This window comes from Lissotriton vulgaris, chromosome 7 (genome assembly GCF_964263255.1).
Source record: "Lissotriton vulgaris chromosome 7, aLisVul1.2, whole genome shotgun sequence".
Lineage (NCBI taxonomy): Eukaryota > Metazoa > Chordata > Amphibia > Caudata > Salamandridae > Lissotriton > Lissotriton vulgaris.
In genome coordinates, this window is record NC_141695.1 from 340,776,729 (window position 1) to 340,848,817 (window position 72,089).

Sequence of the window (72,089 nt, forward strand, 5' to 3'; positions counted from 1 at the left end):
ATATGGAACTGTGAAACCACTTTAGGCAGAAACTTAGGGTTAGTGCGTAGTACCACCCTGTTGGGAGTGAATCTGTATGAATGGCTCTTGGATAGTTAGTGCCTGAAGTTCACTAACTCGTCGTAGCGATGTGATTGCTATTAGGAAAGCCACTTTCCACGTTAAGAATTGAATCTCGCATGAGTGCAGAGGCTCAAAAGGTGGGCCCATCAGTCTGGTAAGGACCACATTCAGGTTCCATACAGGTGCTGGTGGGTGTCTGGGAGGAATAACTCGTTTGAGTCTCCAGAAAAGCTTTGATGGCTGGCACTCCGAAAAGTGAGAGAGGCTGCCTGTTTTGGAGATAAGCTGCTATTGCGGATAAATGTATATGTATGGAAGCGTATGCTAGATTGCATTTGTATAGATGTAATAGATAACAGATGATGTTGAGTAGATGCATCTAGCGGATTAATGCTGTTGGCAAAATAAATAACAAATCGCTTCCATTTCGCCACATAACATGCTCTAGTTGTGGGCCTCCTTGCCTCCCTTATGATATCCATACAGTCAGGAGGCAGGTTGAGCTGTTGCGGATCTGGATGCTGAATGTCGCCATGACTCTGCGTCAAAAGCCTGGGTGTGAGGTGCAGCCTTTGATGAGGTACCACGGAGAGTTCTAGAAACGTGGTGTACCATGGTTGGCGTGCCCATGTTGGCGCAACCAGGATGAGAGTCATCGAGTGTTGCCTCAGTTTGCGTGCCACTAGCGGTATTAGCGGTGCTGGGGGAAAAGCGTACGCAAATATGCCTGACCAGTTCATCCATATCGCATTTCCCTGCGACTGTGGGTGTGGGAACCTGGCGGCAAAGCTTCGGCATTTTGCGTTCTCCCTTGTGGCGAACAGGTCTATCTGTGGATGACCCCACTGCTGGAAGTACGGTTGGAGTACTGATGGATGTATCTCCCACTCATGCATCTGGTGGCTCTGCCTGCTGAGCAGGTCCGCCATCTGATTGTCCTTGCTTGGGAGGTGTTCCGCCATGAGGAAGATGTTTCTCTGAATGGCACACTTCCACATGCTCTGAGCCAGATGAGACAACTGTGGAGCGTGTGTACCTCCCTGCTTCTGTATGTAGTACATGGCCGTCATGTTGTCCGTCCGGATCAACACTACTTTGTTGCACAAATGTACCTTGAATGCTTTCATTGCCATGAAGATAGCCATCAGTTCCAAAAGGTTGATGTGCATCTTTTTCTGCTGTGCTGTCCATAGTCCCTGCACTGTGTAGTGGAGTACATGAGCTCCCCATTCCTGGAGAGATGCGTCCGTCATCAGTATAATCTGTGGCACAGGCTCGTGGAACGGTCGGCCCTTGCAAAGGTTTTGTGGGTTTAACCAATGCAGAGAGTTGTATGCCCGACCGGTCACCAATACTAGGTCTTTCAATTGTCCGCGAGCCTGATTCCACCGACGTGCTAAGCACTCCTGAAGCGGACGCATGTGTAGTCTCGCGTGCGGGACTATGAAGATGCAGGAGGCCATCATGCCCATCAACTGCATGAACACTTGTGCTGGAAGCGAGTGTTGTGGTTTGAATTTCCGTATCAGCAATTGCATGCTGTTGATCTTCACTGAATTTGGCTGTGCTTTGGCTGCCAGAGTGTCTATTGTCACGCCCAAGTACTGCTGTCCGTGGGCGGGCTGAAGGTGGGACTTTGGATAATTCAGTGAGAATCCCAGATTGTGAAGAAGGTGAATGGTGTGGGACATGTGGGTGGCACATTGCTGGGCCGACCTTGCTTGGATAAGCCAGTCGTCCAGATAAGGGTAGACGTGAACGTTCTGTCTCCGTAGGTGTGCAGCCACTGTCGCTAGGCACTTGGTAAACACCCTGGGTGCAGTTGTTACTCCGAAAGGGAGGACCTTGAACTGATAATGCTGATCCTGAATGGTAAATCTGAGATATTTTCTGTGTGACGGGTGGACCGGTATATGGAAATATGCATCCTTTAGAACTAATGTTGCGAGGAAATCTCCCTGACTGAGTAACGGTAGAACCTGCTATAATGCGAGCATGTGAAAATGTTCTGACAGGATGTACTGGTTTAGGGGCCTGAGGGACCCTTCCTTTTTTGGGATCAAGAAGTACAGCGAGTACACACCTGTACCTTTTTGTTCCACAGGCACGAGCTCTATGGCTCCTTTTTGCAGCATGCTGGCTACCTCCTGCTGCAATAACTGTATATGCTCTGCAGACATAGGACGGTGTCTTGGTGGTATGTTGGATGGAGTGGATGTTAACTCCAGACAATAACCGTACTGGATAAGCTGCCTCACCCTCCTGTTTGTTGTGATGGATTTCCAGAGCGGTAGGAACTGTTGTAGTCTCCCCCCGACCAGTGTTATATGGTCGAGGGGTAGTGACAAGACATCACTGTTTGTTAGTGGCGGAGGATTGGGAGTTGTTGTTTCCACAACCTCTGCCCTTGGTGCTGTTTCCACAATAGCCACTCCTATTGTTCTTGTTGTAGGTGGTCTGCGTGCCTCCTTTACTGTATTGTGTCTGCTGGGACACCTGGCCTCTGGAAGCTCCTCTTGTTGGAGCGACAAAAAGAACCACCCCTGAACTGCTGCGACTGTAGAGCCCCCATAGACTTTGCAGTCTCTGTGTCCTTCTTAATTTTTTCTAAGGTGGTTTCCACTTCTGGGCCAAATAAGTAATCAGGGTTAACTGGCTGATTGAGTATGGTGGTTTGTATCTCAGGTTTGAAGCCGGAGATTCTCAGCCAGGCGTGTCTTTGTAACATAACACTTGTATTAATTGCCCTGGCTGCAGTGTCTGCTGCGTCTAGCGCACACTTAATAGATGCGTTTGATATAAGTTTCCCTTCTTGCATTAGCATCTCTGCTGCCTCCTTATACTCATCTGGCAAGTGTTGTAACAGGGTCTCGAGTGTATCATAATGAGCCCTGTCATATCTCGCTAAGAGTGCCTGTGTGTTGGAGATTAGCCAGACATTGGCCGCTTGAGCTGCCACCCTTTTTCCTGATGCTTCTAGCACTTTAGATTCCTTGTCAGGGGGAGGAGCATCACCCGTGGTTTGCGAGTTCGCTCTTTTACGAGCATTGGAAACAACCAGAGAGTCCAACTGCAACTGTCCCTTGATATACGTAGGGTCCACAGGTGCTGGTTTGTATTTTTTTTTCAATTCTGGGGTTTACCACCCTTGCCCTTGTGGTCTCCTTAAAGATGTCTCCAGCGTGTTTCAGGACACCTTTTAGCATGGGTAGAGTTTTGACAGTTCTCTCGGAGGTTGAGAAGGTGTCAAACAAAAAGTCCTCTTCAATAGGGTCAGCAAGGAGCTGGACATCATGATTTTCTGCTGCCCTCTCAATAAGTGCGTTAAACGCAGCTGTGTCTTCTGTAGGTGAGGTTTTAATAGCATGGACATGACTGTCCGGGGCAGTTTGTGGATCCCCGGGGTCAACAGCGTCTGTCCAGGGTTCAGTGTGGTCTTCTGGATCAGTGTCTACAGGATAACTGTAATCCTCATTGTCACCATCCCCTACATCCACATCTGAATGTGTGGGTGAAAGAGGAGCAGGGTCTTGTCCATATGGTTGTAGAGGTTCAAAAAGAAGAGGTGATGTAGCAGAATCCCTCTTTTTCTTCAATGGAATTTTATATGACTCCATAGGCTGTTCTGGGGCGATCTTTCGCTTGAAAATGGAAAGTCTACCAGTCCCAGCGTCGATGAATTGCCTCGACTGATCTTCCTGCAGAGGTTGTCGATGCTTGGCGGCCCCTTCCGTAGTTGTAGGGTTTGGCCCCATGGACACCTTCTTGGCCACTTCGACGCCAGTCTTAGGGGCGAAAGCCTTAGGTACCACTGTCGGCGGCAGTGTGAACTTAATCGGCGCCGACGGCTTCGAAGGTTTACTGACCGGCTTTGGGGGTGGAGTGGCCTTCGGTCCGACAGCAATAGCCTTCTTTTTAATGCGTTGCAGCGATCCGACACCTCGAAAAAGAGGCAGAGGGTTGTGTTGACTCAACGGGGTCCTTAGAGCCACTGCTAGTTTTGGACTCTAGGTCTTTACTGACCTTTGCTTTGTCGAGTCGCCGTTTAGAATCGAGAGGGTTCTGTGTCTCGAGTCCTTTGTTTGTGTCTACGGTCTTCGGCGCCGACTTCTTTGGGTCAATGTCCTTGACCTTTTTCTTCGGTGCCCCGGCTTTCGGCTCGACACCCTTTACCAACCTCCCCGGGTCAATAACACTCTACTGTTTTGTCGGAGCCGATGGTTCAGAAGCCTTCGACCCGACCAAAGTAATGAGTACTTTCGGTTTCGTTTTGTTTCTGGTGCTTTCGGTTTTGTAGTCACCGATTTTTGGTTTCGATTTTGATCGATCAACCGATGGCTCGTTGGAATTGTCCGTAGCCGGGCCTTGAGGCGAGGCTGTAGAACCATGTGTTAGATCTTGGGTAAGGCCATGTGGCAATCCCTCGACCTGAGCCTTATAGAGTGTTCTAGACTCGGCCCCGTACCAACGGTTGGGCCTAGCTCCTCGCTCGAGCTATCTTCTACGGCCCCAAGGGCCTCATAGTCGTCTCCTACCTCGTCTACGACGTCTTCATTCTCGCCCATTTCTACATCTGCGTCGTAACTGGAGTCGATCTCTGATGCAGGATCAGACAGGGTGTCCTGAACTTCCTGCTCGACTGTTCACCGGGTCAGGTGCTGTCTGCTGGGCTTCCTTCCGCGCCGCGTGTCGAAGGCGAATTGTCTTCTTGGATCAGAACCGAGAACAAGCCATACAGCTGGCCTCATCGTGATCCGGAGACAGGCACTTGTTGCACACCGATGTGAGGATACTTGGAGTTGCAAACGGGACATCTCTTGAACGGGCTCCGTTCCATAATGGATCGTCGATAAGGCCTCTGGCATCGACCGGGCCTTAGTGCTGAATAGCCACGGGGCTCTTCTTGACGTCCGGCTCGAAGATAGAGCTGGAACAAGTACTGGGCACCGATCGCAAAGACAATACTGACGATAACTAGAGGCCTTTTGGTCAAATATAAAGTTTTCTATCGATTCCGAACTTGAGTTAACAAATATACATCCGAACCCAATGGCGGAAAAAAACAATCTGAGGATGGAGAGGATGCCCATGCGCACTGTAGTCCAGGGGAGGAGCCACCTATCTCGTGATACTTCGAAGACTCTTCCAGGACAACAAATTGCAATTATCGGGACCCAACACTAGGCGGCGATCTATGTACAGATATGAATTCAGCAGCCCACATGCCTCAAACATGATGTTATGTTAATAGACATTTATAAAGCGCACGGGCACCCTTAGGTTTCATGGCGCTAGAAGACTGTTGCGGCCCGAATACTAGAAGGATGCTTGCTCAAACAGCCATGTTTTCAAAGGTTTCCTGAAACTCAGAAGGTTGTCACAGTCTCTAAATGCTAGGGGGAGAGAATTCCAGAATTTGGGGGCCAAGTGAGAGAAGCAGCATCCTCCTTGTCGTTTAAGTCTAAAAGATGGGATGGTTAACAAGGAGAGGTGAGCTGAGCGAAGATTACGCAATAGAGTATACCTAGAGATCATGTTGCTGATGAATTTAGGGCTATTGCCGTGCAGGGCCTTAAAGGCCAAGCATCCGGTCTTGAAGGCTACCCGTTGGGCAACCGGAAGCCAGTGGAGTTTTTCCAATCCAGGTCTGGCTGACAGCCATTTCGGCTGCTTATGAATCAGTCTGGCTGCCCGATTCTGGACCATTTGAAGTCTTTTTTTGTAAGCCAACAGGTAAACCTAAATAGATTGAATTAGAGTAGTGAAGACGGGAGAGCATGAGGGCTATGACCACCTGTATTAGTGCTGAGTGAGTCCGTAGGTGTGCAGTTTTCTTGATTTTGCGTAATTGGTGGAAAGAACAAAAGTTATTTACCTGTAAACTGTGGTTCTCCAGTATTGGTGTCTTTCATAGATTCACATGCTTGAATGATTCCCTGTCGTCGAAGTGGGAGTCCCACATTACATAAAATAGTAGCAATATACATATACAACATCATAAATATACTATATATATATATATATATATATATATATAGTCATAAAGAAAAAAATTTAAGTTCCATAGAACAACATAGGCCCATAGAGGCCCAAAGGGAGAATTCATCTGAAGAGATTTCGTAGCACCACTTGACCCACAGCAGTGTCTGCAGCGTTAGCCGTCTCCAGACAGTAGTGCCTCGTGAACGTGTGCCTGCTGGACCACGTTTCCGCCCTGCAGATCGGATGTAGGGGCACTCCAGCAAATAGGGCGGTAGAGGACGCAACTGCCCTCGTCGAGTGTGCTTGTACCGGAGCAGAAAGAGGCTTGGCCGCCCGTTGATGACAGAAGGAGATGGCTGAAGAAATCATCTAGTAAAGGATTGTTTAGTGACCGGATGTCCCTAGCGCATTCGTCCATAGGCCACAAAGAGCTGGTCTGATTAACGAAAAGCAGCAGTGCGTTGAATATAGAATTTGAGGCAGCGCTTCAAGTCCAAAGAATGAAGAGAGCGCTCAGCGGGAGACTGAGGGTCTGGGAAAAAAGTCTTGAGAATGACAGGTTCATTAAGGTGGAAGTCTGAAGGAACCTTAGGAATAAATTTAGGATTCGTACGAAGTGTTACAGCGTCCCTGGAGAATTGAAGAAAAAGAGGCTGAATGGTTAAAGCTTGGATGTCGCTCACTCGCCTGGAGGATGTAAGTGCGAGGAGGAGGGCAACTTTCCAAGTAAGGAGTTTTAATTCCGCGGAAAAAATGGGTTCAAAAGGAGGTCGGAGGAGCTGTGATAAGACCAGATTCAACGCCAAACAGGTGGTGGACGCCGGATAGGCGGAAACATCCGGAACAGGCCCTTAAAGAACTGACAAATGATCCGAGAGGAGTACAGTGACGTGGAACCATCATGGCAAAAGTGGGAAATCGCGGCCAGGAAGACGTAAAGCGAAAACGAATTTGCTCTACCAGTCGATTGAAAACGCATTCCTGCTCGATGCAGACTTGCATGGCACGATCGCGCCGCCACGGGACGTCTTCTGCCGTTCCATCGTGAACGAAGGTACCCAAATCGCCCGACTGGTAGCTGTCCGTACGGGTCCCCCCACCGTGCTCACCCTCGAGACCCCTCTACCGGTTCCAACCATCATTACCAGCGATCGCGCTCTAAATCCCTTGGTCGGCTTCCGATCATCACAACCCTGGTGCCCCCAAGACCCACGCCGCATCTCCACCGAGACCTCGCCCCCAGCCGGAGCACCTCCTTGATCCTCGCATAGCTGCAAGGTCCCAATTCATATAACTTAAGATATCTGCAACCTTGGTGGCCAGCCCAACTGCTCCAATTGACTCGCACACCTTTACCTTAGGGTGCTCGGCACAAGCGCACCGGCTAACAGCGGCAAGTAGCTATGACCCAGTCCATCTAGTCCAACGGGACCCAGCGTGGTAGATAAACCTCTCCTCGCCCTGATGCTTTAAATTCAGGCAGACAATGGTAGTCCTGATGATGATCCACTATCTCTGAATGGATCGAAACGCCGTCGACATGATATGTGGGCTTAACACTAGTTCACTATTATGTGCATAATTTGTTTTGTTCCCCACATATGTGAAGCAAGTACATTGTAGAGTCTCCCTTCTCGCTCCATTTTTACATGCCTGATACACCTTATATGTTTGTATTGTCTTCAAGTTTGTATAAGCATTGTGGATACAGGACTGTGTCCCACTGTTTTATTGTTCCCTCCTAATTAGCTTATTGAATTATTGAATAAAATTGTAAGTCCGGCTGGACTTTTTTGCTATTATAGCGCACATTGTGGCCTATAATTATTATAACTTTCAATTTGCGTGTCAAGGACCACTGTTTTCTTGCAATTGATACCCCAGGTCCTTGCCTACCTAGCGGGTTCCCTTGTTCTTTATAGTAGTATGTGCATTGATCTGCCGTCCATTTGCCCTAGACTGACAACCCTTTGAGGTGTGCACCCCAACCCCCCCAAGGAGGCGTCCGTCGTAATGGTAAGCGTGGGGTCTGTGTTCTGAAACAGCCGCCGGGTGACGATGTTTGGATGGTGAGCCCACGATTCCAATGCACCCTGAATGGGTGCGGGGTGGGTCAGGCAGACTTTGTCGTTGAACGACCCTGAGACTTGCGTCCATTGTTTGTCCAACTCCTCTTGGAGGACTCGCATGTGTAGCCTGCAATTGGGGATCAGTTTTATGCAGGGGGATGCCATGCCCAAAAAAGATTTTAACATACGGACAGAAGCGGACCTTCTTGAGCGTGGAAGAGCCACCATCTTGACTATGTGGTCTTGTCGCTCCTGCAAAACAAACACCTTCGCCAGAAGAGAGTCTATCAATGCCCCCAGAAAGATCCTTTGTTGTGCTGGACGGACATGAGATTTCTCGTGGTTGATGGAAAGACCCAAGGCGTGAGAGACAGATAGGCAAGTCTGAGTGTGTTGTCTTGCTGCCTGAAAAGTTTAAGCCTTTATCAGGCAGTTGTCCAAGTAAGGGTAGAACTGTATGCCCTGTGGGCGAAGAAAGGCCGCAACCGGAGCCATGATCTTCGTGAAGACTCTCGGAGCGGAACGAAGGCCGAAAGGTAAAACTTTGAATTGGAAGTGTTTTGATCCCACTGTGAAGCGAAGATACTTTCTGTGTCTGTGATGGATTGGCACATGAAAATATGCATCTTGAAGGTCGATTGTGGAGAGGAACTCTCCGGTATTTAGGAACTGTAAAATTTACAGTAAGGTCAGCATCCGAAATGTTAGGGATTTGATGAACTTGTTGAGGGCTCAGAGGTCCAAGATAGGGCACCACTCTCCTGATTTTTTCCGGATAAGGAAAAAGCGGGAATAAAAGCCTTTGCCTTGTTGTAATCGAGGAACCACTTCGACAGCCCCTTTCTGTATCATAATTGTGACCTGCGCAAACCGTTCCTTCAAATGTGCTGGGGGAGGGCGGGTGGGAGGAAATTTGAGAAATCCGAGAGGGTGGCCCTTTAAGATGACATCCAAGACCCAAAGATCTGAAGTTATCTTTGACCAATTGCAGAAGTGTTGGGAGATTCGACCTCCAATTTTCAAAGCAGCAGAACACTTGACCCTGGGAAAGTCAGTGTTTTTTTTTTTTTTTTTTTTTTTTAAGAGGTCGCACCTACTCTATAGGTGCTCTTCCTTCGATAAGGCCTGGAATCGGATTGCCTATTTGGAGTTTGATAGGAGTAGCGCTGCTTGTTATCACCATAGGAGCGGTACTGGGAGGAGCCACGAAAATTGGAGGAAGTACCTCTGCCACGGGCTCCATGAAAGGGCCGCTTCCGGTACTGGAGAGATCCCAGAGCACGAGCAGTGTCCGTGTCCTCCTTGATGGACTCTAAGCCGTCGTCCACATGCTTGCCAAATAGGGACTCTCCATCAAAAGGCAAGTTGAGCACCCTCGCCTGTACTTCAGGCCGAAAAGCCGTAGCCTTAAGCCAGCCCTGACTCCTTAAGACTGCAGCACCTGCGAGCTGTCTGAAGCCCGTTGAGGAAATATCAATGACAGTCTATAGTTTCAGAGGAGATCTTCTCTCCCTCCTGCACAATCTTATGGGCTTCAGCCCTGGAGGATTCCGGAAGTAGGTCAACCAAAGCCGCGATCTCTGACCACATCTGACGGTCATACCGTCTGAGGATGGTCAAGGAGTTTGCCGCCCTGACTGTCGTGGCATCCATAGTAGTGAACTTCTTCCCAATGGTATCCAGGCGGCGACCCTCCTGATCTGGTGGCGAAGTCAACGGAGTTGCCGGGTTACGCGACCTCTTCTGGGCAGCTTGCATAATGACCCGGCCAGGCTTAGGTTGTGACACAAGGCATGCCGGTGAATCCGCAGGTGCCTTGTACTTCTGGTCAAGGCGCGGAAGCACGGCCGGGATGGAGTTAGGCTGTTCCATAAGTTTAAGTCCCTCCTGCCATATGAAGTCAATTATTGGGATGGTATGGACTTGCTTAAAAAGGTTGATCCTTGAAGTCATAAAGGAAGCAGTCCTGTTTGACGTCCATGGGCAAGTGAAAACGTTTCGCGGCTCTCACCATCAAGATGTGGAAACCCCCATGTCCACTGGGGGAGAAGCAGGAGGAGGAGGAGACAGTGTCTGGGCCTAATAGTTGTCCCAATCTGTAAGGACATAGTCGTCGTCCTGGTCCATATCATGGCGGACATCATCATCATCAGTATCTGGAAGAACTGGTGACCTTTGCTGAGCAACAGGAAGTGGCTCTTGTGCAGGAGAATTCTGCGCTGAAGGTGGGAATCGGCGATTATAATTGTCTAACATGTGCTGAAGGTTCGATATCAAAGACACCGATATTTGTGCCATAGGAACCTAGTCGTCAACATCCAGCTGGTCATCATGAACTTGGAAGAGTAAACCCCTGTCATCAAATGTCCTCATAGTCCTGATATTTGATATTGAGCTCCGAAGGACTTGTTGCAGGATGAAAGGTGTCATCAACATAAGAACCATCTGAAGATTCCTCTTCTGCAGACGCAAAGAGTTGAGCAGGGGGGCGAGAATCCCCTTGAAGAGGACTCAAAACCAGCGGAGCGGGACATTTTACAACAGAAGCCTTTACCACAGTAAAGGTAGTTGCAGTCACCAGAGCATAGTGACCCGTCGACGAGGAATTAGACAATGCAGAACCAAGCGTCGACGATGCGCAAGCAGTCGACGGAGCCAGGACTTTTCCCTTCGATGGTGCAGCTGTCATCGACGAGGTCTTCTTCGCCGTCGACGGAGCTGTCGACGAGGAGGTGGTCGTCGACATTGAACTCGACAACGAGGCTACTGTTGGTCGAAGGTGGTACCGTAGATGAGTGACGTGTCGACAAAGCCTTAGTCGACAAATGCTTTTTTGGCAAGGCCGCCAAAGAGACTGATTTCTTCGCCGTCAACGAGATCTTCACAATGGAGGTTATGGGCCTAACCTCCTGGTTCGTCGTCGACGCGGACGTTGTCGTCGTCTTCGTTGACAGAGCATGTCGTCGTCATCGTAGGCACAACGTCGACGGATCTTGTCGTCGACGAGCTAGCACTCGTTTTGGACGAAGAGGGCACAGCTTGGGACTGCGACGCCAGAGAACCAGGTCCCGTAGGCGTAGAGGCCAGCAGATCCCGTGGGGAAGACAGACTTTGGAGCGTCCACAAACTTTTTCCTTTTCAGGAAAGGAGAAAGTATCTCAGTCTCCGACCCACGCCTAAGAGAGGTCTTGGAATGGTAGGAAGACACTCTCCACATCAGACATAGGATTATCTGTAGTCTTCAACTTCTGTAGCCACAGACGGAGACTGGCCTCTCTATCCTTTAAGGTCTTAAAAGAAAGTGTTCTGCAGAACTTGCAGTTCCTCACCTCATGGTCCGGGTACAGGCAATAGATGCACTTTTTATGACGGTCCTCATGAACAGGCGTAGTTTACCACATGAAGAACAGTGCCTGAATAAAGATTTCTTAGTTGTAGACATTTTTGTAGAAGTTGAAAGGTTTGAAGATTGAAGAAACTGAGCAGAGTTCAGGGAGACTCCCTTCACACGACGTGCAGTAGAAAATCTGAGGGCTTGAGCTTCTGAGGAGAAGGTTCTAGAGGGTGCTGCAGCCTGATTGGCTGGAATGTGGACTATTATAATGACATGGATATGTTACTAAAGTGAATTCTCCCTTTGGGCCTATGTTGTTCTATGGTACTTTTATGACTATATATTATAATTATATGTATATGTAAATTTATGATGATATATATGTATATTACTACTATTTTATGTACTGTGGGACTCGCACTTCGACGACGGAGAGTTATTCCAGCATGTGAATCTATGAAAGATACCCTAATACTGGAGAACTGGCGGTTTCCACCACTCACTTTGTACTCTCAATCTTTTATTTTTTGGGTTGCCCCTTTAAAACTCCTAACTGAAAAGAGCTGTTTGAATTTTTTAATCTGTTCCGACCTGCCCTATTTCTTTTGAGGTACATTCTTTAAGTCTTTGAATTTTGGCCAATAGTACATTGCATTTTCACACTTGTAATTTCACATTTAACACTGTAAGGATGGCCTCATAAAAGTCATCATGAAAAGTGCTTTTGGATAAAAAGCCAGGATTAACCGGAGGTATGGCATGATGTGGTACCAACTGCCAGCTAAGTATGATACTGTCGCAAAATAGAACGCAAGAATGAACATCAATTTTTTGTCAAGATTTCTTTGAAACGCAATTTGCAGGAGAGCTCACTGGAAGGGCAGCAGCTCTAGGAAAGGGACAGGGGACCGAAGAGCTACAAGTCTGCAGACTCAGAAAGAGGGTTGGGTGCTTGCTCTAGAGTACCAACTCAAGGTAGGTGATTCAAATTCAAACGAGAACTTGCCTTATCCCTGGAATGGCTGTACTTATGGACAGTGATCCACAGAGAGAGGAGGACATTCCTGCCAAGACTCTTTTTGGGAGCAGGATTGAAGATCAGGAGAGAGATTCTGCTGTGCCTGCAAGGCCTGGCTAAACACCGCCTGCAGCGGCCCAGGTGACCACTCTAAGAGCTTACCCATCAGGGAGGCCCACTTCTCAATGAGCCTGGTCCCCTTGGTGCTTGGAATCTGAAAACCATGAATTCCCCTCTCCATCCTGTCCCCTGCTGACACTGTGCAATCTCAGCAGTGACCACCTGCTGTAACTTAAAAGACAAGCAAAACCCCTCTTATTCTACCACTTGGGCTTCCCTCTGACCCATGCCCCCCACCACCCTGTGACTGCCAAGTGGAAGGGGCCTTCTTTCTTCTACTTCTGTCTCCCACTTTCTGGAGGCTACACACTAAACAATTCCTTAATCTTTCATCAGGTCTTGCCTGACCTCCCATTCCAAATTCTCGTCCCCTATTCACCGCAGCAGTCACTCCTCGAAGTTTCAAAGCCCATACCGATGCATTGACAGCTTTCCACAGACTCAGCCACTGTTGCTGTTCCCCAGTGTACAACATATCTTAGACTCATCCATGCGTCTCAAGCACTCCATATACCTACGCCTAATTGAGACTACCAATGTGCTTAACACAGAGAAGGGGAAAGCACTACCAGGGAGCAAACCTAGTGTTTTGTGTTCCATGACGGACTAGTAGATTCGCCTGGGCCTCAGTTTTTTCTGTTCCTTTACCCCACGACTTAGGATGTCAGTCTGTTGCTGGGTCAAAGTTACCCCCTACGAGGAGACAGAGGAAGACCCCAGCTTCATCCTGCGCAATCCGCAACCCCCAGCTAACTCGAAGCTGGACTCAATTAAGTAGGAGATCTTCCTGAAGCAGCAATCGGGGACAAAGATCAGGCCTGGCCAAGGACGGTCCTCCTCTTGAATAACAAACTGCAATTCCATCCATTACTCTTGCCATCCACTAAACGAAAAAAATCTGCATCTTCTTGTTAAGGAAAAATTCTCATGGATTCTCTAAAGGTAGCCCAAAATATCCCCTCCCTCATTTCTATGTCTGGCTCTCCTTCCTACAGAAATGCAGCCAACACTTCCACTGTCTGGGCGGCGGCGTGGGGGAGAGGGAGTTCACTGGAGCATATGCATGAAAAAGTCTCCTTCAGAGCACACGATTAATCCCAATAATTAACCACCACCAAGAACCACTGAACAAATCATGAACCTTGTGTTGCGGAGCAGTGTGCTGCATGGAGTACATAGTTTCAATGCCTTGTCAGCGGTAGAAAAAGCTATATAAATGCAAATACAGTTACTATGTTCTTCCTCTTCATACCTAGCTCCCACAAATTGGGTGACTTTCTGGGAGCATGAGTTGAGGGCGAGGAGAGAACATTGTCACTGTGTTGTAGGAACATGAAACGGATATAAAAATAGGTTTGCGTCTTGGAAAAGAATATAAAGTTATGTTAGTACTTTAATGGGCACGCAAACATTACACAGTCTTTAGCACCAGTTTTATTACGCTTTTGAATTTCAGGTCCATTAAGGTCAAACAATATGAAGAGCTTCTGAACTGTATGAAAAAATTCATAGTTAAAAAAATTATTCTCCAGGGCTTTCTGGGTAGAGCCTCTGGTCCCAGCATGGCTTCTGTGTTGCACACCAGTATCCAGACCCCCAGTGGTCTGAATACTGTGGTCCTCCACTCCTTCACATCCTTAAGAACTCCATTCTGGGGTTGGTCCCTCTTGCAGTTTCAATAGACATGGCTCAGCCTAGAGTGTGCTTGTCGAAGAGGTACTCTGCCATACCCGCCTGGCTGCTGGCGCCCAGCTTACGCAAGCTAGTGATGTGGTCACCCAGGTTCTTCATGGTGTCCACACTGCTGGTCAGGAACGGAGAGTCCAAGAAATCACACATCTGTAGACATAAGAGCAGGTGTAGAGGGAAATTAGCAATGCCCTGGAGGTTACACAATAAGCTAGTTGTACATATGATCCAGCGGATCGCTGTGACTAGCTGCAAACCCACATTTCGCCTACTTCACCGAGCTTCACCTGCTGTGCACACGCCCTTCCGCTAAGAGTGTCTTTTGTTCACAACCCAAACTGATTTCCAACCTCCTCCTCCTCCTCCTCCTCCTCCTCCCCTCTTATTTTATTTGAAATAAATAGAAGTTGGGCCCAAGAAATTTTTTCAAGGGGGCAGCCACTGGGACATCTACTAATCCCGTTGGGTGTCAGCACGCCTTGTTGCTGACTGTTTGTGCACAGATGGATTCTCCTGGCTGTGGCCATACACTACTCAAACTAAATCACCCTGTGCACTGTATTGGGCCAAATGTGGCCAGGAACGCATGCAACTTTTGGGGGCTTTTAATTGGAAATGGCTGGTCTGAAAGTGGCAGCCATGCACTGCACTCCAGCCAATTAAAACTAAGAAATTGTGTCCATGCTTTTCAGATTATTGATTTGCTAGCAAAGGGTATGGGTCTGACTGGGTATGGAGAGCGTGGGTAGTCATGCAGTAAAAATAAACTTGGTTTCCCTATGTACAGCAAATGCTTTACATGGAACCTTGAGGTTACACACACCCACACACACACACACACACACCCCTACACACACACACACACACACCCAGATTCAGTGATAAGTGCAGCAGACTCAAGCTGTCACGCTGCAGCTGGAGCCTATAACCTGCAGCAGGTAGTTTCCATTTATTCTCTCACTCGTTATGCAACTGAGATCTTAATGCTAGGGCAGATTTAAAAGGCTTTAATTTTAATATACCCACCTGGTTGCAAGATCAGGAAACTAAAAGCGTCTGCAGGATCTGGGACCTCACCGAAAGGAAAGTTAGTGATTGCTGAAAGAACATAGTCATCTACAGATGAGGGAGGTCAGGGGACCCTGGACATTCCCACAGATGGTGAAAAGTGTGATAGGAGAGGCTTAATATTCTCCCTCCTGTCTCACCATTGTCAGAGCTCTTGGTGAAGGGCATTCGAGGCGGCCAGACAGAGCACTGACATTCAGGAAGCATAAGTATGTGGTGAAGTGATTGTTAGTACACCACCACTAGGCGCTATGTGCCAGAGCCGAGAACTGGCAAACACAGGCACAAATTAAGCACCGCCCCCACCTCACATTAATAATTAGCTGAAAACTGCTTTACCACGTATAGCCTTGCCTTAATGCACATGCTCAGTAGTTCTTTAAGGTTTAAATGTGTGCACCACCAAGCCTGCTATACAGCTACCGTATTTTTAACCAGCTTTGCTGCAAGGATAATCTGAACCCTGGGCAAAATGACAATTTGCCTTTTTATTATAATCGGCAGTCCTTTTGGGGCAGGGTCATAAGGCAGCTGCCTACACTGGCCTTGATGGGTCTGGTGGATTAGTGGACTAATGGTCCAATGTAAGGGCTTGCGTTCGTCCTCATGGTCACAGGTTCAAATCCTTCTTATGTCAATCGAATGAGTACCAATGAGTTGGGTAACAAAATACATCTTTTATTCAGCTGCAAGATGCACTTGGGGGAACGTGCGCTTTACAAATGCACATGTGTTGTTTACAAAAATCTGCTCTGTACCTGGAACATGGCTGGGCCCATATTAGGGTGACTGGGAGCCACACATTTGCCGGGACAGTCCCAGTTTTTTTTTACCAGCTCTTCCAGCAAATTTCAACAAATTGCTCTGTCACGGTTTTCAGAGGGAGTCGACTGAAAACAGTGGGAGGCACGTTTGTGTGTCCCAAAGCAGGACTAATTAGGAGCGGTTATCAGAAAGCAATTTAATTAATACGTATTCTACTGGGTTTAAAAACGCATTTAATCTATTCACTTAATGCCTTGTTCTGTTTATCTTATGTTGCCGAGTGCTGTCACTAAAGTCATTCTGTGCCCCATGGCTGATGTAAAATTGTAGCCCTTTCATTTTTGCAAAATGTCCCGGTTTTTGGTTTTTAAAATCTAGTCATACACTGCTCCAGGCATGGATATAATCAGGGTCACTGGAATTATGAGATTGTGCGTCACCTGCGATTTTCGCATAGTTATAAATTTGCCGCATTTGCCACATAATCCATCATCTGTTAAATAACTAGCAGATTTTAATTTTCAAAAAAAACATTTGCTTCTAGCTTAAACGGTTCAAGTTACAAAAAACGCAGCGACTGGTTTAGTCGCCCAGTGGAAGACCCTTTGCAAAACTGTTCACCTTTCTGTAGATTTTTGCTGTGTGTGGGCGTTAAACTGGTACTAATGAATTGCAAATAATGCCCAGGTAGTCTTAACAAGTTTAAAAATGATGAAATAATGAAGTAATAGTATGCCAAAACGTGCCACCTAATTTGCCTTTGCTTTCCGGCTCTCTGCTGCCGCATAATTCCAGTAACCCTGGATATAATACAGTGTCTTAAATGGAGCCAGTCACATCAAAAGTGGAAGTATTACCGCAGGTTACAAATAAGGACAAGGATTGTACTCACGTGGGGGTCATTCTTATCCCCAGCCAGTCTATGCAGGTCCAGCACCGCCTGGTTCACCGTCTTCTCCAGCTGCAGAGCCACCTCCATGGCCTCCAGCCCGCTGCCCCACTCATCCCGGGCCGGCTTCTGTGAGAGAGACAGAAAGAAGAAAGCTAGGACAGCAGGCCTGGAACATACTCCTTCAGCTCTAAAGACAGACCTCAAGCCACTTCTTGGAGACCACGGAGCAGATCCAACATCCTATAAGGTACGAAAGGCTCACACATGCATCTTAGAGGTTCATGCTATTAGCATGCAAGCAGTGTGCACACACAAGACCAACTGTGCAAACACATGAGTAGAAGTCAGTACCAACATGTCAAAAGAAAAGCTCTGGTGGACATAAGCACATCATTTTGTGAAGCCTCTTAAGTACATACATAGACACACCACCAGGCATGACCTGGAAGAGAGCACAGGTTAGCACGTGCAGTTTAGTAGATGGACAAAATACCCAATATGTGTTTGTGTCCAACCGAAACAGATTTTAAGAGCACTGGGAGAAGGTAAACGTAATGAAAAAGTATGGTATGGAAAAGTGGTTAGTTGTCACCTCCACCCATATTCCTATTTACATGCTGGTTTTAGAGAGCCCTCACTGCATTGGATCACAGGCCTTATTAGTGTCAATAAATATAAACATAGTTTAAAACAGCCTTGTGAATTGCACTGATGTTGAGGTACTGGTACATCCCACACTACAGTAAATACATTCTGGCCCATCATAGGCATATCAACACAACTTGGCTGAGCTGCGCTTATGTTCAGTGTGTGTACAGGGTGGTGCTCGGGACATGCACTCATTACATGGACCAAACGGCTTGACTACACACACCATAAAATATCACTCAGTGTTACACGCTTGGCAATCAAATCTCCTACGTAAACAATGAAAACACAACTTTCACACAATTACGGAATCAGAACAACTGGCAGCTATGCCATGCTAATACTTGGCAGCTATACTAATACTAAGTGTGGGTGACATTATGCAGTTTTTGAGGTCGAGTGAGGGCAAGCTTTATAAAGGTTGCTATGTAAAGGACCAGGGGTAGGCACCGGGGAGGAGGAAAGAGTTTTGGGTGCGAAGGTAGAGAGTGGTATGAATACTGATGAGGTCACCACCATAATCAAGGAACCGTTGCATAGCAAAGAGTTGAAGATTAAGACGTTGCCTTATATGGGTGTCACAAAGCCATTGGGGGCACATTTGATGTAAGCAACTAAAGAACAGATTTGGAAGGGGGAGTATGTCGAAATTATTACATAGAGAAGTACGATCCAAAGAGGGTTCCAAGGAAGAGGAATATGAGTTGGCTAAGCCTCCAAATGTCCCTTTAACAATTGAAAATTAGACCGCAGCGTTTCTAATTTATGCTAGCGTGCATTGCGAAAAGTTCCCAGAGCACTGCGTTGCTATTTTTAAATACATGGAGGTCATTAGAAAAGCTCAAATTACTGGTAGTGGTTTTGCGTGGGCTCAATACGATGAGGAGTTTTGGGCCCGCATGGCTTGTGACCCAGAGGCGAAGTGGGGTGTGTTAGATACCGATCTTTTGCAACGAACGATGGGAGCCTCAGCTGGGGGTAAGACTATTTTCACAGCTAGTGGTTTGCCTCAACTTTACTGGCCCTTTATGGGGAAGCCCACCCGGGGAGGGGTGGGAAATGCAGCAGCAGCTCAGCCTGGGGTTGGAACATGCTGGGATTTTAACAAAGGACTGTGCACCAGAGAATATTGCAGATTCGGGCACGAGTGTTAACAGTGTGGTAAAAAAAATCCACTGGTCAAGTGCTGGGGAACAGGGAGTGCAGGCAGTCAGCAGTGGCAGCGGCCAGTGCTCCAGGCACCTCACAGCTGCGGCCCTTGTCAAAAGAATCTGAAATCGGCTGATGAAGAAAAATGAAATAGTGCAAGCCAAACTGGACAAGGAATAGCGGGAAGGGAGAATGGCACGCCCATTTGAGGACTGGCCTTTGGAGAAATTGATTGTGTCACCAATTGGGGTAGTTCCCAAGAAGGAGGCAGGTCAGTACAGGTTAATTCAACACCTATCATGGCCGGAGGGGTCTTCAGTCAATGATTTGATTGATGAGGAGGCGGCGGCCTCTGCGTCATATTCCTCGGTTGACGTTACCATGTCACTAGTGGTGACCGTGGGCGCAACTGCAGAAATGGCAAAATGCGATATAAAATCTGCATTTAGATTGCTTCCAGTCCATCCAGATGATTGGAATCTTCTGCGGATCCATTTTGCTGGTAAATGGTACGTGGACAAAGCACTGCCAATGGGTTGTTCCATGTCTTGTGCTCTTTTTGAGTCTTTCAGCACCTTCTTGCAATGGTTTTTCACACAGCGCACTGGTCATGAGTTAGTTACACACTATTTGGACAATTTCTTTTTCGTTGATTCCCCAGGCTCCATGGAGTGCCAGGTAACTCTGGACACGTTCCAAGAGCTCATGGAAGAACTTGGGGTGCCATTGGCGCCAGAAAAGACAATGGGTCCTTGCGCGACCATGTCGTTTTTAGGAATTGAAATTAAATCAGTGGCAATGCAGGCTCGCTTGCCCGTTGAAAAGAAGGTGAAGATGTTGGAGCTCTTGGCGATAATGTTCGCAAAGCAAAAAATGACAGTGAAAGAAGTACAAGTTCTGCTGGGACACCTTAGCTTTGCATATAGGGTGGTCAGGGTGGGTAGGACTTTCTGCAGGCGTCTGGGGCGGGCAATGTCCGGTCAGCATTTGCCCCATCACCATGTCAGCTGGGTTAAGGAAGATCTTCGGATGTGGTCAGTCTTTTTGCATTAATTCAATGGTGTTCCTTTAGCCAGGGAGGAAGACTGGGAATGGGACGTTCAAATGTTCTCAGACGCAGCAGGCAGTGAAGGTTTTGGCCTATATTTGCAAGTCAGGTGGTGTGCTGAAAAGTGGCCGGACCAGTGGAAAGAAGGTGGGAGGAGCATTGCCTTTTTGGAACGGTTTCCTGTGCTGGTGGCATTGGCATTGTGAGGTCAGGATTTGGCCCATAAGAAGGTTTTGCTTCGGATTGATAATATGGCCGTGGTGGACATCATTAACAAACAGTCGGCCAGAGATTAACAGATCTTGAAATTGCTGCGAGTCTATGTTAGGTTGCCTCAGATTTAACATCAGCTTTAGGGCCCTACACATTCCCGGAGTGAACAAAGACTTTGCGGATGCTTTGTCTCGTTCGCAGTGGGAGAGATTCCATGGGCTTGCCAGGGACGTGGACAGGACACCGACCCCCATGCCGGACCATTTGTGGTACGTAGGCAACGTAGGGTCATACAACTGGTGGTAGGTTCTTTGTCGGCATCCACTCGGGCTGCTTATGCGCTGACTTGGAAGACATTTTTGGCGTCAGGTGCTGGGGTCGGGTTGAGGCGGTCTGAAGAGGTTATTTAGTTCATTTTTTATTTGATGGACAAAGGCTTGTCTAGAGTGACGATAGCTGGTAAGCTGTACAAAAGGGGGTGGTGATGGACGGAGCATCTGAATCAATCAAACACTCACACCCAGTCAAAAGATCTGGGTTTAATCCATCACCGTTCTTTAGCCCACTCCGCCACCCCAGTTCAGACATGGCTATATGCAAATCAGTCTGACCCGTTGACTCATGGGAACAGTCCAGCCCGAACTGCCAAGCCATGTCTTCCCTGGACCGGAAACAAGCTTCAGAGGACCGGTTTCTGGCATTCCAGCCGTCTTCAGCCCGGCTTGCTTGAATCCAGTGGCAAAGTGAGCAAGGGACTCACGTCTGAGCATACCCTGCCACACTTATGGCGGCCAAAAGCGGTACAAAAGGGGGTGGTGATGGACGGAGCATCTGAATCAAACGCTCACACCCAGTCAAAAGATCTGGGTTTAATCCAGTTTAATCTAGTTCTTGGCAGTTCGGGCTGGACTGTTCCCATGAGGCACAGGGTCAGACTGATTTGCATATAGCCATGTCTGAACTGGGGTGGCAGAGTGGGCTAAAGAACGGTGATGGATTAAACCCAGATCTTTTGACTGGGTGTGAGTGTTTGATTGATTCAGATGCTCCGTCCATCACCACCCCCTTTTGAACCGATAGCTGGTAAGCTGGCAGGTGTTGCTTCTATGGGGAAACTCCTTTTGGGTTACGCGCCTTCTGTAGGGGAGGTGGGGCGGAGAATGTTGGAAGGTTGAGCCAGGGAGCGGAGCGGTCAGTTCGGAGTCCATTGTCGTGGCAGACTTTAGCCAGGATTTTGGAAGTGTTGCCGGTAGTCTGCAGAGAGTCTTTTGAGGCATGCCTTTTTTCCTCCCTCATGGCATGGATGTTTTTTGGAGCGTTTAGAGTTTGAGTTGTTAGGTTCCAAGTTAATTCTAGGCGTCCGGTGGCAGGATGTGCATTTGTCTGATAGATCTGTACAACCAAATATGAACTCCTCCAAGACAGACCAAAAGAGTAGGGGTAAGGGGATTTGGTTAGAGGCGGCCTCCCCGATGTGGACGTACCTGTTGCATTGGGCCCGGCATTTGTGGATGCTCTCCAGTGGGGGTGTTGAGGCCAGCGTTTTTCAGCATGCAGATGGGTCAAGGGTTACGGAATATCAGTTACGCATGGTGCTTCGTAAGGCTTTGCGGGGTATTGGTCTTGATGGGGTGCAGTATGGTACTCATTCTTTTCGGATCGGGGCTGCGACCGATGCACACAATCGGGGTTGGTCTAGACAGGACATCATGCGCTTAGGGCGTTTGTCGTCTAACTGCTTTCAGGGCTATGTGGTAAACGATGTGGGTGGGGGGGTGAGGGGTGGGGGGGGGATGGGGAGCACTTGAGTCACCTGTTTTGCCGCAAGTTTGATATTGCTTTTCTCGCTTTAGGTTCAGTGGCTGGCCCCCGTGCGGGGGAAATGACCATCTGGATTGTTGGGCATTCCTTCGTAAAATGGGCTCATGTTAAAGCATGCCGCAGTTATTTTGGGTCTTTACTGGGTTTTAATGAGCATTTGTTTAATGTTGTGTAGAAGGGGAAAGGAGGGATGCTATGGAGGGAACTGATTCCTGCACTTAACTCGTGGTTGGTTGGGGGCGGGTGCCCAGATATATTGTGGGCGAGAACGATGTGTGGAGTCAAAGGTGTTGTTTTATTGAGGGTAATGAAATGAGATTTCACTTTATTGAAGGAACAGTGGTCAGGTTGCCATGTACTGTGGACGGAACTGGTTCCTCGCAGAGTTGGAGGGGTGCGCTCAAACCTAAGGCTATTGATAGGGCGCGCAAAAAGATAAACCTGGAGGTTTCCAGATTTTGCAGAGGTCTGGGTTTTGGTAGAGTGATTCATAGAGACATTCGTTTTGATGCCGTTGAGTTTTTTCGGAGTGATGGGGTACATCTATACAGGGTAGGTATGGATTTATATCTCTTGGAGCTTAGGAAAGTTCTGTCTCAGTGTTTGAAGGTGCAGGATTTGGCTTCTTCAGTGATTCGGCTCTGGTATTTCATTCCTTCTTTCCGTGTTTGGGGGGGCAGAAACGGGGGGGGGGGGTGGGGGTCTAGTCTTTCTCCCCCTCCCCGCTTTCTGGGTGGCGGGGGTCAGTGGAGTTTTTGCCAGGATTGACAGGATTGTGGTTGTTCTTTTGCTTGATTGTGTCATTGTCAGGGTGAGTTGGGCATGTTAAGTTGTGGGGGTGTTCCATGGGTTGGGGGGGGACCATCATTTGGTAAGGGGCAAGCAGGGGATTTTGTGTAATGGTTTGAGGGATTGGTTAAGTTTAAATGTTGACGCAGGGATTTGCATGGTTGGTATTTTGTAATGATGTAATGTATGGGTGGGGCGGGGCCAATGACGTATTAGGGGTGGGGGCAGGGTTCGGGGCGGGGTTCGGGGGTTAAGGAAATGTGTTATTTAGTGAGGTTAAGTTTTGTAAGGAGTTTGCCGAGGTTTTATATTTTGTTAATGTGCACTTCAAGTCACTGGTATTTTAAATTACTTGTATGTGTGCAGCGCCTGCCTCAGCTGCTCTCCTGAGGCGCAGCTTGCCCGGTGCTGCGGCAGGATGGGCAGGTGCCGCACTCCTAGTCAGTTTGAATCATAATTTACTTATGTGTTGGGCACTGCAGCCTCATCCTCCCGATGGTCTACAAGCATCAGATCTGGCAGCTCGCTCAGCAGTGAAAACAGCTGAGGGGAGGCTATGTGGTGACCGGGCGCTGAGCCCCGTCCCAGGTGGGAGCTCTGTGACAAGGCCAGGGCTGCAGCAGTACAGTAGGAAAACTGTAAATTCTAAACACATATGACAAAGCCATGCGATGTCCCCTCGCTAATATTTCGTGTTTCACTGCACTACACTTACATGCCTGGCCGCCTGCTACTCACGTTTCACTGTTTCTTTCATGGTTCAGTGCATTGGCCACTCAAAATGTTCAGCCCATGTTATTTGCAGATTTCAATTCTTGTGGTGTGCCATTCATGTTAGATTGCCTACCATTCAGAAGTTTCAATGCATGGCATTCACGTTTCAGTACACACATTTCGTAGGTTCAGTTGTATGCCATTCTGGTTTCAATTAATGGTATTCACGTATTTCATTAATTCTGTCATTCACGCTCCACTGTATGTCCACCATGTATCTGGTGCATGTCATGAACATGAAGCAAGTGGATCTCGGGTTCACTTTTCATTGCAGCAAATCTTGAAAGTCAAATCCGCCTGGATGTCAGAAGTATTCCTATTACTGAGCTTACTTTTTTTCTTTTAAAGTTGCAGGACATGTTTACCTTACAGTGCATTGCATCTAAACCTTTCGGTTTTCATAGCTCTGTCACATTGTCAAAAACAAAATTATATATATTTCTGAAGCGCTGTATTGGCATGGCGTCATCCTGGTATGAAAATGCCAGTCTGACTCAATGGACTAAGGCTTTGTCTGGAGACGTCTGAATGATTATATTTATTGGCAGGCTGAGGCAGCCGAGATCAGCGCTGGGGTCTCACATTCTGTTTGTTTGGTTGGTCAGTAGATTCCTGGTGGAGCGCCTGGACAGACGGTCATGACGCTGCATTCATTTGAGCACAGTCAGTGCAGGCTGGCCAAGTCATGGATCGGTTTAATTGTTTCTGGTTATGCATTTAACAGTATGATCAGGTTACAAGGGCACTAGGTCAGTGGCCTTCCATTTATGGTGATTTGCAGCAGTTTTATGATCTTGTTAGAGTTTCTCGTTGCTCAAAGGGTTGTAATTTCCGCTATTTATATATTTTCCTCTTCTTCGTTGCTAGATTTTTGCTCGCAAGAAAGGGTCACTCATGGTCTTTGAATGCCACTCATAATTACATTGAAATTATGAAAATGTCACACATAAGCAATCTGAAACCTTGGCAGCTGTGGGCTTATAAGCAACACCCATATTACATTCAAACTAAAAAGGGAACGCCTTCAATCGGATTGTGTTTTACTGGGTTTATCCTTTTCCTCCCTTTGTCACTACTGAGTGACTTGCTGACAGATATAAAACAGGTCAACCAGAGGTGGCATTTAAACATTTGTACATGCCAGCAATCTTTTACACTACATAAAAAGGCACCATGGGCCTGCAGTTCGATCATTGCCTATGGTGAAGTGAGATTTTCTGACCTCCATTTAAAATCATTTTTAGGTCTCGCCTGTCGATGCGCATCGAGCTTGCGAGACTATGGGGGCTTAAACACTCTTTAACCAACTTGCAAGGAATCGTGGCGATTCCTTGCAGTGCCCGTGAAATTTAAGCTCAATGCGCATGCGCATTGAGCTTAAAAGCGCGTGCACATGCCCCCAGCCGCCTGCCTTGCCCACTCTCTCTCACAGCCTCCCCCCAGCTCCGCCCCCTCACTTTTCCCCTACTCTCCTCCCCCCTCCTCCTCCTACTCTCTTCCCCCCCTCCTCCTCCTCCTCCTCTCCTCCCCTGCCTGCCGTGTCGCACCTCTCCCCGCTCCTCCCCCTCCCCTGCCCGCCGTGTCGCAGAACACAGAAGCTTGTTATTTTATAGCTGCTCAGTTGGAGGGGCGAGTTTTGGATGATGATACCAAGCGTTTGGCACGTTGAACGGGTAACTCCTCGTAGTTCTCTATACGTCGATCATTTGCATTTGAAAGTTTTCTAATCGCTACACACATGGTCTGCCTAAAGTGGATGCGGGGTTGTGGATCATATTGTGCCTACTGGTAGACTGAGATTCACACGGTCCCAAGGAGTCACAGTGTGTGGGACCTTTTATGCCAATTCGGACAGAGGCAACTACAAATAGTTTGCTTAGTTTTTGAGCCCACGTTTACATTTTCTTAAATGAAATTGGCGTGTTTGTTTTGGCTGTGTTTCAGACTCGCATCCCATAGGTTCCCTTTGCAACAATGCGTTAAATTATAACGCAAGAGTACCACTTAATTATAAATGGACTGTACATGCGTCGAATGTATAGTCTTTGCACCCTCTCCCCCATGACCAACCCCAGCGGTAGTAGACTGAAAGCTTCCCACTCACGTATCGTGGTGCCTTTCCGTCATTCAGATATCCAGCTGGTAAGTTGCATATTTCATTCGTTTAGAATTGCCGATGTGGTCGTCATTCAGCGCTTTTAAGAACTCCTTATTTTTAGAATTCCAAACTAAGTACTTATTTTCAGAATACTGTCAGTTGCAAACAGTTAAAATTTGACTACTTCAAGATGTTCGTTTTTCAACTGGATCATGCACCACATTTTGCTTTATTTATTTTGTGTTGTAACTATAAATATTGAGATCGTATACTGATTTTGCGTTTTTCAGTAGAATCCGGTATTGTGTAGACCAGATCAGCCACGGAAGGCTGTAAATATGTTGTTTATAAAAGTAACCCGAGTGGTGTTCCCAAATTTAATCGCCAACAGTAGAAATGAAATAGACACAGAGAAGTACTTCAAGTGCCAGAGAACTTATTTTATTTGTAATTCTTTTGCATTGGCTACAGGAAACAAAAATGCTAAAGATTTACAAAAAAAAAAACCATAAACAATTCTAAAAGCACTAACTCTAATGATGCGAGACCTATTGCATTTCCAATGCTTGTTTTAAAATATCTGCTCCCTTCTCGTACTACTGCTCACCAGTATGGGCTACTCTCCTGTCTGGAATGAAACAGTGGCGGTCAGTGTTCGATGGCTACTGCAATGCAATCGAGTAACATCGCAGAATCATACCAATGCAGAGTTTTATGAACACTCATGGACTGAAACTGGTGCGCAAACTTCAATACACCAGGTTCAGTCTGCAGCCTCTACCAGACAGTTGTACAGCTCGGGATAGGAGTGGGGGAGTGGTGGGTCTGGGAGGCTTGCTTACCCATCCCAAACTGTGACTAGCAATGAAAGGGTGAGGTGTAATAGCGCCAGTGTTCGATTGACGCTTAGCCCCTGGTGCTACAGTGCTTCAGACTGAAGTACCCGGGACTATGTTCATGTCCTTGTAGGTAGGGATTGGTCCGTAGGGTTGCACCCTATGGCTTAGTAGGCTGGTGACCTTACTGGCATCAGGCCTGTGAAATCAGCCTGGTAAATGTTTAAGATGCAACCTGGCTGCACATGCGAATTTATGGATTATAAACTGCTCTCAGCTAGCATCTGACATTATCAGCATGAGCAAATTCCCCTCTTTAACAGCAAAAGAGCTATTTGGAAGAGGAGGAATGAAGGTGGGCCGAGGCCAGACTCTCACGACAAGGAGCCGCTGCTGTTCAATGACACACCTATGTGTTTTGATAGGTCTGGTTCTGTCTTGATATTTCCAGTTCTCTGAAAGTTCTTAAAAATTGGGGAAGGGCCATTCTGCGCAGGTGCTCTGCGTTAATCTATTTTACAGAGCCTTAAGTAGAATTTCCTGGGCTAACTTTCACACAAGGCAATGAGGTCACCTATATATTGGTAGGATAAGGAATTTAGCGCTGGGCTGCAGCATGGAAGCACCAAGAGCAGTGTATGCGATTGCCGAGGCACGTGAGCAGGTGACATTTGATTGCATGTGAGCATTTTGGTTTTCAATAGGCATGAATACAACCTTTGCCGAACTCGGGCGATTACACTCAACTTATCTATAATGCTAATTAACTAACTCTGAAGTATGTTGTACGAGGGAAAATGTACATAATCCTCTGGGATTGCATGTTTATAAGTGCATGTATCCCTAGAGGTACGAATATAATTAACTCCTTCATTCATTTGTTCATTATGAAGGGCACCAGGTGTGTTGGAAGGGACATACACATCCTGAATATTATTACATCAGCTACCCAGGGACATTTATCGGGATTAATTATTTCTTGGAGCTCAGCTCCAGAGAGTCCGTTCCTCATTACTTTGCTGAACAGAATAGATGCAACAGGGTGTGGGGTCTAGTGTGGACCTAGACATAGATTTACATTTCCACAGTGAAGAACATCAGCCTGAAGATCTCAGGTTGGAGAATTTTGGTTTCGGAAAAATTCGAAAAGGTCATGAAAACAAGATTTCCATGAAAAGCAAATGAAATACTAAATCCAGCTCGAATCTCTTTCCAAGTCTAGTTGTGTTAGAGTATATGTATACAAACACACAAAAAAAAAATAGGGGCTTTGGAGCAGTAGCATTTTCAAATATACTAGATATTTCCGTAGTTTCATTACACATGAATACAGTGGTATACAAATCCATATTTCACGGGGAACTGTAAAATGTGGGAAATATTTAGCAGTTGCCTGTGAACTCCGGATTTCATTATCACAATAACAGCTCCCAAACCACACAGCATAGCTTTGAGATAGAAACTACATGCTGGTGAAATCTGCATAGATTGCATATTATGTGGAAAATGGAGTATGTATGCAGTATACGCCAGAGCCAAAGAATCACAAAAATTGATTAACTCACTATTGCCCTTAGTTTTTTATTAACAATTTATTAAACCAAGGTAAATAAAGCTTAAACATTCTAATCCCAAAAGTAAGCAGTATAAAGCTACATTTTGGTTACCGTCATAGTCCTAAATTGCCATCTCAGAGTTCCGGTGACATTTAAAAGCCACTTGACTTCTTGATTTATGGTGTCACCAGAACCCCCTGATGTCAATATTGACCCACATGACACAATTACTCATTATGTATGTGTGAGTATATCTTATTTTTGAAAATAAATACTTGTCAGTTTTGTAGGTTACCAATTGCCCTGATGGGAAGGAGCTGCAAAGGATGTGTAGGAACGAAGTGTTCATAAAAAAAATTACGAAAAATTAAGTTACATTTTTTTAAAAAACACAACAGTATCAAGGGGATGAGAAAAGAGGTAGTGAGTGGCTTCAGGGATGCCAGATAGTATGGGAGAAGGAATGAGCTGCGACTGCCAACTGGTTTTCGCAAAACGGAAAGGAAAAAAAGAAAAAAACAATCATTAATGTGGGTCTTGGAAATAAGGTATAATCAGTAAATGTCAGGCTTCAGTGTCTCCATAAGTGTGTAACTTCTTACCATGAAGCAGGGTGTGTTGGAAGATTTTCTTACAAGCCTCCGAAAGCCACGGATCCTGTAAGCACTGAGCAGGGCTGACATGAAGAGCTGTCCTGCATCCAATACTAAGCTTTTCAAGATGGCGTCTAGCATCACTCCACCAAAACCTTGGAAACAGTATTATGATGGAGAGCAGGGGGATCAGACGGGAAGAACCACAATGCTACTGGCCTTTCAGAGAGCCCAGAAAGTCAGTATAGGCCGGTGTGTAAGAGGGGTTGGGGCAAGGGAGAACAGTACCTCTATGCTCTGCAAGAAGACTCGTCCACCTCGCTCGTTCTGGTACTTGACTAGCTTCTCTGCCAGTTCCCTCTCGCATGCTGAGCGCTCCCGGAAGAAGCGGGAGAAGTTCTGCAGAGCCACGTCATCACGGTCGAAGTAGTTAGACTGGTGAGGGAAAAAAAAAAATACGTGTTAGTAAACATCGCCATATGGAAAACATTACACTAAAGACAAACTAGAAATGAATGACTATCACACTTTCCTCCTCCCTTAAGGACAGCACCCAGAACCTGAAAAAAATGCTGTTATTCTCCCTTTCTAATTAAAGATCAGGAACCCGGGGCCTATTAGAACCTGTACCCACAACCGATGGAACAAATGGAGGTGCCACTTTGCGTTGGACTCCTGAATAGCTTTTGATATCCGAATCGTCCAAGGACACTACGCACCCACCTTCATAGAGTCATGCTTTAGCCTGAAGCATGTCTTTATCCATAGGTAGGGTACCCAGAGAATAAAAGATACATTCGGGTATGCCCAAGAAATGTATTTTTAAACTAACTGGTTCACGGTTCCTGTCCAGTATAACATTTTTATAACAAACTCCCTGCAAAGGTTGAACCCACCTGGGTGGTTTTATCCTGGTCGGTTGAGAAGGATAATACAAACCAGCAGACCACCACCCAAACTGGGTCAATCTTGTACAAAAACAATTATCGAAAATGACAGACAAATACTGCCATGGGTAAGCTAACTGAACCAGGAAATCAGTGTTTATAACGTGCTGGGCCGAACAAAGAACGCAGAGTTCAGGATTGGGTCACAGTGGAGTTTTTAAAATACATTTAATTTTTTGATTAAACTGACTCTGTAACAAGACAATAAAAGTAAATGTTTCTTTGTTACCAGTTAGAGGTAATGTATTAACACCCCTATGTTTCGACAACACAGGAAATTAACTCAAACCCGGGGACCGACATGATAGCCTTACGCCTCCTTTCTTCATGAAAATAAAACTAATTAGATAGGAAACCACCTCTCGTAGCCATGAAAAACAAGCATTTGCAATGTAATAGGTCTCGCATTTATCCCAAGTTGAGCTATTGACATTGTTATTTGCAATGCCTTTTATTTTTAAAACATAAATAAAAGGCATGATCATTTACAATGCAAATTGCATAAACTCAGGTAAATGCGGGACCTATTGCATTGCAAATGCTTGTTTGTCTACTAATAGCATGTTTCAGAGAGACTGGCAAGCTTCTTGTAACACTGCTTGAAAAGAAAATGTGCTGCGTCTTAGCTGTTCAAAGGCTGTTCCCAAGATTTGCCATGCCCTGTGACGTAAGAAGACGCACCGTTCCCCAAGGGACAGGCTAATTAATACAAGACAGCATTGTGCCCTATGTCCGAAATGTTTAATGCCATCCTGGAAAATGAACCAAGAGTCAGTTTAAACTTTGTCCATGCTGCTGCAGGAGCTCCTAATGCAACAGCAGCAAGACCCCCTCCCCCAGGATGTTGTGATGTGTAGAAAAATAGGTTTAAAAAAAAAAAAATGCAAAATTGCCACTTTTATGTAGCTTTCAACCCCTAGCAACAGAACGACAGTTTGCGAAGCCTGAATTTTAGTAGGCGAGGGGGACAGCAGGGAGTGTAAAGATTTGCAGAGTGTCATGAGGCTTTGGTTTTACGATAGAGGTGAAGGCCTGGTGACCTGGGGTGGAAAATGGGGATGGATTGAATAGGAGGCAGAGCCATTGAGTTGGGGCGAGTGCAGGGTGGTAGCCACGCTCTGTAGGATTTGGAGGATTGTATGGGGTGGGTGGGAATGTTGTAGTCTTGAGTAAGGGGGAGCCATGCTTTGAATGGAAGGCTGAATGATGTAGGGTGTGACTAGAAACACCTGGGGGGGGGGGCAGAGCTTGCTCGAGTACAAGATGGACGTATAGCTCTCGAGCTCCGCCAAGCCGACTAATTATCCTCCATAATCCTTGGTCCTACGTTAGCTGGAGACACCGAACATCCGATGCGGACACTGGTGCCGCAGCTCGACACCCGTGGAGCTGTGGAAAATAGCTGAATTCGCCCGCTCCCGGAGGCTTGAGAGGGTCTGCCCGAGGGGAATAGCAGGCCTTGAATCACCGGCCTCCATTAACTGTGCCCCTCGCCGACGTCACCTTGCGTGCGGCGCGCGCCGCCGGACCTGTGACCCAGAGCACTGCTGCAGCCCCGGAGCGACCTGCTGCCACACCTGGCCGGTGAGTGGCGGCCAACACTGCGGCTGCCCATCAGAAGCAGATCTGGCCGGGGAGGCACCGTGTGCCGACTGAGACGGCCCGCGAGGGGGCCCGTCTGGAGGTCGGAGATGAGCTGGGACCTCCCAGGAGGGGACCGATCCTGGGGCCGAAGTTGCAGGAGCTGAGTGGGGGCTCCTTGATTCTGTGGGGAGGCGCGGATGTGGCCATAGTCTGGAGGACGGCAACGAAGCCTGGGCGGAGGTGGCTGAGGACATCGGCATCTGTGGTGGGGCAGTAAGTGCACTGAAACCCCCCCCCCCCACTAATCCAAGTGAACAGGCGTGGCACGACGAACTGAAGTCTGTGAGGGGTTGTGGCGCTATGTTTGCGGAGAGGCGCCACGCGACATAGGAGGCCTGCTGCCAGGTGGTGGTGTGTGGGGCAGGCTAGTGGCCCTGGACACGGAACACTAGTACCCTGGGAGTTACCCAGCTCCTGGTGAGAGCGCGAGGTGCTGTGGCTTGCCCACGGGTGCACCTGGCACTGTGAAGATTGTGGGGGTGGTGACATGAGAAGAGCGACGCCATAGGGAATACTGGATCAGGGAACGCTTGGAAGTTGTTTGCGCTCTTGGATTGCAGCGGGGCAATTATCTCCACCCGGACTCCGCTGTGTACCGCCACCCACTGGTAGCGGAGGAGAGCGGTGTGGGGACGGCCCCTTAGACCCCTGGTTCCAGCACCGAACGCAGCACATTTGACATCGGCGGAGAGGGTGCGAGGCTCCCTTGCGCTCCAAAATGGGGAAACCGGACCGAAATCAAAGTTGCCCTTCTCCCAAACGCGTGCCAAACACAGGACAGCGGCGCGGGGGGCGGCGGCGCCCCTGCACCGGAACAGGAGCAAGATCTACGTTGTATGCTATATGGAGAAGGGCTACAGGAGGGTAGCTCATCCCTAGCAGCCAAGATGGACACGCTTACGTACAGGATGGACAGAATGGGAAAAAGGGTGGATAAGCATGCGAAGAGACTTGACATGTCAGAGAGGAGGCTGACGGAGGTGGGGGAGGCGCAAACACACTGGACACAGAGCACAAACACCTGGGCAGAGTCTTACAATTGCTGCAGGACAAGACGGAGGACTTGGAGGCCCGCTCTCATCGCAGCAAAGTGCGCATCCATGGGCTTCCCGAGACTACCTCAACGGGCAAGATGGAGCCCTTCATTGAACGACTGCTGACCACTCTACTAGGTGAGGGGGTCTTTTCAACCCCATTTATCGTGGAACGCGCCCACCTCACATTGGCTCTACGCCCAAAGCCCGGTGCCCCCCGCGACCAATAATTGCTAAACTGCTAAATTAGAGACAGGGACGCCGCATTACGTATTGCTAGAGAGAAACAGGCCCCAACGTATGAGGGCTCCACCATCTCACTGTATCCTGACTTCACGGCCAAAGCCCAGGAAGCAAGGAAACACTTCATCCCAATGAAAAGACAACTGCGCGATCTGGGGTTGGACTACGCTATGCTCTATCCGGCTACGCTGAAAGTCAACAGGAATGGGCAGTCACATATCTTTACGGAGCCGAAAGCACTGCAGAAAGCTCTGAAAATCGGGTCTAAAGAGCGGAGGAAATCCCCGGAACGAGATCTGCTGGATGAAGCATCAGGTGGCGGCCTGGACGACCAGGACTGAATGGCTGAGGTCGGGGACCTTACTGGTAATTCCGGCTACGAGGAGCAGCTAGCTGTCGGCTGGCGTGGCCGGGACGAGCTGTATGAACGGTGACAGTATTGGACTTTCACAATGATTCGAAACAACCTTCGCCCACACGTGGTAACACCTTGTTGGGGTCTATTGCTTGGAGGGGGAGGTGGGGGGGGGGGGGGGTACGCAGGGTTTGGGGTCTGATTTTCGCGACATAGTTGGGGGTGGTCCACTGTGGGAGGGCGGGGGGGGGGGGGGGGCAAGTTTGCGATGTACAGCCATGCGGGTTGGGGTGGGTGGGGAGGTACACAGAAGTTTTTGTTTAGTAGTGCCAACCAGCATATGACTGCATTGCCAATGGGTACGTGATAATGTTGTCTTCCAGTGACTGTGCAAGACACATCTAATGACACAGGAGTGGGCACAGGCGACTGCGGTCTGAGAGCCCCTCCGTGGAATGTATGCGGGCTGAATGACCATCGCAAGCTGCGTAGTGTGCTAAATTATCTGACTAGACACCACATTGATTTGGCTTTAATCCAAGAGACACACCTATCCAAGGGGTGGTCCTAGACTACGAGCCAGGGGGTTGAGAGGACTGATTAATGCCGCTGGTTTCACCACACACGCGAGGGGGGTGCTAACATGGGTGAACCCAAAATCAGACTTCACACTGACTATGCTTAGAGCGGATCCGGAAGGCCGTAATGGCATTCATCATCATTGAGGTCTTCTCCTCTAGTAGGAGCCCGGGAGGGCTCTACCTTTGCAGGAAGTTGGTTATAAAACGTTGACCTCTGGATAGGAACAGCGATCCAGTTTAAAAGTGTCTGGGGGTGTATATCCAAGATTTTTTATTCTGTGCGGAACCAAGGGATGGTTAAAAAGACAGGCTTATAGATATTTTCTAAAATGCAACATTTCATGCTTCCGTTATTTTTCTGCTGACATGTTTCGGCAGTCTTATTCGGCGAGAGATTTTGTGGATAAGGGGTTTTCAGAAAGGGACTCAAAGCCCGCCCCTCATTTCAATTGGCTTGCGTCACTGTTTATGCTAAATGGTGGCCTGCCATTGGAGGGTTTTGGGTTGCCGCCCATTCGCTTCCGATGCGGACCGGGTCGCCTGCTGTTGCAAAGGACTTTATCTTTATGGGGCCATGCGTTTCTGGAGAAGTGTGGCTCAATGGTTAGAGCGGCAGACCCTGATGCAGTGGTCTAGCCCGGGACCAGGGTTCAATTCCCCGCCTCGGCGGGTCTTGGGCTCAAAATTCCACGGACCTGATAATTCTCGCCTCGGTGCCTATTCCAATCATGGAGTCCCACTCTGCAACTCTGGGCAATAGCTTGCTTAATCTCCACAACGGCCCCCACAACGCTAAGGATGCCTGGCATCCACCTTGGGGGTGCCCAGGAGTGGACGCCTCACAGGGAAAACCAGGATGGGTTCCACAGCAGTATTCGTACAAGCGCCTTGAGACCCTTGCGGGTGAGTAGTGCGCTATACAAGTATCAATTTACATTTACATACAAGTATCAATTTTTTCTAATTAGAAACACATGGCCCCATAAAGACAAAAGATCGATGCTTGTTGAAAATTTTCTGAGAGGGAAACTTGAAACGGGAGCGCTATGGGTGAATACATGTTTTTATTCTGACCGCAGGAGTTAATAATAAAAGTCACATTGCATGCAAATAGTTTGAACAGATAGTCTCTGAGAAGAACTGAATTGATGTGCGCATATGCCTTAAGTTAAAAATTACGTTTTACATTGGGGCCACAGACGTCTAGTACGTAGGTTTTATTCGGCCGATGATCCTCGTTATTAACCAAACCATCGAGTGTTAAATGGCCTTCAATTTGTTTCTTGCCACCTTTTTATTTACGTTTCACCGAGTCTTTGTTATGCGGAACTATCGGTGCTTAGTTGTCCCTATTTTTGTATTGATTTGTGGAAACTGTGCTCCCGAAAGTTGATGTTTTCACGTAAGTGTCTGGCTGTGGATCACAGCATTTGGAGCCATAAAAGAGAATACATGAATTAATGCAACGCACTAGTTTGATGTGCTGGCTACGACTGAATGTTTTCCAGACTTAAAACTGGGCACTCTGACTTTGTTTCAACTTTAGAATAATAATTCACGTTTCTCACTTTAGCGACCTCACCCTGCCTAGTTCATGAGCATCTATGTAAATGAAGATGCCTGGGGTGGTTTTAAGAAGTACTTTGAAGAGGGTTGCTGCTGGAGAGCACATTGAAAGTTGAAGTAGTTGCTCTTGATTGTGAGGGTTAACCCCTAGCCCCCCAAAAGCATGTGTAGTCTCTAAAGTTCGATGGCTGAGCTCTCCTTCAAGGCAATTGAAAGCATTTTTCGTGCCACAGTTGCTAAAGCAATAGTAGCATTAAGTTGGTGATATTGTTATTTTATACGACTAGCAGCCCGCCGCAGAAGGGGGCTGGGGGCAGCATTTCAGGCTTGCGAGCACTCCTGCCGCCGCCCGCCACGACATTGTCCGTGTCCCGGAGCCTGAGCCTTACCTCAGCCGCCGTTGTTCAGGGCCAACCTCCCGCCCCCCTCCCCTTCGCGCCCTGGCCCCAGCCCCCTCCCGCCCGTGTACCGGAGAGCCTGTAATTCACAGTTTGCTACCTCCCGCTCCCCGCGCATGAAGCAGCGCCAGTCACTCCGGGACTCACCCCATCCGCGCTCTAAGGGATTGCCCGATCCCACTCCAGGCGCCCTGTCCGCACAGGCCGCCACTTCGCCCAGCAGCAAGCAGGGCCGCGGCAGTCCTCCCAGCAGGTCGCAATCTTCCGTCAATGGGCACGATCCGAGGAGATGCACAGCCTCGGACACCCCGGGCAGCACGATTCGCCGCCATTTTAGGAACTGTTGCCAGGGAGCGCAAAAAGATGTCATCACGCAGACGTCGCGTCCGGCGCTACTTGCAAGGGACTACTTTATTTTTATTTCAAAATTTTTTAAACAACGTATATTTTTTTACATTTTTATTAGCCTGTCCTTCTGCTTGCCCTGAGGTTTTCAAAGATGTCTTGGGTGTTCGGATTGGTGGTGTACTTTCCGAGTTTACCTGGCTCAAAGGACACAGTTCTCTCGTTATAATAGTAGTATAGATTAGATCGTTAACTTGCCGCTTTAGTCTTTATTGCTATATGCCATCAGAATGGGCATTGGTTCAGTGTCTAGCATGCACATCTGTAGTGTGCACACTCTGTTGCGTATGTATGACTAACATAAAATACTGGTAAAGAACGGGTCTTCAACTCCTACACTTTCTGTACAGTTGAATTGTTTGTGAAAGCCTTGTTACAAAGATTAGCTAAACCCGATTTTAGCGTGGGCTAGCTGGTTATAGTTGGCGATGGCAGCAATATACTTTGGTTACGGTGACCAATCTTAAAGCAGGGTGAAAAAACCTGGAACGGGGGTGCCTCTAAAAGGGGCGTGGCCCATGTAATTAAGGGCGTGGCTTTAAAACACACAAACTACATTTCTTCGATTCCCATAGCGCGGCCGTATTTTGGTTCCTCTCTGAGACTTCTGCTATTGCACTCAGATGTGTAACACAACAACTGACAAACCTGAAATCAACCAAAACTATTTGCTTTGCCAATGGCTAAATATGCGATACAATAGATGAATACAAATATAGTTAATAACTAATAGGAACGTAGCTGACCTGCTCTGTTCTGACACATGGAAGCAGGCATTTGGCGCAGTGCGGCCCTCTTAAACTCACGTTGGACATCCTGCGCTACGGAGACAGCGCTTCTAATAGCACCATGTAGGTGTTTCTATGCTCCGTCCATTACCACCCCCTTTTGTACCGCTTTTGGCCGCCATAAGTGTGGCAGGATATGCTCAGACTTGAGTCCCTTGCTCACTTTGCCACTGGATTCAAGCAAGCCGGGCTGAAGACTGCTGGAATGCCAGAAACTGGTCCCCGGAAGCTTGTTTCCGGTCCAGGGAAGGCATGGCTTGGCAGTTCGTGCTAGACTGTTCCCATGAAGCACAGGGTCAGACTGATTTGCATATAGCCAGGTCTGAACTTGGGTGGCAGAGTGGGCTAAAGAACGGTGATGGATTAAACCCAGATCTGCTGACTGGGTGGGTGTGTTTGATTGGTTCAGATGCTCCGTCCATTACCACCTCCTTTTGTAACGGTGTTTCTAGTCACACCCTTTTTTTTTTAACATGTTTTATTGTGGTGTTATCTGAGCATACAAACACAGTTTATCCCGTTGTACATATCTGGACCTAAGTCCCAAACTACCTTGAGCATCATACAGCCGTTGAGCCGGGCGGCGTTAAACAACAAGACTACTCAGAACTGTGCAATTTGAAAAAATTGTGATATCAGTTACAGATACACCACCTTTGAATGAAAACAACCCCAAACAGGAGGTAGCTGCCTGCCATATCGTTCCCGGTGAAACCAGCATTCCTTACCAATTGACATTCCCTGTAGTGCCCCGTTGACTAAGTGGTAGTACGAGTGAGCCCTGGCTCAAGGTGGTCTTAGCCTGCATCCATGCCGGGCGCCAGACTAAAATGTAACTGGTGCGTTACTGTCCAGCCTCAGGGGGAAAAGTGGGGGGAGGAGAGGAGACAAGTGTCCGCCATCGTCCTCGGGCACAGTGGCCGCCATCTCTAATCTCCTTCTGTATTCCAAAAACAGTCCTCAAAAATGTTTGGGCCGGCTCTTAAGTGGCAACAGCTCACTGTAGTTCTCGGACTGCGTGCAGCAATAGGTCAAGTCCCTCGTCCATTGCTCTATCTGGGGAAGGGGCCCTCTCATCCAGCACATGGCTAGCCTTCTTTTTGCCATCAACAGACCCATTTCCACAATCCTGCATTGTGCCTTCGGCAGTGGCCTAGAAAAACCTAATAGTGCTAGCGCCGGGGAAAGTGTAATGTCCGTCTCCAGCGTGTTGCTCAGTTCTCTGAATAGTTTACTCCAAAAATTCTGCACTCCCGGACAATCCCACGCTAGGTGTAGAAACCCTGCATTTTGCATTTTACACCTCTCGCATGTCACGCTCTCACGCAGCCCAAATCGATGTAACCTCTCCGGGGTGTGGTACATTCTGTTGAGGAACTTGAAATGCACCAGTCTATGCCTGCAGTTCAGGGAGACGGACCTCGTGCTACTACAGCAATAGCGCCACATATCGTCATCTATAATCATGTCTAAGTCACGTTGCCAGTCAGAGCGCGCCTTATTCTGTCCTGCCTCTCTTTCCGCCATGGCGATCCTGTACATGATGGAGACCAGCTTCCTCAGAGCTTCTGCCTTAATTACGTAAGTAAGTTCCAAGAGGTCAGGGGGTTCCTGCAGATCATCACCCAATTGCTCCCGCCAGGCCTCCGGGACCCTGTGGTACTGAAAGCTCTGCAGCATTGTGGGCTGTGCCGTTACCTCCGCCAGGGTCTTTAGGGTACCGTTAAGGAACATGTCGCCCATCGTGCGGATGCCCAATGCAACAATCCCCCCTTTGTTCCTGCGTGGGCCAAGCTACATGGCCCACGATGTGGGCATCAGTGGTGAGTATAATAGCGCCCCCGTGTGGAACTGTAGCAGGGCATTCCAGGCAGGTCTAGGCGAGTATAGGGAATCCAGCAGTCCCGTGTGGCGATCTGCCGTTTCAAATACGATTGCTGGTAGCGGCAGCGGTGCGGCAAAAAGGCCTTTCATCTTTATGAACGGCGCCGTCCCTGCGTCATGTATCCAGCTATGTAGTTGCGCCCCTTATGCCACCTGGTAGTGTAGTTCGAAATCAGGGGCACCCAAGCCGCCCATGTGGTATGGTAGGGTAAGAGTTCTCCACTGCACCCTCGCCTGCTTACCAGCCCAGGCTAATTTAATCATCAGTGACTGTAAGCGAGAGAAGAAACATTTAGGCAGGACCATAGGTATGTTTATGAATAAATACAACAGTCGGGGCAAGACCACCATCTTAATTATTGATATTCTGCCCAGCAGGGAAAGGGGTAATCCTACCCAAAGATCTACATTGTCTTCTAGGCGAGCAATGGCCCTGTCGTAGTTCCCACGAGATACCGTCTCCGAGGCAGTGTGGAGCTGTATCCCTAAGTAGCGTATAGGGTCAGTGGTCCATTTTAGCGGATATTTCATCTCAAATCTCTCAGTGGCTGCGGTGATGGGGAATACTATGGACTTGTACCAGTTTACTTATAGCCCGGACAGTGCGCCGAATCTCACCACTTCTCGCAGGTTCTTCTCCCGCTCTCTGACATAAAGCAGAGTGTTGTCTGCGTATGTTGTTATGACTAGCTGGTAAGAAGGAAATTGCAGCCCTCTATGGGAGTGATATTCACGCATCGCCCTCACCAGCGGCTCCGCAACCAGCGCATAAAGCGTGGGCGACAATGGGCAACCCTGTCGGGTTCCTCTTTGAATTTGGATGGGTTCTGTACCGAAATTCTCTATCTTAATACGTGCCGCTGGGTCATTATAGAGTGCCGCCACCGTCTGCAGGAACACCGGGCCCAGCCCGAGTCTAGTGAGGACCGCTCTCATAAAAGGCCACTCCACGGAGTTGAAGGCCTTTTCCATGTCCAGAAACACCGCTAATGCCCTAGTTTCCGGCCATGTGTGCTGGATAGCACCAAAGACCGTACGTAAGTTGTAGGTGATGTTCCTTCCCAGCATAAACCCCGCCTGCTCTGCCGCCACCAGCTCCGGAGCCAATAGAGTCAGCCTAGTCGCTAGGACTTTAGCGTATATTTTGGTATCAACATTCAGTAGCGACAGAGGTCTGTATAAGCTACATTCCTCCGGGGGTTTGTCTGGCTTTGGTATTGCAACAATGAGCGCTTCCCTCATCGTTACCGGCATCCGCCCCGTCTCACCCATATCCGCGAACAACGTTTTAAGTCTGGAAAACATTCAGTCGTAGCCAGCACATCAAACTAGTGCGTTGCATTAATTCATGTATTCTCTTTTATGGCTCCAAATGCTGTGATCCACAGCCAGACACTTACGTGAAAACATCAACTTTCGGGAGCACAGTTTCCACAAATCAATACAAAAATAGGGACAACTAAGCACCGATAGTTCCGCATAACAAAGACTCAGTGAAACGTAAATAAAAAGGTGGCAAGAAACAAATTGAAGGCCATTTAACACTCGATGGCTTGGTTAATAACGAGGATCATCGGCCAAATAAAACCTACGTACTAGACCTCTGTGGCCCCAGTGTAAAACGTAATTTTATTCCACTAACATATTTAATCATGCGTCTTTGAGGATTCAATTAATGAATTTGTTTGTAATGATTTAATTGCAGTTTCTCCTGACGAAGGGCTATGAAAAGCCCGAAATGCATTGGGTATTAATAAAGAAATGCTGGCTCGACGAAATCTTGAGTTTTGGTCGTATTCCTGATGAGGCCTGTGGCACGCTGTGAATATTTGAAGCATCCAAGACGCATGATTAAATATGTTAGTGGAATACATAAGTGACAAGCATAAGAGTGAATGGACAAAAATGGTTAAAAATGATAAAAAAAGACGTTTGTTATATTTTTTAAACTGAGGTAGGATGGAATATCCTTTTCAGCAGTGTAACTGGGAGTGGAGTATCATTATGCTCCCCACTGTTCATTTTTAGGTTTTGCCTAGCCAATGCGTACGAAGTACGCATGTGCTAGGAAAAAGCTAATGAGTATAGTATATGTGGCTTGGAATACGCCCCCGTCTTTCATTGGCTAGCTCCATAAATGGAGGCTAGCCATTGAAAGACGGGCCTGTCCGTCAATGCTGGACCAGATTTGGGGGCGTTCGAGAATTTTTGGCGACGTCAGCCGAAAGCCTGTTCTCGGGAACGCCCCCGAATCTGGTCCGGCATTGACGGCACCCGCCCTCATTGCAGCCGCCTTCATTTCTGGGATCCTGTTGGTGTTTAGAGCCGACCCTACGTGAACAGACCGGTAACCAAGTGGAGCTGAGATGCCACCTCTACCTATTAATACGAAGTGCACGCTCCTCCGTGTTCCCGCCCCCCCCCCCGTCCGTGTTCTCGCCCCCCTCCCACTAAGCTATGTTTTGCATTGCCGTAGAAACCGGCTTTCCCTTTACGACGCGGCTATGTCAGTCATGCTGCTGCCACAGGAAGACGACCAGCGTGACTGCAGGTAGTCCCCAATCACCCCGAGTAATCCTGCAAGTCCCAGCCGTGCACTGCCTGAAGACAGAGGGAGCCCTCAGTGCCGAGCACAGACCCATTACGAAGGGTTTGTGCCTCGCAGATGGGACTTGCGACGTCTGCTGTGATCGCTCAATACCACTCTTCAGCTCCGTCGTCAACTGCATGTCTTAACATTCTGCATTGTGCTTTGACTGCCTATTGGACCAGAGAGCCCACAACGTCTTCTTGGTTGGGAGAGCTGGCGCCTGCATGGTACAGTTATCGCGGTGGTGTGTAACCTATGTGGTAAAACGGGACAATATGATGTTCGTCGCAGCCCGCACTCGATGGACAATAAAAAAAACAGGCCGTATACATTATTAGTTAAAATGTGTATTTTGTTGCAAACAGCGTTTTTTTTTGGGGGGGGGGGGGGGCTATGATCGACAGTAGGCAATACAATATATTACTTTAAATCATAAAAAATGATCCGCACCCCCGTACTGAGAGCGCTGATACTATTATGATCGTATTTTTTTATGCTTCGTTAAAACTTGCATCGGACCTGCTTCGTGTAAATTGCACGTGTTTATAATAAGTTAAAGTGAACTGAATGTATCACGTAAGACGGGGGTGGGGGAGGGTCACAACACGGGTTCAGGGGTCCCTCGACCTCGGGCACTTGGTTCTGTCAGACTTCGGGAGGGTGTATGACAGGGGTGAGTGGGGGGGGGGAGGGGGGGGGGTCAGAGGTGGTCTATTTACCATCTTGCAGACGTGCTTGGTTGTTATAGCCTCAGAGGTTTTGAACATCTGATTGCACATCAGGCCGGGTAATGTGCACGGCTTGGAAATCTATGTGGAATCAGGCCCTGCGCGCTGACTCCAACTTTCATCCTCCTGGAGTCGATGCAAATAAGTTAGTGGCATTTGAGGAGGATGATACTGACGCACCTGTTTTAAATGTAGTCAGGCAGTTTCCGGTCGAACTGGGTAAAAGTGTATATTGGAAGTTTAGAATTCTTCACCTGAGGAAATAAAAGCGTGAGTACGTATGTACATATGCGTGTGTGTCTAAGAAGAATCTCTAATACACCGACAAATGCATAACTATCTCCAAACCTAATGTACCGGTACTGGATATATAGTTAGTTTTGGGTTCCAAAACAAGCGAACTGTGATCCCGGCTACCTCTCTTGACCAAGCTGTGTGACACTTGGCAAACCGTGGTGGCAGTTACATGCAATTGTAATAAAATGTCTCTGCGACTCTTTGAGTAAGACAATTCCTTGTAAGAGCAACAGAGCTCAGTGGTTCGCATTTAATTTATCTGCATTTAAGTAGGACGGGAGTATAACACACAGAAGGCGAGAAATAAGAGAATGCAAGTTGTGTTTTTTTTAATGAATTCTGCACAGGATCTTAATACGTCAAGTGTATGTTTCATATCAGCAAACTGACTCGCTGTAACATTGGCGCGCATTTGGATAAACTCGTGCTAATAACTCGGCCTGAAGCAAATATAGCGCCTTCATTATTAATGGAGGGTGTGGCGTAAGGGCCAGAGTTGCTGACTAGCTGACTTTGGTGTTGGGGAAACCAGGTTCGAGTGTGACATACGCCCAATTTCATCTTGTGATTCTGGGCAAATCACTTAATCTCAGAGCCTAACAAAAATGAATGTGTCCTTGTGTAAGCAACTGGTACTTGTGTAAAGCGCTCCGATACATTCGGGTCGATTTCACGCTAAGGCAACCCCCCCCCCCCAAAAAAAATGTGCATGTACACCGCTTGCTTACACGGCCTTGCTTCTTTTAAGCGCTGTGGTAGCAGCAGATGCGGCTATTAACACAAATCATTTTGGACGGTGGAGTGGGAAAGGTTGAGCCCGAGGCCTGTACTAGAAGCGTACAGTAATGCAGCATATGCACGAACCCTCTGAAGGTCCTTTCTCCATGTCAGTATGGGAGGGAGGGGGCATGTAAAAAAAATCTGTTCAAATCGTGTTCCGTCCTCGCTGTGAGAGAACGGCGCACCCTCAATACGGTTTTAACAATGGGAAATATTAACAGAAAACTAGGACACAGCTTGCACAAGAATTATTTCGTTAGAATGATTTATTATTAAGTCTCGGCTGTCCAGCCAAACACGTAAAGAACAGCACGAGCAGAGCTGGTGTTGGGTCAGCGCTGCCCACGCGCCCCTCCGGCGCAGCGTGGCCCTGCAGCTGGGAGAGGGGCGACAGCGCTGTGGTGTCAGGGCGCGAGCGCCCGCACGTGGCTTCAGGTGGTGTCAGGGAGCGAGCTAGTGCCTTCAGGTGGTGTTGTCAGCCAGTAAACCAACATGGCTTCTTCCCCAGGAGGCGGCGGCGCCCTCCAGGTGAGCCCGGCCCCTCCTCCTGCCCGTGCGGCCCGCATGGCACCAGTGCCCTCTGTCCCCAGAGTGACAGGAGCCCCAGGCTAGACCCGCAGCTTTGCCAACAAGGCGTAGTTTTCAAACTCAGCTGTAATGTCTCACAGACAGTCTGAAACTTACAACCCGTCATTACTCATAAGTGTCTTGTTCCTAAGAATGTCTCGCAACTGTCCATTCAGTTGCCTCCACATTTCTACTTGTGGCCCTGCAGTTCTGTTGTTTACCTATTTTAGCTAGGTGACCTATTCACTTATATGTTTGATCCCATGTTGTTTCACTTTTGATCTGGGCTTTATCAGATATCATGAAGAATGGCAAGCCTGCACCAAAATACCGGATACAACTTTGTTTTGTTTTTTCTTGCCTTCTGCCTTTTGATTGTGCCTCTGCCCGTTCCCGTCCCCCCTCCCGCTGTCCGTGTGCCCGTTCCCGCCCCCCTCCCGCTGTCCGTGTGCCCGTTCCTGCCCCCCCTCCCGCTGTACGTGTCTCCGGCCCCACTTGTAAATGCTAGTTTTCTTTTTGCAGTATATTTCCTTGGGAAAGCATATGTCTGTAGGTGCATTTGGGGAATGAATCTCTGAAACTGAGATCTGTTTTGAATTTGGGAAGTGCTTCTCTTAGAGACAGCAGCATAGTGTGGGTTGGTCAAGGGAGGCACTTCAATGACTTGATTCATATTGGATATTAAGAACATTTTCCTTGGCTGTGGATCTCTTTCTGATTCGATAAGGGTGAGCATATCTTTTTGGGGTGCAGAGGTGTCTCTGGATGTGTTTAGGAAACCATTCTCTGAGATTTAGACCTGAGAATGGTTTTGTTCAGGAGCCCAGTCTCAAAGTCTGCTTCTTGCTTTCAGAGCTTCGAGATTTCATGAAGAATGGCAAGCCTGCACCAAAATACCAGATACAACTTTTGCTTTTTCTTGCCTTCTGCCTGTGCCCGTTTCCCCCCCCCCCCCTCCCGCTGTCCCTGTGCCCGTTCCCCCCCCCCCCCCCCCCCCCTCTGTCCGTGTCTCCGGCCCCACTTGTAAATGCTTGTTTTTGCAGTATATTTCCTTCGGAAAGCACATGTCTGTAGTTGCATTTGGGGAATGAATCTCTGAAACTGAGATCCGTTTTGAATTTGGGAAGTGCTTCTTTTAGAGACAGCAGCATAGTGTGGGCTGTGAGAGCTGTGTGGGCTATGTAAATAACAATGCTATTTATTTAGAAGTAAAAAAAAAAAAAAAGAAGAAATGTCATGAGCAATGCCAATAGCTCTAACTTTTCCAAAAGGCGAAACCATTGCATTGTAAATGCTTGTTCAACTTGTGTACCAATAGGGCAAGGTACATGCCCAGTTCAACGCACGCAATAAGCAGATGACGATTAAAAATGGATTATTTAGAGAAAAGCGGTGTTGCTCTAACCATTGAGCCACACTTCTCCAGAAACGCATGGCCCCATAAAGATAATAAAGTGCTTTGCGACAGCAGGCGACCCAGTCCGCATCGGAAGCGAATGGGCGGCAACCCAAAACCCTCCAATGGCAGGCCACCATTTAGCATAAACAGTGACGCAAGCCAATGGAACTGAGGGGCGGGCTTTGAGTCCCTTTCTGAAAACCCCTCATCCACAATCTCTCGCCGAATAAGACTGCCGAAACAGGTCAGCCGAAAAATAACGGAAGCATGAAATGTTGCATTTTAGAAAATATCTATAAGCCTGTCTTTTTAACCATACCTTGGTTCCGCACAGAATAAAAGACAAATCTTGGATATACCCCCCCAAGACACTTTTAAACTGGATCGCTGTTCCTATCCAGACGTCAACATTTTATAACAAACTTCCTGCAAAGGTAGAGCCCTCCCGGGTAGTATTATCCTACTAGAGGAGAAGACATCAATGATGAAGAATGCCATTATTAAAGGTTGGGTGAAGTGTCTTCGCCTAATATCTCAGATGGCCACCGGAGTTATGAGATTGTGCGGCCATTACTATTTTCACATAATTATAGATTTGCCACATTATCCACCAACTGCTGCAGATTTTAAACAAAAAAAAAAAAAAAAGCACGACACTTTCCAACTCAAATGATTAAAAAGCTACAAAAACTGGGTGGGTGGAATGTGTTGTCGTGCAATGGAAGGCCCTTTGCAAAACTGGACTGGTCATCTTTCTGATGCTTATTGCTATATTTAGGTATTAACCTCTTTCGTGCTGGTGACGGAACCACTCCGTCACGAGCCACGGACGCGCTGTGCTGGTGACGGAGTGGTTCCGTCACGGCCCCGCCGGCTCAATAGAACGTCCGCGCAGGCGCGGAATTCCTGCCGCGTGGGCGGGGCAGCAGCGCCGTGACGGAACCACTCCGTCACAAGCACAGCGCGCCCATGGCTCATGACAGAGTGATTCCGTCACGAGCATGGCGGCGCCGCGTGGACTCCCTCCCCCAGCACCAATCCCCAAACAGCGTTACCAAGCTTAAAAATTAAGTAATGAATACCAATACAAAAAGTGCCACATTATGACGCATAATTTGCCTTTTTTCACCCTCATAATTTACTCGACCCGGTCGCATAATTTGGTCCTTTCCTGCTGCATAATTCCAATGGCCCTGATAACACATGTACCATTTGTTGTGGATACAATTCTGAGGTGGGGAGGAGGAGTGTGCGAAGCTATGCATTGTTTGCATCTCTCCTTTGGGTGTGAAGTGATCTAATAAACCTGCCCACTTATAACACAGCTTTCATTATTTTCTATTTTGCTCATCTTCTTGTAAAACAATCCTCTTTCAGTAAAGGCTATCACTTAGCAGGCTGCGGAAGTGCACATGTTCATGCAGGCATGTGACAAAGGCCACGCTATGCTTTAGAGCAAGAAACACAGGATTGTACCCATTCTTTGCATACCAAGTGCAATACTCCTGCTAGACACAGAGCCGTAAAATGACGCTTAGGAGATGCACAGGCTGCCAACTTTTTCCAGACAGTGTTTATATATGCACAATACACTAGTTATCTGTACAAATATAGCAAGCCACTCAAAGCACCCTTAAGAGCGAGAAATACACGCTATCCATGGGGTTAAGGAGGGGGGGGGGGGGGAATTCCCTGTGCAATCCCCACTATTCTCTTTTTTTATTTTAAGTTTTATATAGTGCGAACTTGACTCAAAAATATCAGGTATCAGAGCGTTTTACCTGAGCACCAGTTTTGCTATAGAAGGACACATTCATTTTTTTGTTAGGCGTGAGGAAATTAAGTGATTTGCCCAGAATCACAGAATATGGAGCGTCCCTGTAGAGACTTGAAACCGGTTCCCCAGCTTCGAGGTCGACTGTTCTAGCCATAAGCCTACATCCTCTCTTGTGCTAAAAGAGCCGCGCTGGGAATTGGACGTGATCGGGCTGCTATGATGGCTTGGGATCACAATTTGGCCCATGCACTGACGAAAAAAGTGGCCCACATTCGCAGGGCGTGTCCTTTCATGAAACACACAAGGAATGTTAGTGGGAGGATATTGTTCTTGAGAAAGACACAGGGCCAAGGTGACAATGTCCTACAAGCTGAGCACCTGAAAAACAGCCAGGCCCCTTTCTATTACCAAATTATTCCCAGCCCTCCCGTGCAGGAGCATCTGAAAACAGCGAGGCCCCTTTCTCTTAAAAAATGATTCCCCAGCCCTCCAGCGCAGGAGCATCTGAAAACAGCGAGGCCCCTTTCTATTACAAAATTATTCCTTAGCCCTCCAGCGCAGGAGCATCTGAAAACAGCGAAGCCCCAGCTATTTGTAAATTACTCAGCCCTCCCCAGCCCTTCAGTGCCTCAGGGCAATGGCGTGGCAGGAGAGTGACTAAAGCAAAAAAAACACAGGTTCAGGACCATCCATGGGGGGGGGGGGGGGGGGGGGGGGTGGAGGAGGCTAACGTGAAGATGGTGCCAGTTCCCCACATCATCTGGCTCCCATAGTGAGACCCATTCTTCCTCGCCCACTATGCCCTGAATGAGAAGGGCTGTGGGCGAGGACTAATGCAAGCACTGTTTCTGGGGTGCGTGGGCCCCAGTGGGGGTCTAGGGGAAAATGGTTCATAGGCCTGAGCAACACCTGGCCCCCAGAAAGGCCGATTCTGGCACACAATCACCCCTCCGCAGCCCACCATCAGCATGATTGGTTGGCAGGTCAGGGGGTCAAGGAGAAGCCACAGCTGATCATCACTGAATGGCCGTCAGCACAGCGAAGCTGCTATCCTCTCCCTGTCAGTGCTCTCTGTTGACTGGTAAAGGGAGTAAAACCGACCCACAGAGTGCACTGAGACATCGGCTCTTCTGCCCATGCCCGAGGTGCCAATGCGCCCCTGACGCTCTGCTCTGGACAGGGGGTCTGTTTCTCCAACCCAGCTGTTCAATACACCTCAAGTATCTTTCTTCACATCACCGCTCTACCCTTCACACAACCTCACTACTCCATTTACTCAACCTGTATTTCTCTAACTCATTTCCTTTTATTTACCTTAACACGCTCGGATTCTATCGCTAACTCACACCTCAAATTTTGATGCCTCTACTGCACTCCAACTCACCTATCTTTCAGCCTTACCTCTTTCTCTGCCTCACCCCTTGGTGTATTCACCCCCAACATCGCCTTTTCCCCTCTCTACCATAACAAGACCTTGCAAGGCATGGGGTATATATCATCTGCTGGTTCAAGATTAGAAGCGCCTCCACTCACACGCTTAATCATCTGCTGTGGCACAATCTGCAGCATAGTGAGATCTCCCAAGCCAGAGACTATCTCCAGTCAGCCCTGGAATACACCAAACTCAAGGGGCTGTGGGGTGCCCAAATTGGCTATCATAGCCTTCCAGATCAGTTTTTTTGAAGTTATCAAACAAATCTCATTGGTGGAAGACAAGGCAACCTTTGCAAACAGAGCTCATGCATGGATGACCCTTAACACATACAAATTACTTGCTCCCCAAACATACTTCAACCAGGGGTACCCCAAGGCAACAAAAATGAGTTTTACGAGGCAAAGACTGGGAATTCTGCCTTGTGTGCAGCACCTTCCACCATGGCAAAGGCCATCAGCACAAGTCACCTGCAGACTGTGCAATGCAAAGCAAGGCGATATACTACATCTAATCTGCCTATGCAAAGAAATGCTTCAAGTACGGTGGAAACTCCTTAAAAAAACACGTTTAATCTGAAGGGCATTCGTACTAGGAGGCAAGCCGTGTTAGCCTGTCTAAACCTCTATCTAAACCCAGCTAAATTGCCGACTAGTAAAATTCCTAATGATAGGCGAACAAAAACTGCCCAAAAACACGCAAGACAACAAGGATCTGCCAACGCACCCCACCTATCTATGGGCACACGTTCCAACAATGACCACCTTTTTAGGTTTCGCCTATTATCATTCGCTTGCGAATGTAATAGGCGAAAATTCAAGGGCTCGATTGACTAGTGAAACCACTGCGGTTTCTTCACAGTGCATGCGAGTCACGTGACCACAAAAGCGGGTCACGTGACCACACAAGCACGAGCATCTTGCTAATCCGCCTGCCTCCCCTCGCTCGCATTCCCGCCCCCCAACCAGGCTCTCCCGCCCCCATCCGGCTTCCCTCCGCGCATCTGCCTGCCACACTTCTCCCCTCGCTCGCATTCCCGCCCCTCCACCAGGCTCTCTCGCCCCCATCCGGCTTCCCTTGTCCCCTCTGCTTTTTTTTCTTGCTTTCCCGGTTTTAGCTTGTTTCGTTTCTATTTTTCGCTTCCCATCGTTTTCTTGTTTTCCCCCTCCATTTCTCATCACGTTGCTCGTCATTTCCTTGTTTTTGTTGCAGTTACTCCCATTTAATCCCCACTTTTCTGTGCACTTTCATTGCCGCTATTCTATACCTCGTAGATTTTTTTACATTCATAAGAGTGTTTGCTTTTCAGCCGTCGCTCATGTGCCCCTCTCTCCCAATCTACTTTCCATGTTGCTCTGTCGCCAGCGTCCTTCTCCCCCACCCGCTCTACACTGCTCTTTCACCCATTGCTTCTCCTACCTACCCACGCCCTCTGTTACTTCACCTCACTGCTCTCCTCTTCGCCCCCGCCCTCTGGTGTTCCTCGTGCACTCCTACCTGCTCCCTCCATGTGACTTCCGTCGCAAACCCTGGCCCTCTGCGTTACTTCTCCCAACCTGCGCCTTCAGCATTGCTTCTGCCCACACCGACCCTCCGTCTTTCTCTGCTATCAGCAGTTTAAAAAAAAAAATTTACGTTTCCAGTTCCGTAAATTAAAAAAAAAAAAAGTGAGCATTGGTGGATCATACACTCCTTCAAAATAACGTGACCGCCACGTAATAGCGCCTTCATATACACAGACATAATTTTGTGTTATCTTGTCTCGGTTTATATTCGTGCCACACAACCTACACAATCTGCCCCAACCATCCTTATTTCTTGAACCCGCTCTAAAATGTAGACTCACTTTTGAGTGTTTCCACTCCCAACCCCCATTGTATGCATCTTGGAAGGCACTCGGACTCAGTCTCTGCTCAGCACCTAAACTGACGCAATATCTACACAAACTGAATACATATGAATGTCCCCTTAGTAGGATCAGCCGCCCTCAGACCACACAATACGCCCCCCCCACACACAACCCCCCACAACACCCCCCCCACACACAAACAACCTCACACACTCAAAACCCCACACATGCAAACCCCCCCACACAACCACAACCACAGCCCCAACCCCACACACACAACCACATACACACTCACACAACAACAGCATAGCATTACAAAGCATAGTAAAACAAAGCAAAGCATAACAAAACAAAGCATAGCATGACATCATAACAAAACAACAAAACATAGCACAACAAAGCATAGCATAGCAAAACAAGGTATAGCATACAAAACAGCATAGCGTAACAAAACCTAGCATAACTAAACAAAACCTAGCATAACAAAGCATAGCATGACAACAAAAAACATAGCATGACAAAACATAGCATAGCAAAACAAAGCATAGCATAGCAAAACATAGCATAGCATAGCAAAACGCAACAAAACAGCATAGCATAACAAACAAGCACTGGCGTTGCCAATAGGTTTCGCATTTGGAAAGTTGGAGCTATTGGTTTTGTAAATGACATTTTATATTTATATATTGTTATTGACAATGCCAATAACGATATATAAATATAAAATGTCATTTACAAAACCAATAGCTCCAACTTTCCAAATGCGAAACCTATTGGCAACGCCAGTGCTTGTTGGGCTCACTCCTAACCGCACTGGAACTACGCCTGCATGATGCCAACACATCTTGAACTAAACCCAGATCAAGAACTGGGTTGCTGTCGATCTGCTATAATACCAACCAATTGAGAGCTACCTCTAAGAACACACAATAACTGAGTTTTACTGTACAGAATCTTTTTGTACAAGGTTTTTTTTAATTGCAGGATATTTTGCCCAAATATAGAATGCACTGCTTAACGTTAAAAATGCTAACGGTTTTTAGAGCTGGTTTGAGACGTTTTACATTTTTACACTTTTTAGGTTTCGCCTCGCCAAAGATGCGCTCTGCGCATCTTTTCGGCGCAGGCGAAATCCTGTTGAGAACTGTAGTGTGGCTTTTGTTCGGCCCTCGTCATTGATTGGCTGGCTCCGTAAACGGAGCCTTGCCATTGGACGAGGGGCCTGTCCGTCAATGCCGGACCAGACACGGGGGCGTTCCCGACATTCTTTGGCTTTTGCCGACGTCACGCGACGCCGGGAACGCCCCCGAGTCTGTTCCGGCATTGCCGGCACCTCCCTTGCTGCTCGGGTCTCCTTATAATAATCTCCCGCCTCCCTCGTCCTCTCCCGCCCCCCTCCCGACGTCTGTGACCTTTCCCGCCCCCCTCGTCCTCTCCCGTCTGCCCCCCCCCCCAGAGCGGAGGAGGGAAGCCCGACTTGCCCAGCAGTCCATCGTTTGTGTCGTGACTCTCCCGGCTCACTAGCTGCCCCTCTCCCGCCCCCCTCGTCCTCTCCCGCCCCCCTCCCGACGTCCGTGACCTTTCCCGCCCCCCTCGTCCTCTCCCGTCCGCCCCCCCCCCCCCAGAGCGGAGGAGGGAAGCCCGACTTGCCCAGCGTTTGTGTCGTGACTCTCCCGGCTCACTTACCCGGAAGCGGAAGCACGGTTGTCAGACGGGTCAATGTCAGCAGCAGTAGCATGGCGGCTGCGATGCTTTTGCGAGTCTTGCGGTGCGCCTTGCCGAGGGCGGGCGGGAGCCTGAGCCTGCAGACCCGGGGGATGAGGGAAGGTACGTGAAGTATTAGTATAGATATTGTTTTTTATATCTGCAGAGGCCTTCATTAGAATCTGTGGGTTAATTAGCAGATACTGCTGTAAATATAAAATCTAACTTGTTGAAATTCTTATATTATGGCTACAGCTACACAGGGCGAGTGGGCACGGAAATGTCCATCCAGATTTCCCTTCAGAACAATATAGCAATGTCCCTGTTACTGGATCAGCACAGACGGGCCTCCGTGAGACGCTCTTTCGTATGCTGATTGCCTTTTGTGTCTCCTTCACAGAGGTGCACATGTGCTCCTCACAGGCTCCGGTGTCGTGCCCCAGACACACACACACCAGCCCTCCTTTTGACCCTCCAGACGGCGGTGGACGCCGAAGGCTCACTTCCCTGCTTTGTTTACCTGCCTTGTTTGCCTCCCCTGTATGTTTCAAAGGCTAAAATCTACGTTTCTGTCTGTCGGAGGAGGGGGGCATGGGGGATACACATGACTTATTTTAAGACCCCGCATGGTGTCCTTTCAAACAGAAATTCGGCTTCTCTTTCCCCACTGAGAACACGGATTTGGAGGCCCGAGCCAGTAAAGTAAAATGAATGAGCAAACAGACAGCGAGCCCTCCGAAGAGAGAGAAAGGATGTGGCTTGCGAGCATTTGACACGGGGGCGATTATCTATCCCAATTGCAGGATTTGCCGTTCCGTCTTTGTCATGCAAACAGGAAAAAGTCCGGGGACCCGTAATAGCCCCTGGGCGGTTTGTGTATTGGAATCGGCGCGGGCCTTTCAGGCTATCAGACAGGGAATTACAGCGGACTGGGAGAGCTGAAATACGGGCAGCCCAGGGCATTAGCGCAGATTTAGTTAATACACATTTATTGAGGTCGAAAGAGCGGGGTTGGACCAGGAGAAGTGGGATCTCGGAATGTTTAAAAATAAGATAAACATTCACGTTTACATACACGTGTTTGTACTTTTAAACTTTACAACCACGCTTCAAAAATTCGCATTGTCAAGAAAAGCGAAAAACTCTTCGATACTACCAGCTCATTGTTGTTAAATGCTGGTCGCAATGTATTTGTATGCTCGCTTTTGATGTTTCGAATTTTACTGTATAGAGGTTGCAACCTCGGCTGTTTAACACACAAACATTCCATCAAATCTAGAGCTGCATGGCCAAGCGGATGGTGCCCCGCTAGGACCATTACAACATGTTTGAATAGTTGTCTCCAACCAGTTTGGACAGTCCAACTGCCTGTGCGCTCCCAAACACTAACCGCCTTGGTCGCCTAGATGAAGACTCTATGTGTGAGTTGCGCACATGACTGGTATGTGGAGCAGAAGCGCTGCTATTCGGAAAGCACGTTGTAAGACTGCATGTCAGTGGGAAACTGTGTGTTTTAGTAATATATTTATTTAAAGTGAGAAGTTTTTAAACAGAAATTGAAAAATCATTCCTGCCACCGACCTGATGACATTTCAATTAGTGAAGTAAGAGGCGAGTCGGGGGTCATGTGTACCCTGTAGGTGGGCTAGGTACAAATTTTACATGGAACATAATTGTAGTCTATTAAATCAAAGAAAAAAGAGTGCCTCTAATAAGAGAAATTCTGAAAGCACATTGTTTTTATATAATTGTCTTTTATGGTAAACTTTTACCGAAATAAAGAGATTTTTTTGAATTGAATTGAATTGAAAGCACATATTTGAAGGTGTTCTCATGTGCTATGAAGAACAAGGCGGCTCAGTAAAAATAAGATATTTGCCCAAGATCACACAATTTGAGACCAGTTTATGGACCAAGAGCATTACAGTTAGGTTGAATAGATTATTCATGTAATCAGACCTGCAGGTCTGGTAAGGTTTTTATGATTTTTCAAAGCTTGCTACTGATGGAAAACCCATCTTCTACTGTTGATTACACTATCCTGTGGGCCATTCAATCATTTTCACAAGTTTGGGTGGCTGAACAAGGGATGCCTTTGCAATTGTGTGTCAGTTACTGTTGGTGCTTACTGACCGGGGACTTGTCTTAGGTATCACCCAGAGAGGAGCAAGCACATCAATTGCTACTTGCAACACTTATTTGCAATAACAACTCTAGACATGCCACACAAATGCTCAGTTGTCTGCAAGACCCATTGTTACTCATTCTTTACAAAATACACAAAGTGAGTTTTGACTTTGCTCAGAGCAATATTGGACTTACTTTCATAAGTGTTTTAATTTCAAAGGCCCTTGATTCAGACTGCAGGCTATCAGTTGCTTGGGCACCGACATTACAACTCTTTTCTCTTTATATATCTTTACATAAAAGTATATCTGACCATAGATATGATCATGCGACCTTTATCAAAAAAATCCAGTAATGGATATATGATACGGTGAGAAAGGGCTACCTGTTCTTAATGGTGGTGGAGTAAGACGATTGTTTAACATGTATGCAGAGCATCGATTTTTTTAAAGGGAGAGCTGTGTGGGCTGTGTTGGGCTGAGAGCTGTGTGGGCTGTGTTGGGCTGAGAGCTGTGTGGGCTGTGTTGGGCTGAGAGCTGTGTGGGCTGTGTCGGCTGTGGGCTGTGTGGGCTGAGAGAGCTGTGTGGGCCGTGAGAGCTGTTGGCAATATAAATAACAATGCCATTTATTTATAAGTAAAAAAAAAAAAGAAATGTCATGAGCAATGCCAATAACTCTAACTTTTCCAAAGGCGAAACCATTGCATTGTAAATGCTTGTTTATATTTTGAAGTACTTGATTTAGTTTTACCGTATGCAATGGTTTTAATTAACTAAGCAAATAAACTGGATTCCGATTCTCTCTACCATATCACAGCTGGGTTCTAGAGGCTCAGAGATAAGCCATCATGGTGTCCCTGAAGGCTTTCTGGGTCAGCGATCAAGGAATATTAAAAATATAAACTCAAACTATTTCTAGGAAATGTCAATGTAATGAATGTTAACTTTTCAGAACAGGTCTGCAGTTGTGCATTACTTTTAGGAACCCTCTTCAGTAATGCATCTTTTTCCAGGACTCTAACGTGTATTTTTAAAGTGTTACGTTTTTCTCAGGACATGTCAAATATTAACCAATTACGTGCATTGTAATTTGATAGTTATGGATTCCATATTTAATGATTTTGTTTACGTTGACGAGGTGTCTCAGGAGCACAAAAAACGGAGCATGTCTAGATATTGGATAAAGGCTTTGTCGAGAGCGAGCTTATAGTGGTTTTATTTTACGCCGGAAGGGTCACCTTAAAAAAGCTTGACAAATGGCAACCGTGCAACCGAATAACGTGCTGGAAGCAAACGATAAAGTGCACTCAGATAAACCCTCCCACTAGGTCCAAACCAACCGCTATGCATACATGCCTACCTACCCTCCATCCCCCATACACAAATCCACATATCTCCTCACAGCACGAGGGAGAGGGGCACTTTAGGTAAAGGCAGGTACGCTCAAGTAACACACCGGTAAGAGCACAAAAGCAGTCAGCTCACTCACACTGGTGTGCATGAAAAACGCAAACGTTCACTAACGCCATATACACAAAGGACCGAGGAGCATTGCCACGAGAAACGACGAGTGTGCAGACAACGAGGCACTCGTGGCACGCTCTTCCCACAGGCACGCGCGTGCACTCTAACAATGCCCCCAGCCGCTGCTCACCAGGGACAGGTACACGTAGGAGGCGTGGTACTTGAGGTTGATGGTGCGGTTGAGGCCGGCTTCACACTCCTGGTGGAAGTTCTGTCTGACTTGTGACTCCATCTTAGGTGGCTCTGCATGTGAAGCGGAGGTTGAACGAGAGGCTGGTTTTCTACCCCTCCCCTTGCCAGCAGGACCCCGCAGCCTCCCGCAAGCCCCGCCCCTCTGCGAGCAGCAGTCAGAGGCCTCTCTAATCACACTCTCGCAGACACAGCCAGCCCAACGACAGTCACCACACCCACACCAACGGTACTTCTAAGATCTCCCGCTCGCACAGACACACCCACGTGTGCTGCTTTGGTTCGGGTTTTTTTCCCCTTTGAATACTGGGACTTGTAGCCTGTTTTCATAATGGAATAATTTAAACTAGACTACAAGTCCCAGAATTCACTTTAAAAAACCTGGCCTGGAGAAGCACATCACGCCTGGACCTGAGAATCTTGGCAGGGTTGCATCCCTCCAGCACTTTTATTTTTGCAGTTTTAGATAACGCAACTCGGACCATGGGCATTGCATCGATGTACACGAACACCGGATTACACAGACCACATTTCCACTGCACACACAGCAAGCACCCTGATCCCCCCCCCTCTCCCTCACAGGAGTGCTGTCAGCACTACTTGATGCAATTAGTTTCTTATCTCCAACATTCAATAGCAGCCCTCAAAGCAGTTCTCCCTCGCCGAGGCACAGCCAGCACCACCATCTATCTCTCATACACCGCCAACTCCACCTACCCAACTTTCACAAACTGCAAAAGTTGGAACCCCAATTCTATGTCAGGACAGGAGGCTCCGATTATGCTTTCTCATTTCTTTAATGAAATGCTCAGCAGCCAATAAAAATAACCAAAAACTACATTTCCCATGAACACTAGGGAATGACCATAGAGACTATAGTATAAAAGGTCCCAACATTAGTCCTTCTTCCTCTTTCTTGGCTGCTCCGCAGCCAGTTAAGTGCTTTATCTGTTTTTGCTAACTTTTGCTGATTACTTGCTGTGCTTGGTGTTTCTTGCTTGTATTTTAGCATTTCTCGTAGCGCGCTGCGTTCGCATTTCATTGGAGCTCTCCCGACTCCGACTGCTTCATTGTGCAATTTCGCTTTCGTTCGCCCGTTCGGCGTATTTGTCTCGGAGCGTGTGTTCACCTCCGTTTAAGTGTCCGGGTGCCTGCTTGTTGCCTGCAGACCTTGTGGAGCGGGAGTTTGGGTTTCCGACTCGCATAGAGAGCGCGAGCGCTCTCGAGCCGGGTATTGTGTCAGGCGGCGGTCGCGCATGCGCTACTTTGTTTCCGGCTCCTGTGATATTTCCTCACAGACGCCGGTTGAGTGACAAGGTCGTTTTTCAACGCCCATGCCCACGGCCTGTTCCAATTTAACCCTGTGTGACACTGGAGTCCTGAGAAGGCTTCGGTTGATACTTTGTTGCATAGGCACTGCCTAGAGTGTATTTTGCTGTGCAGGCTTTGCTCCCTCCACGCTTTATTTTCATTTAGAGCCCGGTTTGTGCCTGCTCTTTTGTAAGCCTGCTGTGGGGTTCTTACACTCCCCCTTGCATTGTGTTTTTTGACACTCTATATTCCTGTAGTCATCTTAGGGGCCCTAATTAATACCCTTGTGTATAATGGCAGAATACTATGACGCAGATGATGACTACTATTATGGGGATGAGGATGAAGGCTCTTTGGAGCATAATTTGGTGGAGGAATTGGACAAAGTAGTCCAACAGTCTGTTAATAAAGCACTGGTGCGTGCAATTAATCCTCTGAAGCGTCCTTTAAATATGTATGCGCAGCAGCAAGGATGGCTGCCTGCGACTAAGAAATCCACGAAGTCACCTGTTAATCCCCATAAATCTGATTTCCAGAGACTGGCTAAGACCTTTGCGGCTGCGCCTTCCAGAGCTTCTGCACCTCAGCATACCGATTCTTTTTTTTTTTTTTAAGTTTGAAAAGCTTTATTTAGTTGAAGAAAACAATGTAAAACATCAGTACAATAGCACAAATAAAGAGCAATAGGAATTAAAATAATTGTGGAGAATAATGTGCCAATAAACAAGAAAGGCCCCAAAAGGGGAAAACGCTATACAAAGAAAAAATGCTTTTATAACTTTTCATTTTGTGGGGAAGAAAGAGAGAAAGAAAGAGGGAAGAAAGGGAAAAATGGGGGAATGGAAGGGGAACAGCAATAGCGGATACCGATTCTGACAATGCTCATTCCTCAACATCTTCAGACCATACTTCACCCCCGCCAAAAAAGCGTGTCTGCAAAGAGCATTTTGTGGACGCTCCTGAACGTCCTCCTGTGCTCAATTTTGAGCCCGCGGATAACTTACATCCGAATTCATCTTCCTGGTTGCCTTCGCCTGCTGTTGCCGCCTATATTCAGGCACACATTCGACAACCCTTTGAGGCTTCTGTTTGTGCTATACTCCGTTCAGAATGCCCGAGGCCTGACCTCGCTGATCATTTGGCTGAGACGCCGGAGGTCGACCCCATGATGGTCACCTACTTGAAGAAATATGCTAAGGACCCGAAAAAGGGCCTTGACCGGTATTGGCGGTCTTGTCAAGACAAGATGCTGGACATGCTTGGGCCTCTAACCAAGATTCTGGACCTGGTGTTCCAGACGAAAGAGGCCTCAGCCCTTGTGGACCCGGACAAATTGATTGAATGGGCACAAAGGGCGATCTGCCAATTGGGGAACGCCAATTGTGCTGTGTCTGCTGAATGGCGCAGGTCGATTCTTTGGAAATTGGACCCGAAACTATCCGAGCTGGCGACTTCTGAGTCTGGTCCTGACGCACAAGGTCTCTTATTTGGACAGCCTTTCTTAAAGGAGCTTACAAAGTTTGTCTCCACCTTCAGTGGCATCGACAAGGTGCAGGCATCCTTGCGCCGGGCTATGCGTCCGGTTTTTGCCAAGGCCGGACGACATCGGGGACGCTCGTTCGACCGTGGTTCCACTCACCAGTCCCAACGTGGTAACACCTCTCATCGAGGAGGAGCATACGACACAGGATACTTCACCAGTGCCAACTTCTATCCCTCCCGCAAGGGGAAGGGTCAATATGGCAAAGGTCATTCCGGAGGACAGCAAGGACACTACCAGGACTCCAACTCTGCAGGTGAGCCTGATTCATGCATGCGATGTGATGTTGGGGGGACGAATACATTGTTTTCTCGAAAACTGGCGCAAGATCTCCAGCGATGCATGGGTGCTAGAAACTGTACAGGGGTTCAAGATAGAGTTCTATCACCCTATGCATCAGACCCGTCCTCCCCCTTGTTTAAGTTTTTCCCTTCAAGATCAAGTTTGCCTCTCTGAGGAAATAAACGTTCCTCTCCGGAAAGGGGCGATTATTCAAACCAACCGTCATCCGACAGGGTTTGCCAGCTCAGTCTTTCTGGTCGAGAAGAAAGGAGGCGGGTCTCGCCTGGTTCTCAACCTGAAAGACTTCAACGGCGGGGTAGTCTACCGGCACTTCAAGATGGAGGGCATCCATCTCTTGCGGGATCTCCTGCGCGAAGGGGACTGGATGGTCCGCCTGGATCTCAAGGACGCGTATCTATCGATACCAATCTACAGACCCCATCGTCGGTTTCTCCAGTTTCAGTGGCAGCGAGTTTGGTACGAGTATCAGGTTCTCCCGTTCGGCCTTTCGTCGGCACCATGGTGCTTCGCGAAACTGCTGAGACCGGTTGTGGAACATCTGCGATCTCGGGGGGTCAGGCTGATTATTTATCTGGACGATATTCTCCTTATGGCGGATTGTCCGCTCAGACTTCTGCAACATCTGGAGTGGTCCATCGGGCTTTTGCAAACTCTCGGTTTTCTGATCAACATTCCGAAATCAGTTTTGACTCCAACTCAATCTATAGATTTTCTGGGTTTCCAGATAGACTCGGTTGCTTGCCAGCTTCTCTTGCCCGGCCAGAAGATTTGTTACATCAAGAGGGAATTGACATCTGTTATTTCCAGACAGACTGTGTCATTGAGATCGTTGGCACGTGTAGTAGGTCTGTTAGCGTCTTCCATTCAGGCGATCTTTCCAGGCCCTCTGCATTACAGAGCCATGCAACAACTGAAAATCCAACATCTCCGGAAAGGCCTCAGATATTCGGACCAGATTCCTCTTACGGAGGAAGTGACGTGGGAGATGCAATGGTGGCTAAACCACATGGAGGCCTGGAATGGTCGAGCCCTATTTGGTGCATCGCCGGAACTAGTGATAGAATCCGATGCCAGTCGATGGGGTTGGGGAGCCCGTTGCGGGCCTGTCTCGACGGGGGGGTCGTTGGTCCCCTCAGGAGTTGTCTCTCCACATAAACTGTCTGGAACTCCTAGCGGGTTCTTTTGCGATCAAGTGTTTCTCTCCCCTTCAAACCAGTTGCTGCATTCTTCTCCGGATGGACAACGTGCCCGCAGTCCGCTATGTCAACAAGCTGGGCGGGACTCGGTCCAAGGTGTTGGCGGAGATAGCCAAGGATTTTTGGCATTTTTGCCTGCAGCAGAGGATCACTGTTATTGCGGAGTATCTTCCGGGTCGCAACAATCAAATTGCGGATTGGCACTCCAGACATCTTTGGGATTTCAGCGACTGGAAGCTTCACCCTCGAGTGTTCCGCTCCATTCTTCGGTGTTGGGGCCAGTGTCACATAGATCTGTTTGCCTCTCGCCTCAACACGCAACTCCCACAGTTTTACAGTTGGAGACCGGATCCGCTAGCCCTGGCCATGGATGCTTTTCTTCAGAAGTGGCCATTGACTCTGTGCTATGCGTTTCCCCCATTCATGATGCTCCCCAGAGTTCTGGCTTACACCAAACGGTTTCGAGCGGATCTGATTCTGATTGCTCCGCTCTGGAGGGCTCAAGCGTGGTTCCCGGTTCTCCTGGAAATGTGTTGCGAGCCACCTCTCCTTCTTCCCCAGAAGTGGAATCTTTTACTGGATCCTCTTGAAGATCTGCATCCCCTAATTCTGTCGGGCTCTCTTCAGCTGCTGGCGTGGCGGATCTCGGGGATCGCTGTACGATCCCGGGCATTTCTAGCGACGCTTCCAAATTCATTAGTGAGGCATAGTCTCCCAATACTCACAAACGATATAAAGGTGCTTGGAAGCGGTGGTGTGATTGGTGTGCTCAACGGGAAGTTGATTCCGTTTCAGCGGATATCTGTTTGATCATTAACTTCTTGGCGTCCCTGGCCTCTTCATGTCTGGCTTATAGGACAGTCAATAATTTTCGTTCTGCTATTTCAGCTGGCCACATCCAGATTGATGGCAAGCCTGCTGGTGAGCACCCCTTCATTTCCAAATTGCTTAAATGTATTCGTCTCTCGAAACCTCCCACTCCTAAGTATGTCTCTTTATGGGATGTTTCCATTGTCCTGCGGTTCTTGGAGGCCAGGCCTTCCAATCTGTTGTTGTCCCGGAAACAATTGTCTGCTAAGTTGACCATGTTGTTGTGCCTTGTATCCTGTAAACGTGTGTCGGATGTCCGCGCATTAGATCTTGCGGGTCGCAGTTTCACACCTGAGGGTGTTACTTTTCGTCTTTCTCGACGGGCTAAGTCTAATACTACTTCCATTACGTATCCTTCTTTTCCCGCTCATCCCAACCTTTGTGTTGTGCAGTGTCTTAAGGATTATGAGGTGAGTACTGCTTCTTTACGTTCAGACATGCAGGGTCAATTGTTAATTGCCTTACAGAAACCATTTCGCCCTGTCACTCCAGCTACTCTGGCGCGCTGGGTGCGTTGGCTTATGTCCGAGGCGGGCATTGATGTGTCTGTGTTTGGTGCACATTCTGCACGTGGAGCAATGGCTTCTAAAGCCTTTTCCATAGGTGTCACGCTTTTTGACATTATGAAGGCCGCAGATTGGTCTTCTGGTTCAGTTTTCAAAACGTTTTATTACAAACCTATTGATAGTATTGCTTCTGTGGTGGTGGATCAGCTTTGAAAAAGCATAATTGGAGCCTCCTGTCCTGACATAGAATTCAAAATTTGCAAACATACATGACAAGAATTTTCAATTCTATTAAGGACTAGGAGGCGAGGATTATCCCACCCATTGTACTTAATTTGCATTGTTATGTACTATAATCTATTTTGATGCTATTGCAAATCTCTTATTCCTTGTTCTTTTCCCCCCCCTGGATTGCATTTGACTCTCTTGCATTATTTGGATGTTACGGCTATGTGTCTCTTTCAGGTTCAGATCCGAAGTAAAGTTGGCCGACTTCCTCCAGAGTGTCATCTTTCTCCTGGTTCACGGACCCAGTGTTCTTCTACTGCCTACTTCCAGATCCTTTGGATTTCTGCGGCGTGTTTAGAGTTGTTATTGTTGATCTACATGGTATTGCATATTGGACTTGAACTGTTTCCTCCACAAAGAAAGAGGAAGAAGGACTAATGTTGGGACCTTTTATACTATAGTCTCTATGGTCATTCCCTAGTGTTCATGGGAAATGTAGTTTTTGGTTATTTTTATTGGCTGCTGAGCATTTCATTAAAGAAATGAGAAAGCATAATCCTCGCCTCCTAGTCCTTAATAGAATTGAAAATTCTTGTCACGTATGTTTGCAAATTTTGAATCCCTACACAACAGTAACAACACCACATCTTCTTTGTAGAACCCGGTCCACCTCTATATCACGCACACACCAAGAGCTGTTAGCGTTCCCACCTCGCACACAGACGAACAACAGCTCCCTGTCACAAAGAGGCAGCCATCACTACGATTCACTCATGGATAGTACTCGCTCCCTCACAGAATGTGGCCAGCAGCCCAATTCTCACCCCCACACAAGCAAGAAGCTTACAGCACCACCCACTCGCATAAAACCAAAACTACATTTTAGCACACAACTAGCACCTCCTGTGTTACGAAGACACAAAAAGTACCAAAATTGCAACCGACACACCGGACATCACAGCCTCTTCGCATAGTCGCAGTCGCAGCTAGTACTCCATGAGACACATGCACCAATTTCCCCTGTGAACACAGCCTTCATCCTCGCCTTCCCCTTGCAGACACCTGCGTCACCATACTTCATACAGACCGGCAGTACTGATATAGCTAGAAGAACCACACACCAACAGTAACCCCTTTCACAGACACACTTAGTACCTCCACAGTGAGGGACCTTTCCCTCACACATATAGCCTGCACCTCCAAATTCCCCTCGCAAACACAGCCGGCTTCTCAAACTCATTTGCCCAAAGCATCTCCATCTCACACAGTACCACCCTGTCAACAGTTACTGCTATTCTCACAGACAGTCCTTCATCCACACTCACCTCACACACAACTAACCAGCCCCTACCTGACACATATCAACAGCGCCTCGTGAAGACTCAGTCAATGTAGCCGCTCCGCAAACACAACCCGAGAGAGCATGGTCACCCACACAGCACCTCCTTTCACACTCAGGTATTGCAACACATCCTCTCTCTTTCACACACTAACACAGAGGCATGATAGCATTACCATGGAAGTACTGACAGATGCCTATTTCCACATAGCGTAGGAGCACTATCCTCCTTCTCAATCCAAGCTAGTAAACACCCATGACTCCAAAACTTTTCAAAGCAAATCTTAGAATCTCGATGCAATAAATGCAAGAGGGTAATAAGACAACCCACCTCAGAACAGACTTGGTGGCAAATCATCCCAGAAAGCTCTTTGTCAAAAATTCCACAAACCCTCGATCTCTATTAATATTCCAAACACTGAAGAAAACTGTGAGTTTTCCAATTTGTTTTTAAAAACAAAGTAAAAAAGGTCAAACTTTCCACCTCTACCACAAACACAGGCCTACCACAAGAGACCTACACATGCAAATCTACTGAAGAATGGTCCTTGTTAGATGTGAGCATGCAAATTGACTGTCAATACTCAGATCTTAGGATATCCTCTAATTTCATACATCTTAACCCAGCAAAAATTGAACAATATAAGATTGCCCCCCACCCCCTTTGACTAACTCAATCAAAGCCTCTTTGATACAGGGAGTACTTCTCCTTTGCCTGAAAAGTGGACAGGTGACTCCCCAAGAAACAAGATGCAGATCCTAAAGACCTGAACAACAACTTTTCTGGATTAAACCGCCTCTTCCTAGCAAAATGCTTTAAACGCTGTCACAAAGTAGTTAAAAAAACACATAAGGAAAACAACTTACCAGATGTTCTCTAGATGGGTTTATACTAAGATGCAGCACCAAGACGACCATGTTACGAGTAGTGGATGATGCAATGCGCATGTTGGACAGAGGTGAATCGTCTTCCCATTCCAGTTCAGAAGCATTTGACACTATCAAACAGGGTTCCATTCCAAATATCTTGGAAGAAGGGTTTGGGATCGATGATACACTTCTGAGATGGTACAAAAGAAAAAGCTACTTACCTGCCATAACAATCCTTTTTGTGGATCTTATATCTACCAGCACTCCTCACTATTTTACTGAATAATCCCAAGCGTTAGAATGGATGCAGAAACCCCAAAGCTCTTAAATTGCCGGCAGGGGGGCGCTGGCATCATATCAGCACTGGAAGTGACGTCAGGTGACATGAACAAAGTCATTTAGCACCCACCCCGCGCAACAACGTCAGTTTACATCCATTTTTTCATGCCTTCTAGCCAATCAGATGGACTGGCATCGACAATGAATAGTGCAGTATCGAACAGGAATTGGAACCTTATTAATCTTTCCCTAAACAAATCCATCAAACAGGGAGGGGGACTGGATCTGTGGAGAATCTGCAGGTATCCACCAGAAAGATTGTTACTGTAGGTAAGTAACTTTTCTTTTGAAGGATGCTTCTACCTGCAGATCCCTTACCAGCAGAATAGATTCCCAAGCAGTACCCTTCTTTGGAGGAGGGTGCATGGAAGTCTTGGAAGACAGATCTGGCAAAGCGGCCTTCGGAATCCAGAGAGGATGGCGGAGTGAAAGTGTGTTGGGATGCCCACATAGCTGCCTTGCAAATCTGTGTTGTCGTAACCCGTCTGGCAAGGGAAGGAGATTATTTGAATCTTGTAGAATGAGCCCTGATTCCTTCCAGGGGATCTTTCTCGGCCATAGTATAACAAGCCTTAATTCAGCGAATGATCCACCTAGAAAGCATCATTTTCTGGACTGCTTTGCCTTTGTTGGAATTGCAATACCCGAAGAAGAGATGGTCATCCAATTGTATATCTCTAGTGCGGTCCAGCTAGAAGCTAACCGCCTGCCTAGGATCCAACCTGTGAAGTCCTTTGTGGGGTGGGGCAGGGAAAAGAAGGTTGGCAGGGTGATGGACTGGCATATGTGAAAGGTAGTCACCACCTTGGAAGGCAGCCCAGCATCACACAGCCCAATTTGTCAGAGATAAAGCATGCGAACAGCAGACAAAAGCTATGGGGCTGCATCTCATTGACCCGTCCCACTGAGGTGATTGCCACCAAAAACACTGTTTTAATATTTTTAACAAGCACAGCTGAAAATTCTGGAAAGGCTCAAATGGAGACTCCCATAAAAAAAGTCAAAACAAGGTTTAGGTACCTCCGGGAAATGATAAAGGAAGTTGGTGAATAAACCTTTTCAGGAATTGCATTACAATAGGGGATTTAAACAAGGAAGGCTGCTCTAGGAGACAGAGGGAGACTGACAACGCAGCCAGGTACCCTTTTACAATACCTTATAGAAATTCGGTCTCTAGGTGGAAGAGGTTTGCACCCTGTGCAAGTAGGGGCCACAATTCTCGTCAGGGTAAACCAGACACATAATCTAAATTAGCCTGTGCTCAGCCTCTGGTAGCTTGGCACAGAACAGTCTGGCTTAACTTAAGAGGCAATGTGTAAATATTCGTGCAACACGACTCACATTAACACAATGAAAAACCCACAAAAAGACACCACACCAGTTTCGAAAAAATAGATTATTATATTCTGAAAAAAAAGACCAAAACGAAAAAAATCCAATAAATACAAGTACATTTTAAAGATTTAGTGAAAACAGCACATAAAAGCACCAACCGTGGTTATTTGGTCGCATCGAACAGGGATAAATTCACAAGTTCAGGTCAACTGCGTTTGGAGCATGGGCAGGCTACAGAGACCCACTTGGAACCACTGAATACAGTACCTTAAATCCTGCTGCGCGGTCTGCGCAGCATTGTTTTGCGTGGCTTTGCATCATCCTGTGTCAGTCCCGGGGAGCTGTGTGGGGAGGCGTTGCGGGGCTGGGCGTGGCTTTGCATCAATCCCAGGGAGCTGTGCAGCAAGGCTTTGCAGGTCTTGGCATGGCCTAGGATGAACTACCAGCTGCGCAAAAAGCCTTGCAAAGCTAAACGCTGCCCGGCGTCTATTCAAGTGAGGCTGGCAGCTGTGCGGCAAGGGTTTGTGGGGCTTCACTACAGTTCTGATGAAGAACGCAAAAGTAGAGCTACCAAATGCACCTCCAAGGTCCAGGACTGGATTGACACCACTTGGCAAGGTAAGACTTACAGATGGCAGAGTACAGATACTGTTGCAGGGTTGCTGAAGTCTTTGATGTCCCAGCGACTTAAGAAAAGGAGGCAAGCAGACAATCCCTTGGAGAACCTGGGTTCAAGGATGTAAAACGCAGATCCAGTCCTTCTCGCTCCCAGGCAAGAAGCAGCAGACAGCAGGCTGACACAGCAAAGCATATAGTAAAGTGGCAGTCCCTCCTAGAGCAAAGCAACACTTCTTGCTGGCAGAATGTCGTTGGGTCCAGCAGAGTTTTAATATGGGGGTCTCAAGGGTCAAGTACTTATATCCATATGTGCCTTTGAAGTGGGGGAAACTTAAACGAGGCCGTTAAACATCACAAGGTTCCAGCCTTTCCTGCCCTGGCTCCTGAGTCACTAGAGGGGGATACGGATCTCTTTGTGTGGGGATGGGCACAGCCCTATTCAGGTTCAAGTGTCAGCTTCTACCTCCTAATCTACCTCAGGCAGGCCCATCAGCCTGGTGATGTGTCATCAGGATGAAACACGTCACATCCCAGCTCCCTTTGTTTGACTGTCTAAAGGGATGCACAAAGCCCAACTGTCACCCAACCTAGATGTGTTTTTAGAAACAGGCAAAATGGTTAAAGTAAAAATTGCTAACTTTCTAAAAGTGGTATTTTCAGGTTTAGAATTTTAAAATTCGACTTCAACATAAGTTGTGGTTTTAAATTGTAAGTCCTGAAACACCAATCTCTAAATCTCTTTCTTTTCCCAATTGGAAATGACACTTAAAATATGCTTTAAGGCAATCCCAATGTTAACCTATTGGAGAGCTAGGTCGTTTAGTAGTAAAAAACGAATTTTGCTGTTTTTCCCTAACAGAACATATAAAACTTAAAAGAACATGTCCTACCTTTTAAATACACTGCACCCGGCCCATATGGCGGTCTAGGGCTTACCTTAGATGTGAGTTGTATGTAATAAAAGGGAAGGGTTGGACCTGGCAAGTAGGTTAACATGCCAGGTCGAAATGGCAGTTTAAACTGCACATACAGGCTCTGCAGTGGTAGGCCTGAGTCATGTTTACAGGGCTACTGAAGTGGATGGCATAATCAGTGCGTCAGACCCACTAGTAGCATTTAATTTACAGGCCCTGACCACATATAGCGTACTTTACTAGGAACTTATAAATAAATGAAATATGCGAATTGTGTTTAAGTCTATGTTACAATTTTTTAAATACAGAGCATATGCCTTTAGCAGTGGTAAAGTGTCCAGATTACTAAAGCCAGTAAAAACGAAGTCAGCAAAACAAGAGTCAGAAGGCAAAAAGTCAGGGGAACCACCCCATGTTGCCAGGTCTTACACTATCACACAACCCTTCTGTGCTACTGTAAGTACAAATTGCAGAATAGAGTGCAAACAGGCCTGTAAAGTGTCCACATTGTTGTCTGATCACCACAAAACAACACTGCTCCATCTCCGAGCGTAAACAGATTTTGTAAAGGGAAGGCAAGTTGATAGAATTACATCCACCACTTCCTGATGCAGCTGAAAGGAGCTTCAATGTCCCTGCTCAATCTCCAGGCATAAAAGTGAAGACTTCAGTGATTGGGGTGCAAGATACTTCTACTTGATTAGGAGGGAAGGTCTGGTCTGCATGGCAGCTTGAGCAGAGGTCTTAGGAAGAAGTGCTGATGGTCCACATACAAAAGTCTTTTTGGTCAATGAAGGACAATCCAAATTACTTGGGCCTGTTCTTGGTGAATCTTCCTCAGAACTCAAAAAATCAAGGGTGTTGGGGGAAAACATGAAGTGCAGCTGAAAGTTCCACTTTAAATGAAACACGTCCCCCAAGGTGCCCCTCAACAGATACTAAAGAGAACACAGAACTGGTAGCCTGAAGCGTTCCCCGAAGAGGCAAACAAGGGCACCTGAAGATTCCCCCACTTTACGTAGATGTCACGAACTTCCTCTGGCAGAAGATGTCACTCATGACTGGTAAAATTGCGCTAGCTCAGACTCTTGGCTCTGACATTAAGGGACCCCACTAAGTGATTACCTGTTAACCAGATATCGAGGGGGTGTGCCCAAGACAGACCACAGCCTCAACACCTCGAGGCAATGGAGTTAAGACCCTACACACCTTGCTTGTTCACATATCACATCTCAGTTATATTGTCCATCAAGGTCAGGACAGACTGGTCTTGGACGGACGGGAGGAAGGCCTTGATAGCCAGAAGATTCGCCTGCAGTTACATCCGGTTGACGTGAAGCAACTGCTCTTCCGAAGACAAAAGGCGTTTGATCTCCAGATCCTCCAGATGAGCCACCCCACCCTCTAGAGTGGATGCATCTGCCACTACAGTGGCTACTGCCAGAGAGGGACTAAAGGCCATCCCAATGCAGATTTACATAATTCTTCCATTACGCCACATCTTTAGCCCTTTTAGGAAACCACATTGGAGTATAACAAGTCTCCCCCATGCCTGCACTACTGCCTGCGGAGGCACACCTGCAGAGCCCTCATGTGCCAACATGCATATAAGACTAGTAGAATGCAGGAAGCCAGCAGCTACAAAACCTTCTGGACTAGAACTCGTATGCATTTCGGGAAAGATGGAACTATTTCCTGGATGTCGTGTATTCTCTGAGGGGCAGTAATGGCACGGAGAAGGGCAGTGTCCAGAATTGACCCTATGAATAAGAGGTGCTGAAAGGGTTCCAGGTGAGATTTAGGTTCCGGACTGAAAGTCCAAGTCGAACACTAGCAAGATTATCAACTGCAGATGAAATGTCACCAACTCCGACGATCCGGCTTTAGCAAGCCTATTGTTAAGGTAAGAAGAGATGGGAATTCTCAACCTTCTGAGATGGCTTGCAACCACTGCCATCACCTTGGTGCAGACTCGAAGTTCCAATGTTGAACCAACTAGGAGAACTACTAACTGGTAATGTGTACAACCCACCACAAAGTGCAAGTACTTCTGATTGGACTGTAGGACCGGAATGACAAAAGGCACATCCTGCAGGTCGAGAGACAACATGCAGTCTCCTGCTTCCAATGCCAACAAGACCTGAGCTAGGGTCAGTATATTGAACTTCTCCTTCTTGGGGACAAAATGTAAGTCCCTGAGGTCTAGGGTTGGATACAGATCGCTGTCTTCCTCTGGAACTGGAACATATAAGGAGTAACATCCTCACCCAAAGTCCTGTTCTGGCACTAACTGTACAGCTCCTTTTTGGAGCAGTGCTGCATTTCTTGCTACAGGATGGGAAGATGGTCTGAGGAACGGAAATAAGTAGATGAGTATGGGGGTTTGAGTCTGAAGGCCAAGCAGGGCATAATCCTTTTCTTTAATTTTAATGACCCACTGGTCCAAAGTATTGACCTTCCAGGCCGAGAAAAGAGAACATGCAGATGTACACAACTCAGGCAGATTCCATGTGGGATTGGAGCAGCAAACTAGACCTGGCTCCCTGGTTTTGTTGGGGGTGGAGGGGAAGATGAGGTGGAGGGAGAGGCTTGTGGGAGGAATACAAGCCTTACATCTGGCTTTACCCTGGTATTGCTTGACATGGGTATTCTGGTGCTGTCATGTCTGGGGATGGAGGGACTGATGCTGGAGAAAGAAGAACCCTCTGGAAAATTCCTGAAAGTGTTGAAACTGACCACAGTCCGAGAAAGACTGGGGCTGTTACAGGCCCTAAGACCAGGCTCTGGCCTTTCTCATCTTAAACTACTTCAAGGCGGCATCAGCTTTGTCCCCAAAAAGGTGTGGTCCATCGACTGGGACTCCATCAGGTTGGCTTGAACATCAGAAAAGAAACCTGAAATCTGAAGTCAGCCATGGGGCTGTGGAGAGGCAGATGTCCCCACCGCACAATCCACAGAAACAAAAGTGTCCAATCCAGTTTTGATGATATGTCATGAGGTGTTCTACCCATCTCTAATGACCTCTTGAAAATGTCACATCATATCCTCTGGGTTAAGAACAGAAACCAGTTTGGTCATGTCCCATAATGCATGCGTGTATCACACTAGAGGACACGTGACATTTAGTGTTTTTAGTGCCCTACTCCCTGCTGAAAACATCTAGCCCCACAATTAAAGGCATTTAGATTCCCCTGTCTCAAGGGACAGAAGGGAAGGCACCTACCACTTGTCCTGAAGAGCAGAAGCTTGAATCACTAAGCTCTTTGGCGTCAAGGTGGTACAGCCTTGCCACTAATCTGTTGACCATCGGTGCTGAGTTGGGGCTTTTACAGGCTGCCATGACCGGCTCTACAAAGGCCTCATTGAAAAGCAATAGAGGGTTCAAGGATGCAGCAGACAGAAGGAGGACTTCAGTGAGGACACTAGTTTTAACATCTACAGTCGGCATCTATTAATCCAGTACCTCAGCTGCTTTCTTGGGCACTGAGTGAAAGGAGGTAACGTCTGGTAAAGGGGCCCAGAGAGAAATTACAATTCCATTTCTGGAGAGGTGTCCCACCCACTAGCCGAGATTCTGCTTTTTAGGGCTCGGCTATAACGCGCTGAAAGCGCGTTCTCGCCAGAGAACTATTGTCGGCGTCTCAGCAGTCTGAGACGCCGAAGTGAGACAAGACCTGGCCGCGCGCAGCGTTTCCCCATAGGATAACGTTGTGCGCCCAGCCAGGTCTTGTATCCAGAGCATGCGAATACAGGCCGGATCGCGACACGCGCCTGCTGGTATGCAAGGGGAGTCTGCATACCAGCGCGCGGCGCTGATAACACACACATTCACTGGCAAGAGACCTAAGAACCTTTGATAAGAAATCTGTGTACCCCTACCTGCAGCCAGATTACTACAAGCAGGACACACAAGGTCGCTTTTCCAACCGCGGGCGCAGGGGGTTCAGAGGACGACGTAATTTTTCCACCTTTTCGGATTCTTCTTACAGCTCCGGCAGTGATAGCGAGGCAGGACCAAGCACCTCATACAACTACCCACCTGGTGACACCAACTACCAGCAGTACCCCCCTCAATTCCAACCCCATTTTTTAGAGCAGGGCCGGGGACAAAGGCGTCCCCCCAGAGGGCGGGGTACCAATTGGAATCGAGGTCAGAGAAGAGGGCAACAACAGAACCAAGGATGGGACGGCAACAGAGGCAAATCACCCAAACAGGTGACATTCCGTGCGGAGCCGCACGGCGAAATCTCGACTCGGAGGAATACCTACCGGTGGTGATGGGAACAGCTACCAACACACCGGGGGTACCACCCATCACTGTGGTGAGGGACAACCCAGTGATTAACATCTCGTCCTACCAACTTAAAGAGGAAGAAATCAAGGTACTAAGCAAAGGTCTCTCTTACGTGCCCACGACGACGGCGAACAAATTCCAACTGAAAACTGAACTTTACAGATTTTTTAGAAAGATTCGTCTACGGTACTTCTTCCGGAACCAAACCAGCAGACAACAGGGATCCATCACTGGCTTACGGGAAGCTTCTACCTTCTTTCCACCTACCTATGCTATGAGTCCCAGAATCCTTGCTTTTGAGGATATAGTCACGAAGGCTGCTGAACAGACATTAAACACCAAAAAGTACGTTAGATTCAACCTGAGCCAGAAAGAAAAACAAGCTCTTACGGATCTGTCTACCAACCAACAAGTTGTCATCAAACCCGCCGACAAAGGCGGGGCAATCGTTGTCCAGGACTTAGCCAAGTACAAAGAGGAAATCCATAGACAACTAAATGACGGAGTCAGTTATCAAGAGATACCCAGTGACCCTTCCAGAGACCTAGCCCGCACGATCCTTTCCATTACAGAAGCGGGTTTGCAATCAGGTTTTCTGAGTGAACAAGAGTTTAAATTCCTGAATCAGAAATCTCCTAGGTTAGCAACCATCTACACCTTGCCAAAGGTTCACAAAAATCTTGACAACCCTCCTGGGCGCCCCATAGTATCTGGGTGCGGCTCTATATTGGAGCCACTATGTAAATACATAGACTTTTTTCTAAAGCCAATTGCCCTAAAGACCAGAGCCTATTTACGTGATACCACCCAAGTCATCCAAATGATTGATGAAAGACCTTTCGATCCATCCACCACTTTACTGGTTACTTGTGATATTATATCACTCTATACTAGCATTCCTCAACAGGAGGCTCTAGATGTCATGGAGGTGGCATTGAATCAAAGACCTGCACCGTTCCAAGTTCCAACGGAGTTCATAATTGATTTATTGAACATAGCCATGAAGAAAAATTTCTTCATTTTTCAAGATAAGTTCTATGTACAATCCAAGGGCGTAGCCATGGGTGCAACATTTGCCCCAAATCTGGCCATTA

General features: G+C 47.6%; 1 protein-coding gene across 1 annotated transcript; it reads right to left on the reverse strand.

The window, feature by feature from the left end:
* Window positions 1-13,969: 13,969 nt before the first annotated feature.
* On the reverse strand, window positions 13,970-55,630 carry LOC147701535 (ferritin, lower subunit-like). The gene is made up of 4 exons (XM_086928669.1): window positions 55,274-55,630; window positions 28,814-28,960; window positions 17,001-17,126; window positions 13,970-14,425 (listed from the first exon to the last, which is right to left on the reverse strand). Exons 1-4 carry the CDS (start codon window positions 55,373-55,375, stop codon window positions 14,276-14,278), a joined length of 525 nt encoding a protein of 174 aa, XP_086784795.1. The 5' UTR covers window positions 55,376-55,630; the 3' UTR covers window positions 13,970-14,275.
* Window positions 55,631-72,089: the final 16,459 nt, after the last annotated feature.

Bases quoted from the DNA above. Each gene is read 5' to 3' on its own strand.
- LOC147701535 (XM_086928669.1), bottom strand. From the start codon at position 55,375: ATGGAGTCACAAGTCAGACAGAACTTCCACCAGGAGTGTGAAGCCGGC. The intron at 17,127-28,813 runs GTACTGTTCTCC...TCTCTCTCACAG, and splicing joins TCTTCTTGCAGAGCATAGAG to AAGCCGGCCCGGGATGAGTG. The intron at 14,426-17,000 runs GTGAGTACAATC...TTATGTCTACAG, and splicing joins GGGATAAGAATGACCCCCAC to ATGTGTGATTTCTTGGACTC.